The 72,089-nt window shown below is 33.9% G+C and overlaps 3 pseudogenes; 1 reads left to right on the forward strand and 2 right to left on the reverse strand.

The window, feature by feature from the left end:
- Nucleotides 1-2,733: 2,733 nt before the first annotated feature.
- On the reverse strand, nucleotides 2,734-37,717 carry LOC112661832 (40S ribosomal protein S3a-like; annotated as a pseudogene).
- A 10,704-nt stretch (nucleotides 37,718-48,421) lies between these two features.
- Nucleotides 48,422-48,848, reverse strand: LOC112661706 (60S ribosomal protein L26-like; annotated as a pseudogene).
- An 8,017-nt stretch (nucleotides 48,849-56,865) lies between these two features.
- Nucleotides 56,866-58,222, forward strand: LOC112661679 (mothers against decapentaplegic homolog 2-like; annotated as a pseudogene).
- The last annotated feature ends 13,867 nt before the right edge of the window (nucleotides 58,223-72,089 follow it).

Here is a 72,089-nt window from a genome sequence, read left to right on the forward strand (position 1 = left end):
TCATGTACTAATGGTAGAAGTTAAAGAGCTTACTAATATGCCTAGTCTTGGGTTTGGGTTCTATCATTATCTTCCAAACAAAATCTCATAGATTAAGCCTTGCCCTTCTTGAAAACGTTGTCCAGAAGAAAGTTTCACACATCATATGCCATCACAGAACTAAGTCCTTAGCCCTACAAGGTTTTGCAGAGCCTAGTTCTCCTTTTCTTCAACCTCAGATGATTATTCCACTCCCATGCTTCTGGTCTTCCATGGACTTCCCGTATCTTATACTCTTTCCCAGGAAGGGACATCATACATGATATTTCCTATATTTGAAATTATCGTTTCATTATCCTTGTGCCACCCAAGGGATGACTATATCTTAATAATTCACTAAGTGCTAAGCCAAATATTCAAATTCACAGAAGCCATTCTCTAAACTCCAAATCTAAATTTGGTGACCCTGTTATTTTATCTTGACATGCTATCCTTTTCTTTATAACCTTACCAATTTTTCAAGCCCCTTGTTGGTCATTGAATTTTCAGCAAGTAGCACATAATCAGCACATAGTTATATTAGCACGCAAAGGGTCCTCAGTATTTTTAATGAAAAGATAAATGACTAATGTATGAATGAATATTGAATTTTTTATTTGTAGTAAAACTACACTTTTTTAATTTATTTATGATAGTCACACAGAGAGAGAGAGAGAGGCAGAGACACAGGCAGAGGGAGAAGCAGGCTCCATGCACTGGGAGCCCGACGTGGGATTCGATCCCGGGTCTCCAGGATCGCGCCCTGGGCCAAAGGCAGGCGCCAAACCGCTGCGCCTCCCAGGGATCCCCAAGTCTTTTTTTTTTAATGCTAAAAGCCAGAGTGGAATAAAATTTCTATACCTTTAGAGCATAGGAAACATGAGAAAAAAGTAGCATACTCATATGGCAAATTCATCTACGAGACAAAACAAGTGGCTGACAGCTTTCTTTGTAAAAAGTAGCATTGCATACTAAAAATGAAAAGATATTTAGAACATAGGAGTACAAATTATGAAAATAATTATATATCAGGAGATTCTTTCCTATTTTAGTAGTAAAATGCTGTATACTAAGAATTTCATCCATTCTTTGCATGCTTGAAAACCTTGCTAGGTAGTACCTCACTCTGTTGTACAAAAATATCATTTTGCATAATTATTTGACCAGTTCACTATTCAAGTCCCTTAAAAATATGATTAAACTTTCCCTGACCCTTTGGCATTAGAAATAGAGCTCCTGGATTAATGGTTTCATCTTGCTCCTTGAGTATTCTCGGTTGTGGGGCGGCGGGGGTGGGGTGGGGGGGAGTTGTGTTCTTCCTGAGTTGTGTTCCAGTTTATATCTGCTGAGGAATATTCTCATTCATGTGCATCTTACTGGCATCTGCTACTAAAATCTGCAGCTAATCATTTTTGTCTTATTTCTCTTGACTTAGGACTTAGTGGTGTCCCTTTATGGCTGTTCAGCTGAGGTACAGAATACAAAATGCTATTCTCTTAGACACAGGAGCTGCATAAATATATTCCAGTCTAACAGGTTTAGTTGTGTTGTCCACAAAGGAATTCTAGGTATATTTGTATTAATATATGTGTATATGTGTGCATGTGTGGGTATATATATATATATATATATATATATATATATATACTGCGATTATAATATCTACATATATGAAAGATATATCATATCAGATATATATGCATATATGTAAATTTACATATATGTAAATATTCACAAATCAGGGTGAATAATTTTTTTGTTTTTATTTTTTAAGTTTATTTTTGAATACTACCATATATACTATTAAGTTAATTCTGTTGCATATCTTCTTGCACTAATGCATTACATCACATCTGAAAAACATTTCATGTCTTAATTTTATCTAAATAGGGATGACTTTAGGCAATTTTTTTTTCCAGGAAAATCTTCACAACATTGGCAAAGGCTTTAATGTACTAAATGCCCTACAGTATTAATGTTGTAATTATTGAAGACTTGTTCAGAGGTAATGAGCTAAAGTGTTGGCAGAATCTGTGATTATGAAAGCCTAATTGTTGGACATGAGATCCCCCTCACCACAGAAACACATATCAAAAAGCTTGATTCTCATAAATCCCTCTTAGTAGGCTATCCAACAACATTTCCCTTTGGCTGACAATTTATGTGGTATTCAGCTGTATGTCCTGGATGCTCTGAGTCCTCATAATCATATTATGTCTGCTCTTGCTCATTTTGAAACTGGCAAACTCATACGTGGTGAGTTGATTATTTAGTTGGCGGTTTCCTATTTTATTTCTGGAAAAGAAGTTGGTTGAATAGACCTTGATAATAAAAAAATATACCTTCTTGAGTTTTAAGGTCAGGCTCTTTCAGTTATTTATGAGGAACTCTCTTAACAAAGAGATATTTAAATATATATATTTAATCTTTAAAGTCTTATGTTCCATATTCATATTAATTATAAATTCTGCTGTGAAGATTTTTTTTAAAGTTTCCTTTTATTAACCATCTATAACACTTCTATCCAGATCACTACAGCTTAAAATAGATCACTACCCTTTTGCAGCTATTTAGTAGCCAAGAGCAATGGATAAGATCCATACAGCAATTCTGAAAAGTTCGCACTGTCAGTTCAGAACATCTGCTTCACCGAGCCGGATTGCTGATTATTTAAAAAGAATGATAAGAAATTAAACATCACAAATATGTTTTTGTCACCATTAAATGTCTGAATTTTAAACAGATTCTTGGACTGGTGGTTCATATCCATCAGGTTGTTCAACTTTAGCACCGGTCTCATCCCCAGTAGTTTTTCCAGAACTACTACCTTCACCATGAAGCTCCATGAGTTTTCCCAATTCAAACTTGGGCTTCTTCAGCAATTTTACTTTTCTAACAAAGACATCATGGAGTGGGTAAATAGACTGACAAGCTTTTTCTATATCTTTTCCGATGCTGTCTGGAATCAATTTATTGACCACTTCTTTCAAATTATTTGTCTGCACCTCTCAGGTCATGATTTCCATCATCTTTTTCCGAATTTGGCAGACCTGTTGGTTCTGAGCGTAAGAGGTCTTCCGAATCTGATTATTGCATTTTTTAGTAAAACCAACACAAAATAGACGAAGCAAATAACCATCAGTAGTTTTTACATCAACATGGGCTTCAATCATGGTCTGCCATTTTTTGACCATGGAGCACATTTTGTCACGGGTAAGATCCATGGAAATTAGTCCGGCAGTTTTTGCCCTGCACACCCTCAGTGATTAGCTTGAATTTCCTAAATGCAACTTCATCATTCTGCAGATCAGCAAGGCTAACTTCAAAAATGTGACCCTTGAGACCGTCAGATGTAATTTTGGTTCCTTGAGTTCTTGTGACTAGTATTTTTCCAGTATTTCTTATATTGAACATAGCTGGTGCTTTCACATCATACCAATCTTTCTTAGAAAATGGATCAACCTCTTTCTTCTTGGCTCCCTTTTTGCCGCCTTTCGTAAGGCACTTGTTCTTGCCAACTGCCACGACGCTGCTCTGGGAGCCAAAAGGGCTGCTGTGAAGATTTGAGAGCTAATTTAAAGTCTTTAAAATTGTGGGATCCCTGGGTGGCGCAGCGGTTTGGCGCCTGCCTTTGGCCCAGGGCGCGATCCTGGAGACCCGGGATCGAATCCCACATCGGGCTCCTGGTGCATGGAGCCTGCTTCTCCCTCTGCCTATGTCTCTGCCTCTCTCTCTCTCTCTGTGACTATCATAAATAAGTAAAAAATTAAAAAGAAAAAAGAAAGAAAGCTTTAAAAAAAATAAAGTCTTTAAAGTTGTAACAGAGCATCATACTCCTCTGATATTTTAAATAGAAAATTTGTGCATAAATACCTATTTTATGGTCATTTTTAATATTTAGATTACTTCTCACAGCTCTTCAGACTGCATGTTACTATGATATCAAGCAAAATTAAAAGTAGACATTATTAAAGTGTAGTACTTTCTTCTTCCTTACATCTCAGTCTCTCAGGCTTTACCTAAGCCAATTTTAAAGAATATCTTCTTCCTACCAATAAGTCATTGCCAGAAGATATTTATGAAGATGTTAGACAGTAACGAGTCCAGGACTAATAGGAAGGTAAGTATATTCCCAATCTCACTGTATCACTGATGATTCTTGAAATATGGGAACCATGTGTATGTTTGTGTGTGTAAGTGTGTACTCATAACTTGAGAAACACTGGAGTCACTGAATCCAACTTGTGGAGCCAAGCAAGGTTTATTAGTGGAAGTACCATTAGAGCTGAATGTTGAAGAGTCAGTAGGATGACAACAGAAATTTAAAATAATAATAATAATAATAATATAATAATAATAATAATAATAGGTTGGGGAGGCCTGGGTGACTCAGCGGTTGAGCGTCTGCCTTTGGCTCAAAGCCTGATCCTGGATTCCTGGAATCGAGTCCCTTATCAGGCTCCTTGTTTGGAGCCTGCATCTCCTCACTCTGCCTGTGTCTCTGCCTGTCTTTCTGTGACTTTCATGAATAAATAAATAAAATCTTAAAAAAAAATTAGATTGGAGTAAGATGGAAATAATCTTTATATTTTTCACTTTAGAGTTTGAATTTTTATCAACTAGTCAGCAGACAGCACAGTACTTAAAATGACCTGGCATGATCAATTTTGATCTTTAATACCTCTAGAAGTAGTGCAGAGGATGAATAGGAAGGAAAAATTGTCAAGGAGTCAATCTCAAAGTTGCTTCAATGATCTAGGTAAAATAGGATTATAAGAATGTGCCTTATTTTATGTTAGCAAATATTTAGCAAGTGTTTTATTTTTACAACACCAGTGCTTAACTTCTCCGTGAAGACTTCTCTAGTCTTTCTAACCATCTTGATATTATTAATTTTGATATTTCTAATTTTGAAAACTAGTATAGAGTCCTATAATCAGTACTGTTCTGATTACATGTTAGATTTTTGTATGTACTTTGACCTCTATAACTTGACTATAAATAGATCTCTTAGAACATATAGGAGAATGTCAAGTACATAGTATGCATTCAATATATATAAATTAGAATTTTTTAAAGTTTGTCACTGAAGTATAGTTTTAGTGTGATGTATTTAGTGTTTTAGTAAGGACACTGGTAAAACTATAACTGAAAGAAAAATATGTTTACAAAACAAAAGACAAATTAAAGAACCATTTAATCTATTTTCTAGCTGACTCAATCATAATTTAAGATACTAAAAAATAAGAATAAAAAGCTCAGACAGCCATGTATCATTATAATATAGTTTGGTCCTTGAATATTTATGAACAAGAGACTTTCATAAGCTATTACAAGATTATCCTTTTCAAAAGTAATTTTTTCCCTATCCTATCAGAGAAAAATAAGTAAATGGTAGAATTGCCTTAGCTCATCACATAGCTATGATTTTATTCCTTTACCCTGTTAAAACTTGAACAAATTTCATTTTTACTGATGACAATTTTATTTGAACAATGACTGGAAAACATCTTTTAATCAAATTGGGAATGGTTAAAATCATAAAATATGAATCGGGAAAGAAAGAACTATAGAATTAACCTTGAACAAAAAAAATCCCATTACTCACTTATTCTATCTGGTAAATTAAGAATTTATGATTTTGTTTCCTATGAGTTGCAATAACACTGAGACATTAAAGGGAAAATAATGTTTTAAGAATTTTGACTTTTTAAAATTGATTCTATGTCACTTTAAAGAAGGTTCCTCCTATATTTTGTTTAAAGAATGGCTCAAAAAAAAAAAAAAAAAGAATGGCTCAAAATACCAAAATTTTGTCTACAGAAACCTTAACTAGCCTCATTAGATAAGTTCAGAAAAGAAAACTGGGCAATGTAGCGAACTATCCAGTGACTGACAATTTTAAATGAAAAGAAGTGATCATTTGGAACCTCTTAAATTCTATTCTAAAATTAGTATGTACTCCTGTCTATATTTCTCATGTTTTTTTTTTGTTGTTGTTTGTTTGTTTTTAATACATGCTGTCCACTCTACAGATTGGTATGTTTCCCTGGATCAAATTTTATATGATGAATAATGCATTACCAGAGAATCAAACACATAAAATGAGATTAGCATAATGTATAATGCAAATTCTCTCTTGGAATATTCCCCCAAATGTGCAATTTAGAAAATTTTAATATGGTGATGTGTGAGTCCAGAGGAGAGATTACCTACTAACATCAATCACTACTCATCACATATCCAAGTCCTGAGTATATACTAGAAAATGTCTAGAATGAGCAAAAATAGTAGCTGAATTGATGAGTATACTAGAAAACTCCTTTACATAACAAGATCCCAGGGGTAATCCTTTATATTTGCTTAAAGACGCATAAATCACCAATATATTCTCTTGGTAGGCTACTTTAAGGATTGATTTATTGAATCATTCAATTTTATGGTTTATAAGCTTTTACATTCAAGACAGGATAATGAGATCCTCTTCCCACATTTGAAAAATTACTAGGTTTTTTAATGCAACTGAATCAACAACAGTATGGAAACATGGCATCCTAGCACAGTTTCAGCTTAAACATTTTACACAACAAAGAGTAAGGAAGATTTTATTTTTATGACTTATCATTTCCCAGTTCAATATCTTCATGTATGCTGACCTTCCTACAAAATAGACTATTTATTAGATGGAGAACTTGATATGGAATCTGCTTTTGATTTGGTGTGTATGTTTTAAATAGCTAATAGCTAAAGCATATGCTTACCTATTCTTATCTAGAAGGAAAATAATTCCTTTTCATTTCAGTTTGACATATTTTAATATCTTTTATTTTCATGGAATTTCAGATAAAATAAAAATGTAAGACATAGCACTGCATTTCAAATGGCTTTATCTGGCCAACCTGTCATCTTTCCAAGTAAAATTTAAGCTAGCAAAGAAAGGATGTATGGTTTTGTCAGTAATGCACCCTTGCAATGCTTGATAATCTGATTTATATAAGATAGTTTGTTCTGGGGCAGCCCAAGTGGCTCAGCGGTTTAGCGCCGCCTTCAGCCCAGGGCCTGATCCTGGAGGCCTGGGATCAAGTACCACATCAGGCTCCCTGCATGGAGCCTGCTTCTCTTTCTGCCTGTGTCTCTGCCTCTCTCTCTGTTTCTGTGTCTCTCATGAATAAATAAATAAAATCTTTTTAAAAAAAGATTGTTTTTAATAGATACATTGTTATTAATTCAATGGGAAGATTTTCATGAGCAACTTCTAAACATAACTGCAGAAAACTAGAAAAGGAAAACCGGAAAAGGTAAAAAAAAAAAAAAAAAGTAATAAAGTAAGAACAAAATGTGAAGAAAAACAAAGAGAAAGTGAAGCTTAAGGCCATGACATAATTCTAGTTCCTTCTCTGTAAACTACAGAAGGAAAAAATGTTCATATAGGAAGTGCTTTTCTACACTATATTTAAAAAACTAGCTTGTCTCAGTTTTTAAAACAATGATTCCATATATTAAAATTCTGCTCATCATTATGTGAATATCTGCCATAGACAAAAAACAAAAACAAAAAACAAACAAAAAACAAAAACCCAAGGTCAAAAGTGTAAAATGAAAATACAATGTTCAGTGTTTTAGTTAAAATCAATTATAATGGATTATGTCTTCCATTGAGAAGATTTGTTCTTAAATCCTTGTTACTCTGGCATAAAGATATAGCCTACATTACATTTTCTCAAATAAATGAGGCTGAGATATTGCTCATCTGCTGCCTAAGGCTCTGCGTTGATCCCAGTTTTTGTTAAGTACCATCAAGGACAAGTGTTTGGGGATGGCATAGGGTAGCCATAGAATAGAAGTCTAAAATATTGTTCAGTGACTCTGGCCTACTTTATCTAAGGTAGCTTGACAGCACTATTCCAGTAAACATTTATGACAGGACTGTTGTAAAGAATGATGGTTTAATTTGGTCATCTCTATATGGTGTAGGTGGTGTAGCCTTGAGGCAATGTAGCTTGGTAAACATGTTTTATTACCTGGGAATGTTTCTGTACTTTTAAAGTAAAACTGACAATATTTAAAATGAAAATAATTTTCCTAACCTATACTCAAAAGCAAATAAAATATAATCACTAAGTTGAGTTTGATCTTGGAGTGCTCAGAAGAAATGCTGCTACCTAATGGATCCTTTTCTTTTTTAATATAGTTTATGCCTGATATTAAGTTTGCAAGCAGAACTGCAAACAAATCTAGTTTGAGGATAGCCACATGTTCAATATCTTCATTGTGTAATGTGTGATTAAATTTAGTAATCCAAAAAGTAGATTACATCTAAACAGTGCAGCTATGGTGATAGATCAAGAATATCTATAGGAAATAACATTTTCCTATATTAAGTATACTTCCAAATAAACTTATATAACAATATGAAACTTTCATAATATAGAAAATCAACATAGGATATGTGTCAAATGTCTATACTAATAAACTCACTTTTTTAAATTTAAATATATTTAAGTGAACAACTCTTATTAAACCTTTATGTGAAATTCTAAGTATTTGTGTGTGTGTAAGTGAGTATGTGTGTATTTGTATTTTAAAGAACTTACCATATTGAGAATAGGATCTCTTTTGAAAGAAGATATGCAAATCAAGGCTCTATGGGTGCAAAGGGACAAAGCAGAAAACAGTTCAAGATTAAAATAAGCGCATCTCCCATGCAGAATCTCTTCAGTTAACAAATTGACTGTATTGTTCCTGTGGACAATGTCAGTCCTTCGCATGTGTATTTTTTTCTTTTATAATCTTCCTTTTACCAAAAGCATGAAATTATTACTCAATCTTTGCTTCAAGGACAATTTTGAAATCTATTTCTACATTTCTTCCTGATGCCAGTGTGAATCACTTTCTATTGGAAGGATACTCTGATAAACAGTTTGCAGGAGGCAACATCATTATCCATCTTCTTGTTTTTAACTCTATCTCACACACACAAATAAAGTATGTATTCCCCCAATATCAGATTGTAAACGAGGTTGCAGAAAGTGGATCAGAAAAGGCAATATCAGCGGCAGCAAAATGAGTCTAACTCTGTCTTCTAGTATGTATAAGGGCAAGAAAAGCAAGTCTTAACACAGTTTCATTTAGGTGAGCAGATTCCCTTTGAAATAACTACACAATGAGAGGTGAATTGCAAAGTGACCTCAATTAACACAGAAATGTTGACTTAGAAGCTTACATTTCTTCTAGGTATATTATGTTATAATATTATGTCATTTGATAATTTGGTAATCAAGTTCTACAATTGACCTAGGCTGAGACCAACATATAAAGAGGTTTTTACCCTTTGCTTTATCAATGATTTTTGAAAGTTGACTTATTAGCTTGTGTAGTAAGGAAGAAAAGAGTACTTATAGTCTGAGTCACAGAAACCCTTGTTCTAATTTCTGTTTCACCATTTTTAATATAGTCATGCACCTCTGTTAATCCAACTTTTTAGGGGCACCTGACTGGCTTAGTCTGTTAAGCATCCAACTTTTAATCTCAGTTTAGGTCTTGATTTCAGGGTTGTGAGTTCAAGTCCTGAGTCAGGCTCCACACTAGGTATGGAGCCTACTTTAAAAAGCAAAACAAAACAAAGTTGTAGATATTTCCTTAACTTCCTTAGGCCTTAACTGTTCCATCTGCAAAATGATAATGATAAAATATTTTAACTGTTCTTGCTACAGATTATACCAGCTATTCTTTGCTGAGTTGATGGAGCTCCTTGACACTATCCCTTAGAATACCCATATTTCTAATGCTTTTATCTTGTGAGAGTCATCTCCAGGGCTACCTCACATGAGCTCAGCAGCTATAAAATACCTTTGGAAAAACATATTTTCATCTATTTAGGGATGAAATTGTTCACAGATGGGCTATATTTGAAAGAGTCTCCCTCATATTGTTTAAATAGCCTTTAGTTTCTTGGATATGGCAATAAAGAGCTTTAGGTCTCTATAGATGCTTTAGGAAATAGCTTATGATAAATCGGTTTTCATCATTAGATATTGTTTGTGATGTCAGAGTAATAATCTCTAAGGCAGGGCATTATAACCAGATGATGTCAAATGAATTTTATTCATTTCTACCTTGTGTTTATAATGTACATAGTACAGCAATTTTAATAATTGTGTTTATTTTATAATGTACAAAGTACAACATTTAAATAATACTTGGATATAATATAATAATAAATAACCACAGTTATTGAGGCCATGGTCTCAAAGCTTTTTCCTTATTGAGGTTTTTTATTACAAACAATTGAAATGCCATTGTGCTAAATGATTATTTGTCTCAGTACTACTGTGCTTTTTTATTTACATTTTAATAAATTTCTGGAATGCCATTAAAATTGGTCATTAGCTAGTTTATTTCTTAGTTTTATAAGGTTCTTAGTTAAATAGTACATGCTTTTAAAGACTGAATATCATTAAAATTCATTTTTTCTCATCAACTACATCTAATTATTACTATTATGACTAATATCCCAAAATAATTTCCACATGTTATGAGATAAATTTTCTGTATTTTTCCCTTATAAGTTCTTTAAATGATATTTGGATCTGTGAAACTGTACCTTCCAATACAGCAGGTACACTACTCATCTTCATCGATTATTTTCTTTGCTATAATAATTACTGCTCAAGATTTTGTTGTTTTGTTTTTGTAGTTGACATCAGTGTAAACCACACGATTTAAATGACTGCTGCAATATGCTCACAAGCTTCAAAAATCTCAAGTCTCATCATTTCAAAGAAGTTAAGGACTAGTTATTACCCCCTGACTTTGAATTCAGATTTAAGAAAACTATCTACTATTTGAAATGTTTCTATTTCACGTTTATCAATGTGAAATTTTCTTTATAACTGCAACCTGTTTGGTTTGATCAAAGGAAGGCTTGCATTCACCAGGAGAAATAATTTTGATATTTTTTTTTTAAAGAATATATCTACTATCAGCAGTGAGAGTAGCACAGAGTAATGGCAAGAACAAACAACAATAAAAAAGGAACATGCTTGTTTTATTTATTTTTTCTTTCATTTGATGATTTTGTTACTTTGACCATATCACTCAGACTTAATGAAGCTCCACTACTTTTCCTAAAAAAAAAAAAAAAAAGACAGGATATGCTTTTAAAAAAAGATTTTTGTGCACAGCTTTTTAATTTTGTGCACAGATTTTACAAACCACAGATCAGTTTATGTATATAATGTGTTATTCTTTTCACTAATCAGCCCACTAAAAAGAAAACTTTTTAGACTACTTGAAAACTAGAGAAATAATTAAAACCCATCATTTTGTTTTGAATTTCATTCATTTTTTATGTAATAAAATAATTCATTTTTTATGTAAATGCACCAGGCATACAGTTTGTTTAAAATTAGTCTGAAAAATAGATGAAAGTTTATATATAGATTGTAAGTTTACATATAGTTCAAAAATTTTAGGACACCTACCTTTGGTCAATTTTATAAGCATAGATTCTCTGTTAGTGGTAAATAAGTACTTTGTACCTTGAAAATGCCTCCTGAGATGGTACCTAAAGTGCAGAAGTGAGATAAAGTGCTATAGGAATCTATCATCTTCTGTTTCATGTAGTAACTTAATTCTGAACTTTTTCCAACTGTAGAAAGTGTCTTTGTGACCTAACAAATGTGTGTTTATATTCTTTCACTTACATGTTGTATAATTGTCTGTATTTCTAACAACCAGTTGGAGTGTGGGTTTACTGAGGACAAATAAGCCTTAAAGTTCCATACTTAAATAGACCTTGCCAAGTATGTACAGCTCAATAAATAAATAGTGTTAAAGAAAAAAAAAGAAGAGGAAGAAGAAGAAAAAGACAAAGAATTTGGGAAGGCCCTATAAAAGACATTGAAGTTTCAGTATGGAACAAAAAGAATAAATTTTAATGGATGAAAAGAGCAGACATTTTAGAAATGAATTTTCTTTTCTTTTTTTTTTTCTTAAAGATTTTATTTATTTATTCATGAGAGACAGAGAGAAAGGCAGAGGCACAGGCAGAGGGAGAAGCAGGTTCCCTGTAGGGAGCTCCATGTGGGATTCCATCCCAGGACTCCGGGATCACACCCTGAGTCAAAGGCAGATGCTCAACCACTGAGCCACCCATGTGTCCGTCTTTCTTTCTTTCTTTCTTTCTTTCTTTCTTTCTTTCTTTCTTTCTTTCTTTCTTTCTTTTTCCTTTTTTTTTTTTTTTTTTTTTTTGGTGTGTGAGAGAGAGAGCATGAGCAAGTGAGGGTTGGGGGGAGCAGCAGGGGGAGAGGGAGGGAGAGGGAGAATTTTAGGCAGGCTCCATGCCCAGCATGGAGCCCAATGTGGGGCTCCATCTAATGACCTTGAGATCATAACCTGAGTGAAAATCAAAAGTCAGACTCTTAATCAAGTGAGCCACCCAGGTGCCCCAAGAAATCCTTTCATGTTGTAAAATAATATTTAATCTATTAAGGAAAGTACTTTATAAATGAATTAAATTGGAGTCAACAATATACATATTATTATTCCCAATATCTGGAGTGCATGACAGGTATTACTGATTGATCTGTGTACTTTTTTGTGTTAATTATTGAAGGAGCTTAAAGAGTTTTAGTAAGCTCACCCAATCCAGCATGTGTACAAAGATGAAACTTGCCATTTGTGAGATAGTAATCTTGTTTAACTTAAAGTCATATATTTAACCTGCCACTACACAAAGAAAAAAAATATTTTTAATCTAAAGAAGAGTTCCCTTTGAATCTTAGATAGTTATCTTGAAGGTTTATCCTTTTAGTCACAGGTAATATTCATTCATTCATTTCTTACATTTCCACAAGTTTGTTAATTGCACTATGCTAGATATTCTGGGAGATCCAAAGGTATATATAAAAACTTCTTTTTGCTTCAATGATCTTTTAATCGAGTTAATGCTAGTAACAGTATAGAATGTGCTAGCAATATAGAATTTGTGCATATTATATATTAGAGTGGACAACTTAAAACTCATCAATCTTTAATTCATAAAGATAGATACACACACTCACAATTAGACAGCTGAAGAGAAATAATACATATATTTCGGAAACATTAAACATTTCAGCATTCTTTTCCTAGTGAGTGAACTTATAAATGCTAGCTTATTTATTATACTTTGAAAGGGAGGATGAATAAAACAGGCATTTTATTTATTGTTGCTTTATACCATTCATAAGGTGATATTTCTAATTCTCTTGCTCTTCTCACCATCCCACTTTTATTTTGTCCTCAGAACTTCAACTGGAAGTTAAATAAAAATTTAACTACCATTCCTAATGGATTCGGAATTTGTTCATCTACATATCATAGAATTAGTGAAAGAGACCTAGAGGGAGAGAGGAAGTGGCAGAGAGAGAGAGAGAGACTGAAAGAAAATATCTGATAAATAGCTGCATATGACACTCCAAAAGCTGGATTGATTTGTTATGACACACAGATGACATCTGGATGAGTATCTGTAACCATGTCTGTAAAAGTGCCCCTGTGAACACATTTTGAGGATGTTATTGTTCTCCTGCCCGTCAGTCAGACTTCTCAGGCCCCATATAAATAGTAAATGCAAATATATAACAAATACATATTATCAATAAGTGTAGAGCAATTCTACTGTTTCCAAATTTAAGCTTCAGGATAGAAATCTGTTAGCCACTTACATGGATATAATGGTTTACGATTATACATATGTATTTATTCATGATGACCTTAAATTAAATCTCTAGCCATTTCTGAGTTTTTATTCCTTCATCACTAAGTTTAATCTTCTAAATGAATGTCTTTTTTCTTGAAATATCTTTTATGAGCACTATTTCCTCTCTACTCATTTTATCATCATCACATTATCACAACTACGTAAAGGAAAGCTACAATAATTTCTCGGATTACCACTGAATCCACCTTCTCCCTCTTTTTCCCACATATTTAGATAGGGAAATATTCCAGTCATTAACCAAAACTTTAAGACCATTACTTTGCTTCCCATGATCTTATGATGCAGATTCCCAAGAAATCTAAGAAAGAGCAGTACACTCCCTATATATTTACAAACGTGCTTTCTATTCCTTTGTGGTATGAATCCTTCATTTTGAGAAAGCTCTTCATTCTTTGAATGATTCCTCACAGTTTTCCTTAAGTCTTGAAGACTGCAGGACTCTGTCCTGGCTGCAGGGTTTAGAGTCTCACACTTCTTTCTCTTCAAAATCCATTTAAAGGCACTTTCTCCAGACAAGGTGTAGGATTGTGTGTCATCAGTTAGGTCAGAAATTTCTAGTGGATGGGTGGAATGGATGAATTTCATACTATTTTATTCCTCTGAGAATTATGTTTTCTTCAGTGGAGATAATAGAGAAACCTAATTAATTTGTCTTTCCATCCCATTGAATAAGACAATTGTTAATATACAATAATGTCTTTGCATTATTCATGAAATGGCATCGGTCAGATAAATTATGGTGATGCAGAAAAATTATCGATAGATGATGAAATAGTACATTTATGGAAAGCAGCATATCTTACACTTAGATTCCCTTATACCTGGATAAGATATCTTATTAGAAGGTTCTTAAGTAGTAATATATTAGAAATATTACCCAAATAATCAATATACACTATAGATTCAATTAGGGTCTAAATGTGTGCTTTTCAAAACTGATATATTTTGTGAATTTAAGAATTGGCAAGCAATTATGAATTGCCAATATATAAATAATACATAACATTTATGTATTAGAGAAAAAGACCAATATTTGGAAATTATTTGCTTTAGGAATCAATGTGATATACAAAAGCCAATTTTTTCCTATAGATAGAGTAAATGGTGTAGGAAGTAAACATGAGCAATGCTTGTAAACATTGAAATGTCTTTCAATTATATATTATACAGTAGTTTGGGGATATATTCAATAGTACTATGACACATCAGAGTCAAACTTGCCCTGAATTTGTTATGTTCAAATGTATATTATAAAAAGATACAAAATGAGGAATGAAATATAAAAGTAGATCAAGGCATACAATATTATAGCAATATTTTTTAGCATGCAACATGCCAATATGAGTTCCGATTTAGTCATCTCATAAAATAGCAACATCAAATCTGTCAGCATTTATATAAAAGTTTTTCAAAGAAAATTGAGATTTTATAGGAAATCGTGAGGTGGCATCATTCATTTTGAGTAATATATAAAACAATCCTTGAGAACTTATAGAAGGTTGGCATTATTTCAATGCAATATAAAGCTTATTCTTTAATATTCATTATACAATGATAGTGTCATAACAAAGCTCTCTGACCCGGGCAAAACCTATTTGGAGCTTTTGTATTTGTTTGTGTATATATATGCATGGGTTTGGCACCTATGTCAAGTCATGAAAAAAAAAAAACAATTTTCTATTATTCTGTATGTTTTAAAATATTAATTTGCTTTTTTAAAGCTAACATAAATGCAGGGCACCTGAGTTGGCACCTGGGTTGCTAAGTGGTTGAGCATCTGCCTTTGGCTCAGGTCATGATCCTGGGGTCCTGGGATAGAGTCCCACATCAGGCTCCCCACAGAGTGCCTGCTTCTCCCTCTGCCTGTGTCTCTGCCTTTCTCTGTGTGTCTCTCATGAATAAATAAAATCTTTAAAAAAAAAAACTGTCATATGCTAAAATCTTCCCACTTTCCTGTAATAATGCTCCATAAGTTTTATACCAATTTTGTGCTTAACATTAGCAAATAAAAATAAAAATAAAAATTAGTGAATATTTTGAAAGTCTGTATTACTGCAAAGGAAAAATCTTTTTTTTTTTTGTATATTTTTTTATTGGAGTTCAATTTGCCAATATATAGTATAACACCCAGTGCTCATCCCATCAACTGCCCCCCTTAATTCTTAAACTCTTCCATCATTGAGTCCCAAAGCCCAGCCACCATTACACAATCATAAAGTTATTTCATAAAGTAATCCTAATAATTTAAATAGTATCTTCTATAAATAATTTGTATATGTACTTTTTAATTTTTGTAGTGAAAAAAATCATATAAGATTTACCTTCTAGCAAATTTTGATGTGTATAGTACATTATTAATTATAATCACAATGTTGTATATCAAATCTCAAATTTTTCCATCCTGCAAAACTGAAATTTTTACCTATTGAACAGCAACCAACTTTCCATTTCTTCCTCCTTCAGACCCTTGCCACCACCATTTTACTCTCTGCTTCTATGTGCTTAAATACTTTAGATACTTTATGTAAGTGTATTTCGGCAGTATTTTCTCACTGGCTTATTTCACTGAGCATAATGTACTCAAAGTTTATCCATGTTGTTGCATACGATAAAATTTCCTTCTTTCATAAAGACTGAATGGAACCACATTTTTCTTTATTCTTTCATCAAAGGACATTTAGGTTGCTTCCACATTGTGACAACAAATGTGGGAATACAAATAACTCTTTGAGATCCTAATTCTAATTCTTTCGCATAAATACTCAGAAGTGAGATTCCTGGATCGTATGGTAATTATATTTTTAATTTTGTGAGGAACACTTATATTATTTTCTGTAGTGGCTGTACACTTTACATTCCCAACAGAGTACAACATTTCAGTTTCTTCATATCCATACTTTTATTTATTTATTTTTATTAATAACCATCTTAACAAGTGTAAGATAATAATATCTCATTGTGGTTTGATTTGTATTTCTCTGATGATGTTGAGCATTTTTCATATACCTACTGGCTGTTTGTGCGTTTCTATGGGCAAATATCTATTTAAGTCCTTTGCCATTTTTAAAATCTGATGGTTTTCTTGTTTGTTTTTTTATTATTGAGTTGTAGGAATTCCTTAGATATTTTGGATTATAACCCCTTATCAGAATGTAGTTTGCAAATATTTTTTTCTATTCCATAGTTTGCCTTTTCAGTCTGTCAGTTGTTCCCTTTGCTGTACACACACATTCTAGTTTGATATAATTTAGCTTATTTTTGTTTTTGTTGCCAGTGCTTCTGTTGATATATCTAAGAAATTATTACCAAGACCAACACTGTGAAGCTTTTCTCCTATGTTTTCTTCTTGGAGTTTATAGTTTCTTTCGTTGGACACCGAGGCTCCTGAGTTTATAGTTTCTGTCATGAATTTAAGTCTTTAATCCATTCTGAGTTGGATTTTGTGCATTGTGTAAGATAAGAATCCAATTTCATTCTTTTGTATGCAGATAACCAGTTTTCCCAACACCACTTTTTAATCTCTGTTACATAAATGATGGTTTGTCCATGTAATAAAGTATCAAACAGCAATAAAGATATCATGCTGAATTGGGGACCAATCGGGCTAGGTGGGGCTAGGTTGGGGGCTATGATATCAGGCTCATAAAAATCCCCAAAATGCTGAGGGGTAAGGAAACCAGAGATAAACCAGACCATGAGACCACCCTGCCCTAGGTGTCTTGTTATATCAGATACTTGTGACTAAGGAAGAATTCCCAGACCCTAAAAAGGAAGTAAGCCATTAAAGATGTTATTACTAGCTCTAACTATCAACTCAATGGTGATATCAATAGATATGTTAAAAGGATTTAGGTTCCCTGGTTGGCTTCCAATAAAAGACCAACCCTACAAGCCCTTAGTGGCAACCCAGTTGGGACCCCTCTCACTTCTGAAATCTTTCTCTGTATCCTAACTTAATACACTTCTATCCCTTTATTCACTCTCCTTTGTCCACAGGATTCGTTCTTTGACTCTGTGAGACAAGAACCAAGCTCTCCTGTATTGTCTGCAAAGATTACTTTGCCAAAGTAATATTGAAAATGAAACACGGGAAAATGCCCATGTAATCATGGAAAGTGAAAAAAAATTTGCAATGTAAAGATGACTACGGTATGATTTGTTTGTTAAAATTGAATGAATGAATGAATGAATGAATGAATAAAAATAATATAAACTGAAGCTTTCCCTTCTCATTTTCATAGCATATACCAAAATGGAAAAGACTACAACTTATCCTTCACAAACCTTATCTCATGTTTTTTCACTTTCTAAACAAACCTGAATGGTGGGAAGCAGATGAAATTTTAAGAAATTTTAGAAGAACCTTTAAGAGCTAAGTACTCCATTGTCTGTTATTAAAATGGGTAAAAAGTCCATATAAAATTTTGAAACATTACTTTCTTTTTTTGTTGTTTTTGTTGATGGATCATAAGACTTCATAATTTCAGGGATTATGATATCATGAAATGTGGAAATACTCCTTTTTATTATCATTTAGCATGTAGAGAACGAATAATCAAACAAGTGGGAGGCAATGTTATTTAGTGAAAAGAACCCTGGACTTGTCCTATTTCAACTTCTAGCTCCATTCAGTTATATAATCCTAGAGATTTGTTATTTAATCTCTTTGAAACTTTCTTAGTTTTCTTGACTTTATCATTGTCATTGTTTTGTTTTGTTTTGTTTTCATTTTTAAGATTTATTTATTTCTCCCTTTAACCTATTTATTCCCCTCCTATATCTTGCCTCTCACAACCCATCTATTTTCTGTATCTATAAGCTTCTTTTTCTTAATTGTACAGAGACTGTGTGATATTTGTCTTTCTCTATCTGACTTATTTTGTTTAGCATAGTGTCCTCCAGGTCCATCCATGTTGTCATAAATGACAAGATTTCAGTTTTTATTATGCCTGAATAATACTATTCCATTGTATATATATACCACAATTTCTTTATCTACTCATCCTTTGATAGACCCTTAGGTTGTTGATACTTTTTGTTATAATTGAGTTGGGTTTGGTATAGTAAACTAAGCCTAAAGAATATAATCAAAATGTCTTTACTTCTAAAATCAGATGATAGCTAGTCCAGGCTTTTACGAATTATTGCTCAGTTTTTGAAGTACTAGAACATAGACTTTTATTCTCATCTTTTCAACTCTGAAAAATGAAATTTGGATCTCCAGCCAATGAAAAAATTCATTCATTTTATGCCACACTTTTTAAAAGAAGTGTCAAAGTTTTATTTGTTTTTGATTATTTCTCAAAATAGTAATTGTATAGAGCACAAAGTACAAAAAAAAAAAGCAATAGCTTTCTAAAAACAAATTAGAAATGACCACCTCACCTAGTAAGACTATAATATTAGAAAATGGATAAAGTGCTACTTTCTTTTAAACAACAAATGTCACTGTAATCAATATGAGTTTTTAATAGTACACTGAAATGACACTTGCCTGGATGTTCTTATAAAGGTATCTGAAAAGTAAAAATAATCTTTCTGAATACCAATTGTTTCTTTTTAAATTCATAAATAAAAGAAACTGTTTAAAACACATTATTTGCATGTTTTTCAGGATACAGTTGCAAAGAAGACAGCACAAAACAATTCAGTAAATCTTTAATTTGGCTTTGAAAATTAGAGTCATATGTAAGCCTGTTTTATGGATGAAAAAGTTCAAATTCAAAACAAAATTATGTTTGTTTTTTGTACAAAAGTATTGCTTGACTTTAATTTCAATTTTTTGAAAGAAAAATAATAATATAGGATATATTTTTCAAATACTGTATGTCAAGTTAAAATCCCAATGCTACCAGACCCCACACTTAAGTCTATAATTATTTCCACTATTTAGCTCTGTGAGGCTTGTCTTGTATCATACACAAGGAGATAAGGATTACCCTGGTAGCCTTTTGTAGCACCAAGGGAAACTATATTTCCCACACACACATCTAGAAAGCAAGGAAGTGAAAACTTTCATTTCAATCTAATATGACTATATTTGTGGAAAATGATATCCAAGAACAAGTCAATGTCAGTATTGCCTTATTTTTTTAAAGGAAATTCATATGATTTCTTTTATAATGCAATAAAATGTGTCAAAGGTTTTGAAATGGTACATGGCCTTTCAATAGCTTAAACTACTTTTCCTAACATAATTAATCTTGTTTTTTTGAACTTGGCCATAGTAACTTTTTGCAAGATACATACATCTATAAAGGCAAGGGAAACAAAAGCAAAAATGAACTATTAGGACTTAATTGGATAAAAACCTTCTGCACAGCAAAAGAAACAGTCAATAAAACTAAAAGACAACCTACAGAATAGGAGAAGATATTTGCAAATGACATATCAGATAAAGAGCTAGTTTCCAAGATCTATAAAAAACTTACTAAACAGCAAAGAAACAAAAAATCCAATCATGAAATGGACAGATGCCATGAACAGAAATTTCACCAAAGAAGACATACACATGACCAACAAGCACACAAGAAAATGCTCCACATCACTTACCATGAGGGAAATACAAATCAAAACCACAATGGGATCCCACCTCACACCAGTGAGAATGGTGAAAATTAACAAGACATGAAACAACATATATTGGAGAGGATGTGGAAAAAGGGGAACCCTCTTGCACTGTTGGTGGGAATGTGAACTGGTGCAGCCACTCTGGAAAACTCTGTGGGGGTTCCTCAAAGAGTTAAAAATAAAGCTATCCTGTGACCCAGCAATTGCCCTGCTGGGGATTACCCCAAAGATACAAATGCAGTGAAACGGCAGGACACCTGCACCCCAATGTTTATAGTAGAAATGTCCACAATAGCCAAACTGTGGAAGGAGCCTTGGTGTTCATCAAAAGATGAATGGATAAAGAGGATTTGGTCTATATATACAGTAGGATATTACTCAGCCATTTGCTTCAACGTGGATGGAAGTGGGGGATATTATGCTGAGTGAAGTAAGTCAATTGGAGAAGGACAATTATCATATGGTTTCACTCATATGGGGAATATAAGAAACAGTGAAAGGGATTATAGGGGAAAGGAGGGAAAATGAGTGGGAAATACCAGAGAGGGTGACAACACATGAGAGATTCCTAACCCTGGGATACGAACAAGGGGTAGTGGAAGGGGAGGTAGGCAGGGGGATGCAGTGACTGGGTGATGGGCACTGAGGGGGGCACTTGACAGGTTGAGGACTGGGTGTTATACTATACATTGGCAAAACGAACTCCAATAAAAAAAAATATACAGAAGAAGAAGGAGGAGGAGGAGGAGGAGCACTCAGTAACCATTTTCTTACAGGTTTCTAAATAATCTTGAATTTATTCCATTTCAGTCAATAGTTGTTATTTATACAGATTATTTTATTCAGCCCAGTAATTTTGAACTGAATGATATACCTAGGTTCTCTCTCTCTCTCTCTCTCTTTTTTTTTTTTCATCAGATACTATATGCCCAATTCTGTGATAGATATCATAGTTTAAAGAACCATTGACTTTCAACTTGTCGGGGAGATTTTTATACCAATGAGGAAGTGAAACTATTGTGCATACAAATTAATACACTTATTGAAGCTACCATGAGATGGAAAAAATGAAAAAAATATTTAAAAAACGTAAGTGCTATGGAATTCTAAGATAATAGAGGTAAATATTTATCAGTATGGCTATGCTGAGCTATAAAAATCAGGAAATATTTGTGGAGATAGTGGGAATGAAGGAAGGGTATTCTATGATTTTACAGATGATTTTGTGGCACAAGGTTCACTTTGACTTAGTAAATGTTTAAATTTGGCCAGGGAACGAAGATATTCATTTGATTATCTATAGGTCTTTTCAAAGTGATTTAATTTCTGTTTGTTGGGTTGAGAATCTTTCTTTGAATGAGATATTCTTTGGTGTGTGTTTGGCTACTTTACAAGTCTGTCTAGGAGCAAAGCAATAATCCCTTTTTAGGTCATGGGAAATATTGAGTCAAACAAGAAGAAACAATCTTTTTAAGCACTAGAATAATGAAATATATAGTCTGACAGATAGGTACAAAGGCATGGTGAAAGGCATGGGAAGTAATTAAAATAATTCCAAGTTAAATTACTGTCTGATAAAGATGGTGATAGTTGAAAAAGAAATGAAACGTGAGGAGTCGTTTCATTAGACTGTATTTTAGGATTTTATAATGTATGATGGTCCCTGGCCTTTTACTATTAAGTATTATGCAGGATCTTTGAAAAAAACAACAAAAAAATTTGAAATGACAAATCCCAATTTGAGTGGGTTCAGTCACAGTTTTATAGAAGTTGGGGTGCAATTACACCTCTTTTTCTTCGTGAATCAGGTGTCTCTATCAAACCACAGTCATCTCCAGAATTAAAATGGCATATCAACTTTTAAATTTTAATAGTTCATATTTTCTAAAATCAGTAGATTACAGATAATAGAGACAATAAAAGTCAATAATGCCTTTTAGACATGTATCAAATTTAGATACTTTCTACCATAACTTGCAAATTTCATAAATAGATTACCAAGCATGACTGTGTTTTTTCTCATAGAATGCAAGCTTCCCATATAGAAGAGGAAGACCCTGGGTATACTAGAAATACCTGATACTTATTGCAACAGAATATCTCATATACTTATACTTAGTCTTTTGAGTATATCCATCCAATGATGATTCTGAATAAACTGAATCACTTCCTTATAAGCTTCAAAAAATCAGAAGCCTATTTTCCCTATTGCAAATAGATAATTCTAGCGATTCTGAATTACAGAAAGTTCATAATTATAAAACAAAACAAAAACAATTCTTTTTTTTTTCTTACATTCATGTTTTCTTCTTAAATCTGAGTATAAGATAGAAGGATTGATTATCTAAAGATAGAATTTGAGTCAATAAGGAGAGAATAGATTTCTTTGTATTTTAATCCCAATATAGCTAACATAGTGTTATATTAGTTTCAGGTGTATAATGTAGTGATTGAACACTTCAATACATCACCTGATGCCATTGTGATAAGTGCACTCCTTAATTCCCTTCACCCGTTCCCCACCAACTTACCCTCTGGTGACCCTCAGTTTGTTCTCTATAGTTGAGAAGAGGGAATAGGTTTAATAAATATAGCCATCCAAAATAGAAAAAAAAAAAAAAAGAGCTGTTGAATGTAGGTTGTGGTTTATTCTGAGATGTTTCAGTTCAATTCTATACAAAGTTTGTAGGGATTTTTTTCTTCTTCTTTCATTTTGTACCCAAAGTGTAGTAGGAAAATAAAACATTGGGAAAGTTCCTGTGTTATATCAAGCTCGGCAGAATGAATGGATAATCATGCAACATATATATTTGTATTCTAGGGGCTGTGTATGTATAAGTAAATATTCTAGTTTTGAAGCATGTAGAAGTAAGACAGACATTTTTGTTCTGAATGAGCTCACATTAAGAACAAGGTAATTTAATTAGACAACTTTTTGCCTTGCCAGAGCAAAAAGGAAGGCTAGAGTCCCATTCAATTTGATAAAGAAAATTACTTCTGAGGTCAGCATATAGAATAAATCCTTTTTGGGGCAAAAATAAATGATAAATAGATTTCTCTGTAAAAAAACACTTTCCCTGAGTACAGTAAATTGGGATACATGATTGTATCCCAGGGAATTTTATACTTTTCCTTACATAGTCTATACTATTCCCTAATTTGTGGTTCTGAGACATCTGTAGTAGAGGTGCAGAGATTTTATGTTGGAACACGTTCATTTACTCATTTATTTATTAGTTTGTTTGGTCTTTCAACACGTATTTACAGAGTGACTACTACATGCCAATGAGATTTCATCAACAGGAGACCATTCCTTTGTGAGACCTAGTGAGAAAAACGGGAGTTTGGAGTCAGTTATATTGGTGTTCAAGCTGCAGATCCACAATTTACAGACTGTATTTAAAATCTAGGGTAAATTATCAAACATTTCTGTGTTCTCAAATCTGTTCTGTACCATATTCACAGGATCACCAGATGCCCAAATTAATAAGAGGTCTGCAGTGTGTAACAAAACTCTTAGGAAATGATAGGTTTTCAACAAAGTTTTGGAATAATCCATTCATTAAGATTTGTTTACGGAAACAATTTGATGTCATAAAAAAAACACTAAGGAAAAATTGGATATAATTTCTTATTCGTGATGGTAACTTTGGTCATATCACTTACAATTTCTAAGCCTTAATTTCTTATCTCTTAAATAGAAAGCATAACACCTATTCTCCCAAACTTAAATAGTTACTGTAAGATTACCATAAGAATGGATAGTTAAAATGATTTACAAACATATAAATATAAAATGTTTTATAAATATAAAAAATTGGGGATCCCCGGGTGGCTCAGCAGTTTAGCGCCTGCCTTTGGCCCAGGGCACAATCCTGGAGTCCCGGGATCCAGTCCCACATCGGGCTCCTGGCATGGAGCCTGCTTCTCCCTCCTCCTGTGTCTCTGCCTCTCTCTCTCTATATATATATATGTCTATCATAAATGAATAAATAAATCTTTTTTAAAATTTAATAAATATAAAAAATTATATAATTTTAAAAGTCGAATATATTCTATTTGTGTTTTTTGTTTTTTTCTTTTGATTCTTTTATTATAATTTCAAAATTATGTATATTAAAGTGAAATTTATTTTTATTTTCTCCATATATTTAATATCTTTTATTTATGGTTCTTGTTAACTTTGTCTTAATTCATTTGCTCACCTGTTTGTCCTTTGTTGTATTTTACATTGCTTTTTAATCTCTTTAATCTTTCATCTTAAATTAGAACATACCTTCCATAACTCTCCTTCCATTTTTTTAAAGATTTTATTTATTTATTTATTCATGAGAGACACACACAGAGAGAGAGGCAGAGACAGGCACAGGGAGAAGCAGGCTCCATATAGGGAGCCCAATGTGGGACTCGATCCCAGATCTCCAGGATCATATCCTGGGCTGAAGGTGATGCTAAACCCCTGAGCCACCCCCTGCCCTCTCCGTCCATTTCTTTTCTTAAAAAAAAAAAAAATATATATATATATATATATATATATATATATATATATATATATATATATTTCAACCAAAATTCTTGGTTGAAGACCAGAAGTGTGAGTCCCTACAGTATTGAGAATGCACAAGACAGAGAGTATGCTCTCATGAATATATATATATATATATATATATATTCATGAGAGATACAGAGAGAGAGAGAGAGAGAGAGAGAGGCAGAGACACAGGCAGAGGGAGAAGCAGGCTCCATGCAGGGAGCCTGACGTGGGACTCGATTCCGGGTCTCCAGGATCATGCCCTGGGCTGCAGGAGGCGCTAAACCGATGTGCCACCAGGGCTGCCCTATCCCTCCATTTCTTGAAGAAACAAAACACACACATATATATCCATAAATGCATAATACACCTACCAACATTCTCTTTTCCTATTCTATCACAAAAAATTCTAACTTCTCATGTAAAGAATGGCAACTATTTATCACATTGATAATAATGACTAATATTTCTTGAATTCTTATTAATATGGTAAGCGGTATACCAAATGATTTTTTACGTACAAATATGATTTAATTCTTACAACAACCACACGAGGTTGACGTTTAGTCATTTAAATAATTTGCATAATAATTAGATGAGAAAGAGTTCAGTTTTACTGATTCTAGAATAGAATACTTGAATATTATATGATACTTATTTTTTGATGGAGAAAATTCCAATCAGAGTCATTTTATTTTTGGCAAATGAAATTATAATTAAAACAATAAGACAGTTTCATGGGGTAGTTATTATTTTAACGTGAGTCATTTTTCCAAATGCATGACATGTAGTATGCCTGTTATGTTCTACATTTTTCTTTTCTTTATATTTACTCTTTACTTCCCTTAATTGTCTCTTAGTCATGGTGTTAGTTTTTCTAAAAATAACTTTACCTTTGTGGATACCACTATAAAAGTGATTTAATTCATTGTTTAACAGTATGCCAGAATAATTAACCTCAAAAGCAGTTTTATTTATATTTCTATTACTATAAATAAAGATGGCTTTGAATAACATATAAATAAAAAAAAAAAACAAATTCCATCTAGTGGGCAATTGATTGGGAGTTGCTGTGTACATTTTTATCATATTACAAAATTATGTAAATAGACAATAATGTGAAGCAATTTCTAAGACAGGATCAGCCCCTATGTAAACCTATTTTATTAATAAAAGTTGCAAGGCTCTCGTTTGATTTTCACTCACAGCAAACAAGACCTTTGTTTTAAAAGGTTTCATTCAAAAGTTCCCTGCACAGCAAAGTGCATGACACTCAATTTATCTACCTAGAAGAAGATGAAGGGCTTAACTGGCCCTATGTGATTGGAAACTCTGGTTTTAGGAAGTCTCCTAGAAATACAGCCTGGTAAGCCACCCCTCTGACTCTCACATTGTTATTATATAAAATGCTATGATTTTTTTTCCTAAAGAAAGATGAAATTGGCTATTTTTACCTTGATACAAAGCATTTTAAATAGGAACAACATTATTTTTTCTGTCAGAAAACATTTTATCTAAGCACATTGAGCACACTTCACTAAATCAGCACAAACAGTTATAAGAGCAAAGTCAAACATCTCCAAGCCTAGATTTTATTAAAAATAGGGCATGCTCCTGGCGGTGGAAATTTAATGTGGGCATATATGAGGGGGGAAGAGTTTTGACAAAAAATAATAAAATTATGTAATACTTCATTTTTTAATATATGAAGCATGTAATTTTATGAAGTGCTCAGTTATTATGTATAATAGAGCACTGACTAATTTTTTTATCTTTTTTTACTTCTTTGTATATATGCACACACAATAGCAGCACTTATAAATTACAAAATAATGCAAACAAGCAATTCACAGAAAAAAGTCATACCATCAATAAACAGGCAGAAAGGCTTAATTTTACTCATAGCTATGAAAATTGAAACTACAACAAGACACCTTTTAAATTGGAATGCCATAAATTAAATCTTTTCTATATTCATCGTTATTGGTGAGAGCATGTGGAAAAATGAACCATTTTGCTATATAGGGAAGGGATTAATATGGAATCCCTGTGGAATATTTTTGGAGGGTGGTTTGTCATTAGCTTGCCATAGGTAAAGTATAAAAACCTTTAGTTTTAGCAGGGATAGAAATTTAACTTTCAGTTATATAGTCAAATGTATGCAAGTAGAAATGTTTAGTTTTACATTATTCAAATGTTGGTCTCAAAAGTGGAAACAATGGAATAATTTATTAATGAAGTGATGGCTAACTACATTGTTTATAATTGTAGGGTGTATTAGTATGTGACCATTAAAACAATTAGACTCGTATGTTCCAGGATGGGAAGATTGCCAGGCTATACAGAAAGTTGATAATATACAAAACAACAGGAATATTATGACCTTTTTCTGTGAAAAAGAAAAGAAAAAAAATCATATGTGTAGATACTCTGAATGTTTCTGGTAAAGGATTGACCTAGCTGATACAGAGAAAGGATTTACTTTAATGCATATATCTTCTTGTTCTTATTGGTTGTTATTGTTAGTGTTTGCTGATTATATTTGTACTTAACTATATACAACATTGGAAATAATTGCTTGAAAAAATGTTAACTCACCTGTGATGTATAGAATTGAAAAGTGGGGATTTGCTAGAATAAACCACCAATTCCACATAAGTCCCAACAATTTTATTTAAAGAAAATGATTCTTAATCATGTTTCTACAAAGGGGTCACTACAGAACATTTAAAAATACAAACTGTGGGACATCTGGGTGGCTCAGCAGTTGAGCATCTGCCTTTGACTCAGGTCATGATCCCAGGGTCCAAGAGCAAGTCCCACATCGGGCTCCTGCAGAGAAGCTGCTTCTCCCTCTGCCTATCTCTCTCTCTCTCGTGAATAAATAAATAAAATCTTAAAAAAATACAAACGGATAGTTAGAATGCAGATATGCTATATAAGCATTTGAGCATATGACCTGAGCATCTGTCTTTTTTACTGAGCTCTTTAGATTAATTTTAAGAAGGAATTTAAGGACTGGCAGTGAACTTTCATTTAAAATATTTTAATAGGGGGTATTTCAGTTATTCTTATAACTCTGATTCTCAAACTACTGTGGTAGTTTGTTTAATATATAGAATCAATGCCTAGATCCCATATGTACTGATATAATTTATTTGTTATGGGTCATTGGAATCTCTCTTTTTAATAATTACATAAGTATATGAATTGATTCTTATGCAGAATACAATTTTAGGTATTCTGTGTAGCAGAAAGTTAAATCATCAATTTTTTTGCTAATAAAATCAGTACTATATTTGAGAATAGAATAACAAATTTCATTGTTGTAATAACAACTTTCATCTTGGCCCATATATATGGAGAGAGAGAGAATGCTAAGGATAACCACAGTATAAACAAAAACATGAATGATTGTGATTGTACTAAGGTTGCAGACCAGCTCATATCAAAAAAAAAAATTGGAGAAACAATGGACTATAGTATACAATAGAGACTAAATCATTGTGCTATCTTTTCTGTAAACCAATCAAAATTCTTGGTTGAAGACCAGAAGTGTGAGTCCCTACAGTATTGAGAATGCACAAGACAGAGAGTATGCCACAATATATGTTATACATAGTTTTATTAATATCCCATCACCTAAATTTCCTGAAATCAACAAATTATATTGATGTGTATCTTCATTATAGGTTGAATGACATGGAGATGAGCTGTGTTTTTCCGGTTACCAAAATAATTCATTGAAGTTTTAATAGACTTACTATCACTTCTTTTTTCTTCTTTATCCATGCAAATATAGATTATAATATCTGTATTTAAGTACTTTGTTAAATATTAACTATTATATATTACAACATAAAATTCTGGTTCATTTTTTTAAAGCAGTCAATATGAACATTTCACATGTTTACAATATATTAAAACAAACAAACAAGCAAACCTGTTGGGACACCTGGGTGGTTTAGTGGTTGAGCATCTGCCTTCGGCTCAGGGTGTGATCCTCGGGTCAGGGATCGAGTCCCGCATCAGGCTCCCTGCATGGAGCTTGCTTCTTCCTCTGCCTGTGTCTCTGTCTCTCTCTCTGTGTCTTTCCTGAATAAATAAATAAAATCTTAAAAACAAAAACAAAAACTTGTTTACAATATAGTCAAGAATGTCTGAAAAGCAACATCTAAACAAAGAAAATGTAGGGAAATAGCTCTTTGACGTTGGTCTTGGTAGTGATTTTTTAGATTTGACATGCAAAACAAAGGCAACAAACACAAAATTCAGAAAATAGAACTACATCAAACTGCAAAGTTTCTGTTTAGTAAAAGAAATAATCAACAAAATGAGAAGACAATCTATGGAATAAGAGAAAGTATTTGCAAGCCATATATCCTAGAAGTGGTTAATATACAAAAAATATAAAGAACCCATACAACTCAATAGCAAAAAAACCAACAGTTCAATCACAAAATGTGCAAGGATCTGAATAAACTTTTTTCCAAAGGAGATACATAAATGGGCAAAAAGTACATGAAAAGATGCTGAACATCAGTGAATTATAGGGAAAAGGCGAATCAAAACCACAATGAGGGGCAGCCTGGGTGGCTCAGCGGTTTAGCACCTGCCTCTGGCCCAGGGCCTGATCCTGGAGTCCCGGGATCGAGTCCCACATCGGGCTCCCTGCATGGAGCCTGCTTCTCCCTCTGCCTGCGTCTCTGCCTCTTTCTCTCTCTCTCCCTGTGTCTCTCATGAATAAATAAAATCTTTAAAAGAAAAAACAAACAAACAAACAAACAAAAAAACACAATGAGATAGCACCTCACACATGTGGTTTTTGCTTTTGTTGCCTTTGCTTTTGGTGTCAAATCCAAAAACTCATTGCAAAACTAATGTCAAGGAAGGAGAAGCAGGCTCCCTGCTCAGCAGGGCTTGACCCCAGGACTCTGAGATCATGAACTGAGCTGAAGGCAGATGCTTAACTGACTGAGCCACCCAAGTGCCCCCCGACTATTTTTTCTTATGCTTTAACTCAAAAGATAAATTAATTTTCAAAATTGTCTAGCAAAATTCCTCATTATTTAGGAATGTAAGAAACACATATCTGCTAAATATTGTCCTGAATATTTCATGAAGCCAGTAGACCTTTCTCAGAAGGTGTGGACAACTACAATCCCAGAGTGTATTGCTAAGCAGTTTTTTTCTTTTTTCTTTTACTACCTATTGTGGATTGAATTGTGTCATTCAAAAAGATGTTGAAGTCTTAACCCCAATAGCTAGGAGTGTGACCTTACTTAGAAAGAGTGTCCTTATAGAGGTAACCAAGTTAAAATGAGCTCATTAGAGTAGACTCTGATCCAGTATTATGACCTTATAAAAGTTGAGGTAAATTTGGGCACAGAGAAATGCATAGAGAGAAGATGATCTGAAGACACAGGAATAATGCTATCTACAAGCCAAGAAATGAGTGAGGCCACCAAAAGCTAGAGGGGAGGCATGAGACAGATTTTTCCCTCACAGTACTCAAAAGGAACCAACATTGTGAACATTTTCTCTTTAGTCTTCTAATTGAGCACTATGAGAAATTTATCTTCTAAGTCTAGAAACTACAACACTACTTACAGGTTTTCTTTTCTTTTCTTTTTTTTTTTTTTTTCTCAGAATGACACCAGGATTCCTACCCATCTTTTGCCTTGAAAGCATGTAGTATAAAGTACAGTCTCCAAAGTCATATTATATGAGAGATACTGATGGAAAGAAAGAAATCAATATTATTTCCTCTTACATGTAAAAGCAGTTTCCATTTAGTAGATGTTTTATCTTTCTTAGGGCATTAGGAGATGAATGCAAAAGAAAATTGGCTGTAAGATTTATAATCATAACATTCTGAATCAGACAATTAATATTTTAATTTGCCTAATGCAGTATGATGATTTATCAGAGAGACTTGGAAGTTGTGGCCATGTCTAAACAATATTCTATTCTCAGAAATGAGATTATGATTTGATTTCATTTCTAATGTTCAGCATATGGTAAACTTCATGAAGGGAAAAAAAATCTGTTCTTGGATTATGATGAATGACTGATTATTACGAAGCAAAATGTACCCTTAGAACTCCTATACATTTCTGAGCCATTGAATATTGCACAAAAGTGGCTGCCTGTGGATCTTGGAATTGCTTAGTACAAAGGAACATGTTAATTAAGGCAGTCTCAATTCAGCACACAAAAGCATGTAAATTATAACTCAATACAAGATCAATAAAAGGCTATTTTCTTGTTTTATACATAATACCTAAAAAAATCAAACACATAAGTCTAGTCTTCAATAATCATAAGGTACAAATTCAGCCTACAAATATGAGAATATTCTGTTGCAATGTGGTCATCTACACTTATACTTCTTCCTCTAGGGTCCAACAAAATTTGTACTGACATGCCACAAAGCCAATGTTGATACTGAATATGCACTGATTAAAAGGCAGGATCTAAATGGTGCTTGTATAAGTTACGGTAGTATTTTAAGGACAAAAAGAGAACACTTTGTGGAGACAGTCTCCAACTGGCTTATAAATTTTTTTCCTAAGAATATATTTAGTATCAGCATTTACAAATAGAATGTAAACTACAAATAATGTGTATTTCTTCTTTCATAAGTCCAAGGTCAACATTTCAAGCCTTAAGTATTTTCTTGGTACACTTTGGTACACTTTGAAGTATCATGTAATTAAAAAAAAAAAAAAAAGAAAAGAAAGAAAAGAAAAGACCCAAGACAAAATTACTAATATGTACCTAGAAATAAAGGAACTGGGTCATTGTCATAAAATAAGCAATTTTATGATTTTACTTGACTCATAATTTGAGAGTCATAGGAATATGTCTATGGGCTGTCTATGTTTGATTATGGTTATATCTTGGATTTAAAAAATAAACAGAGAGTCATTGTTAATGATATGTGCTTCATGGAAGTAAAATTGGAAGTTAAAAAAATGACAAGCTTAATTTCAGTGATTTTTTTCACTTTTATTGATAATCTCAGAATTGTAAAGGACTTGAATATCTATTTGAAAATCTAGAAGATAGATATATGAAACACATGGCAGTTCTTGAGGCATATTGATGAGAAATAATAGTTGAATTTTAGCCAACAGAATATATGTAAAGGAAGGACCACACTTCAGTGACAAAGCCTGTACCACCTTTTGAGTGGTAGTGGGATCAGATTTTCATTAAAATTGAATGGATGTGAGACAAGAGACATTCCACCATTAGATTCCACCATTGGACATCCAGTCTATCATATACAGATTCAAAGTTTCCTTCTTAGACATGGGAGACTGACAGGACAAGGGAGCACTTAAATTTACTAAAAGATTAGGTGGAAATGTTTTCAGTAAAAACAGGAAATAGAAACTAAAGAAGAAGGTACATTGATTGGATCATAATATTGAACGAGAATTGGATTATTGGAGTGAGAGAAAAAATGGTGGTGTTAAATAAAAAATTTATTCTGACACTGGTTAAAAAGTAAGAAAGAGGGACACCTGGGTGGCTCAGTGGTTGGGTGCCTGCCTTCGGCTCAGGTCGTCATCCCAGTATCCAGGATTAGGTCCTGCATCAGGCCCCTGCAAGGAGCCTGCTTCTCCCTCTGCCTATGTCTCTGCCTCTTTCTCTCAGTCTATGTCTCCCATGAATAAATAAATAAATCTTAAAAAAAAAGTAAGAAAGACTTTATTACAGATTATTATAATAGGAGTATTATAATGGGAGAAAGACCAGAGTCAACTCCAGATACAGCAAAGATAGCTGGAGATTTATGGACAATTGTAGAGTGAAGTTTCAGTGGATAGAAAATTACTGAAGAGGAGATCATCAAGAGTAGGGGGGACTCTTGCCAGTGCAATTTAACAGGCTTCTTGATGAAGGTAGCCCAAGGTAATCTGGTATCAAGAGTGAAGATAAGGAATTTGACTGAATATTGGGGGTGATCACATATTAAGGATGGGTGCATTCTTACCATACTGACTACACACCTGGCACCAAGACTAGGCATAGTTATTAAGCTATTTCTGTCTCACCTATTTTTCCTCAGTTGTCAAGCAGGCTCAACTACTTCCTCTTCTGTGGGGCCTGGACATACATAAATTTCATTATGAAATTTAAATGTTTAGCATTATTTTAAAGTAACCTATGATAGATGATTATTTCTTCCTCAAACACAAGATTTCATTTATCCTTTGCATATTTTTTAAAATGTTATTTTGAATAGTATAAATAATATTATAAAAAATGTTCCTGTATTATATTACGAAGTAGAATTCATAGAGACAAATTTGTGACCCCAATAAGGCACCTATGTAGGACTCCATGTAATGAATTTTGATTTATATTTAATTTTATTTATCTTAATATAATAAGATACTTATGATTGACTTTTTTAGTACATTAGCCAGTAAACAGTATTTCCTCCCTTTGGAGAGCTTTGATTTTAGAAACCCTGAAAGACCTCCTTCCAGTGCAGTTAATGCCATGAGAAAGAACATATATTGAGAGAGACAGAGAAAGAATATGTAATAACATTGAAGAGGAAGACTATGAGAAGAGAGAGAGACTAAGAGGGAGAAAATGCACAAAGTTCCTTGGGTTTCAGGAGTAATGAATGCTCTTTCTTGGGGCATCCTATTTGTCAAGGTTTGTGAGGTTATTTGGCTCACACTGGGAGGCCAACCTAGGTGTGAAAGGAGTAAAACCCGATATTCAGCAATTCTGAAGTAGAGACAATGAGCAATGTCCAATCCATTGCTGGAGCAGTGGATTGGACACACCAATGTAGTTGATCTGTGCCATCACAGATGAAGCTTAAAAATTGATACATGTCATGTTATAGATACCAATGCTATTTTCTTTGTGGCTTAAGAGAACTAAATCCTCCAAAGTCAGCAAGATTATTGTTTCTAATTCCTAATTTAAATGTAATGATTCTTAAAAGTCACCATACAGTGTTACTTATTATTAAAAAAAAATACCTCAAAAATTCTGACATTTCTCTTATTGAGATATAGGACTTTTACCACTTCACTTTGAAATCAGGCAAATTTCATGACTTCTCAGTGCAGCAGAATATTGAAAGGTGGCCATGTGCCTGTATCCGGACCCAGTCCTTAAGAGACTATGTGTCCTTGGAACACTTCCTTTGTGATACTGCCCTTTATATATTGCCTATAGGTGCTCTATTAAACAACATTGTAAGAGTTTCCAGACAATATTACACATCAACTGCCATGTATGAGTAAGTTCTCTTCAGCATCTACTCCTGAGACTACTTCAGACTGCATCTTATCTTACCACAACCACTTGATGTAACCCCAAGGAGAACCACATAGTTGAGTTCACTCAGCCCAGAGAAGCATGAAAGATAACATATTATTATTTGAAGCCACTGGATTTGATTTGCTTTCTTTGCGGAAGTACACAACCAAAACTAATTCTTTTATATTTTAAATTTTTTCTAGTTAGAATCTCTATTAAGTTGATGAAATGGTTACAATAAAGCAAGAGACATTTTTTTCCCTTCTTGTACTAGTTTCATTTTTTCAAGTTTTTTTTTATTTTTTTTTAAGATTTTATTTATTTATTCATGAGAGACGTAGAGAGAGGCAGAGACATAGACGAGGGAGAAGCAGGCTTCCTGCAGGGAGCCCAATGTGGGATTTGATCTCTTTTGACCCCGGTATTAGGACCTGAGCCAAAGGCAGACGTTCAACCACTGAGACACCCAGGCATCCCTCAAGGTTTTGTTTTGTACCAAGTATCAATTTTCTAAATGTGAGGAATTTGTTATTACCCATTTAATTCATCAGATTAACAAAAGGCAGTTTATGTTTTCTCAAATTTTTATTACCCATTTAATTCATCAGATTAACAGTTGATTTTTTTCTCAAAATTTTTAATGCTGTGCCTCTCATTTCCCAAGGTTAAATACATTTTTTTCCTTAAAAAAGGCAACCCCTTGGAGTTCACTCATTAAATTGTATAATTGTTCATTAGATTCTAGACTTTTCCACATTCTCATTTTGAATATCCAATTTGTGACATGGAATAATTTACCAGATTATATTTGTTTCTGCTAACAATTCTTTATAGCTAAGTTGCTTTGTTCATAGATCATTTTTATAAACATTGAATAATTGCAAATCACACCTTTTTCATTACCTCTGAAGGTTCACTATAATTGCTTACCTGTAAAAGTTACCTAATCCATGTGGTCCAAAGGCATTTATCCTTTAGTCATTGCTTTTGTTGCTCTAATTTCCCCCCTAAACCATGAACATTATTGGAGACCTTTTCACCTTCATTTGGATTAGTGTTTTGGAATTTGATACAGAGAACTTCCACACTTCAGTCTCTCCACACAGTGAATGAAAGCTTCAAGCCATCATGTATTGTGGCCAAGGAATTATCACATTTTGAACCACAGTCACATTAAATGTTTGGCCCTTAAGACCATCTAGCAGCTGCCTCTGTCACTCTTTATTGACATTTGTTATCACTGTAATATTTCTGAGGATTAATTCAGCCAGTTTTTAAATGTTCCTCCACTGATTTGGGGAAAATAACACATAAAAATTTCGTTTTTAGTATTAGCATGGACTGTATTTCAAACTCTTTAAACCTGTGCAAAACATAAATTAAACCTGTGCAAAACATAAATTGAACATGATTATCCTCTGTGTAGCTCTAGAAAATCTACCATAATTCTCCTTTCTTTCTGGAATAAAAGCCAGTTTATAAAATTATATATTTAAGTTTTAGACAAGTGATCTAGCCCTATGATCTCGTAAAGCATCATTCATTCATCTGGTCAACAAAGAATTTATAAATATGTTGTGTGCCACATTCCATTCAGTCAAAATCTACAGAAGCTACAATACTCTTGCCATTATCAAATGTCAGACAATAAATAAGCATAGAAACAAATTAAGTGTCGGGCAGCCTGGGTGGCTCAGAGGTTTAGCACTGCCTTCAGCCCAGGGCGTGATCCTGGAGACCTGGGATTGAGTCCCACGTTGGGCTCCCGGTGCATGGAGCCTGCTTCTCCCTCTGCCTGTGTCTCTGCCTCTCTCTGTCTCTCTCTCTGTGTCTCTCATTAATAAATAAATAAATAAAACCTTTAAAAAAATAATTTCATGTTGTAAGAAGAGCTAACTAGGAAATAAGCAAATTAGTTTTACATAGAGCACTGCAATGATGATCATAGGCAGAGAATCTTAAATGTTAAAGAAAAGACCCAGACATAGCAGGGGTAAGAGAAAGTGTATTTTAGGCAGAAAAAAACGAGCTTTATCTATTTGAGCGCTGAAATTGTGGGTAGCATGAGTAAAGTTCAGTGTGAAAAGGGAGGAGTGTTTTGAAAGTTGAGGAGGTAAGAAGATGTTCAATCATATTAGGGATTATATTCCATAGAGAAATATTTATATTTTGATCCACAGACATCTTGGTAATTTAAGCAAATAGACACTTTTTCAAACAATCCTACAGGTGCATTTAGATCTTATTGTGTATATATCTGTCAGGCTGGAGCATTCCTACTGTTTCTGTTATATGGATAATGGATAGAGATGACAATGATAAATGATAGGTAGCTGAATAGTTTATAGATAGATACACATAGGCAAATATCTGTCACTTTTTTATAGTCAATAAAATTGCAGGATTGCTTAGGTAAGATGTAAAATTTTATAACGATGGTACAGCTCCTAGGGTACTAGCACAGTGCTAAATAGCTCATTGGCCTTATAATTAGCAACCAATTGATTAAGTTGCATACATTTCTGTTTGTTTATTTTATAAGCATTGTTTTGGGGGAAAAAAAGTTACTTTTTGACTGTTAAGCGCTCACTTCTGATTAATTGAAGGTCTTATTTGGGGATTGTCTTTCTTGGCATACATTTTGGGAAAGCTTTATCCTTTTTCCTACCCACACAGAGCTGTGAATAGCCGCATGATTTGGGCTCAGCCAACCGGATGTCCCCTTCAAGTTCTTTAAAGGCACTAATACATTCAGTAGCTGCTTGGAGTGCTGCTTAAGCCTCCTATAACATTGGTTCTTTGGTTCTGTGATTTCTCAATAACCCTAATAATAAACTTTGTGTTGCCAGATAACCACATGATTTTTATGACATATTAGTTTACCTCCCTATATAAACTAAATCTATTTACTTAAATATCTAAACAAATATCTATATAGCTAAATACATATTTTATTAACATATATTAATATATAATATTATCTATTCTATTACTGAGGGGGTATTTATAAATACTTTCTAAGAAAAAAGTGCTAACTTCAGTGTTGCAGTTTATTGGCAAAATAGGTTTTTTAGTGGGTTAGTGTATTTGTACCAATACAGAATTCTGTGTTTCTAAAAAGGCATATGTTTGTTCTATAAAAAAACAAACTGTTGAATAGCTATATAACTAAACACTTGGTTAAGTTGATATTTTAGAAGCTTAAAAAAGCAAACCTTGATCCATATTAATAAAAATATATTTTAGTTAAATATTTGCATTTTGTTTATGCTTAAAGTGAAGCATATAGAAGCCACCAGTTGTTAATCAACTAATAGAGTGGATATCACCAGTGTAATAGAGAAAGCATAAGCTTTTCATCCACACGGATCCTCTTGTGTCCACACAGATCTTTTCTCTAACATAAAGTTTTACCCTATGAACTTCTTCATGCAAATTTCTATCTCCCCATCCCTCTTCTTAAAAGCAGATGCATTCTCATCTTCTATAGAATTTCTTCGACAGCTAGAATTGAGCACTCTAAACTCAGAACTCATTTGGCATTTTTAATTTTTTATGTTAATTTGCAAGTATGATAAGGCTGGTGTTTCTGAGTCTCAGAATATGAGACAGTTGAGGGAGATATTATACCTTATTATATTTTTTAATTTGATTTACATAGTTTGCCTGAAGATTTAAGATGGCTATTAGAAAGAATTCTATGGACCTAGAAAAACAATAAGGTACAAGGCTAAGTGAAAAATGAGATTTATCAGGTGACGTTGTTACATAAAAGCAGAACATACCAGTCAGAAAAACCATTGTCTCTGACCTTCAAGTCTCCATAAATTTGTCCAGTGCTTCTGATAATCCCTGAACAGAGAGGGGATCTTGTTATGTCCATTAAGAAGTATGTCTTTTTCTCCTTTCGGGAATTACTAGACAGTCTTCTGTTTCTTCTCACTATTTTGAAAACTTACGGCAGCCTGGTTGGCTCAGCAGTTTAGTGTGGCCTTCAGCCCAGGGCCTGATTCTGGAGACCCGGGATCAAATCCCACATCAGGCTCCCTACATGGAGTCTGCTTCTCGCTCTGCCTGTGTCTCTGCCTCTCTCTTTCTCTCTCTGTGTCTCTCATGAATGAATGAATGAATGAATGAATGATTTAAAAACAAAAAAGAAATGACAACTTGTTTGCCCATTTCCAAGTGCAAGTAACAGATCACCAGATCTGTTCAATCCTGAGAAATTACTGAAAGACTGAGTGAATCAAAGGTAATGTAATTGGCTTTCCAGTCTCAGTAGGTCCAGATTTCAGCCTGGGTCCATTTCTAGACTAGGAAACACAGTACTGTTAGCATATTAGAAGCTGAAATGTCTGTAGGTTCAACAATAATATGTGTTGGCAGTGATTTCTGAAAGTTTGTTTCATAGTACAGTATTGCACACTTTTATTTGACTTATAATTTTTCCTTGGCAATTACTGAATTGGACATCCCTGACATATTAAGAGCCAGATCTACAAAATAAGGTTTCCATTTTTACTTCCTACCTCTCCAAAAGCAATCCAAGCAGGACTTAACTTTCTTTGGTTAAGTTCTGAATTTTTATTTCAGATAGTAAAATATGTATTTATGTGAAAATAATGGGGCTAAGGTGTGTTGTGAGAGACTTGAGATAATAAATAACTTGAAAGATGTGGAAAATATGTATATTAGTTTTCCTAGAGCTGCTATAACAAATTGCTGGCTTAAAACAGCGCAAATTTATTCTCTTAGCTTTCAGGAGGCTGTAAGTCTGAAATTAAAGTGTTGGTGGAGCCATGCCCTTTCTAAAGGTTCTAAGGGAGGTTACTTTCGGGCGTCATCCTCAGCTTCTGATGAATTCTGGAAATCTGGCATTCCTTGGTTTATAAAGGCATCATTCTAATCTCTGCCTGCCTTAGTTTTTTTTATGTTTTGTGTGTCTTTATATTTCTCCTCATAAGGGCATAGTTATTTTTGATTTAAAACTCGCCTTTTTGGAGCGCCTGGGAGTCTCAGTTGGTTAAGCCTCTAACTCTCGATTTTGGCTCAGGTCATGATTTCAGATACATGGGATCAAACCCCACATGGAGCCCCTGCATTGAACTCCACACCGGGTTCTGGGGAGCTCTGTGCTCAACGGAGAGTTACCTTGAGATTCTCTCTCCCTCTTCCTCTCCTCCTCCCCCAACTTGCACTCTCTCTAAAATAAATAAATAAAAACTAAGAAAAATAAATAAATAAAGCTCACCTTAACAAGCAACAATATGAGAAAGAAAGAGAGAGGGAGGGAGGGAGGGAGAGAGAAAGAGAAAATAGAAAAGAAAAAAAATGCTGCATAAGGAAAATTGGAGGACAATGTATGAGCCTGTGTAGAGAATTGTTTTTTTGTTTTTGTTTTAGTTTGAATTGGTTTTGTTTGATGTTTTGAATAGTTATGGTTTATTACAGAGGAAGGAAGAAGAGATTAGAAATTTCTATCTTAGATGATTCCCAGAGAACAGGAACTTCAGTATTCACTGTTCCTCTCTTAAGTTATGAATATCATCAAGATCATCTCTAGAATTCAGAAAATAACTTTATTTACTTATTAATGAGAAAGAGGTAGAGACACAGGCAGAGGGAGAAGCTCCATGCAGGAAGCCTGATGTGGGACTCCATCCCAGGTCTCCAGGATGACGCCCTGGGCTGAAGGTGGTGCTAAACCGCTGAGCCACCTGGGCTTCCCTTAATGTCACTTCATAAAATATTAGATTGGAAGATACCTAGAATTTTGAGGATATTTACAAAATAGAGATTTAAAAAGATACCTCCACTTAGATACAAAAATTATTTCTGTTATTTAATATCTGATATCCTTTTATGGAATATACATACGTTTAGAGTAGTGATGTCAAGCATATTTTAGTGGTTTCTGAATATAAATTTTAAATTAAATTTAAGATTGTTTTATGGACATAAATATAATTTTATGTCTTATAAATATTGTTAAAATATGGGAAAATAGATTAATCTTCAAATTTATTTAGTTTGGTTTTACTCTAGTTTTTAAAGTCTCCTATTTCAAGATTCTTTTAATATCATTTAACAGCATATTCATGTTGTAGTCATCAAATGAAGGAATGACATTTGTAACTAATTTGAAATTCTGATATTTTGTTCTTTATTATAGGTCATTTCCACAACAAAGAAATTTAGGTTTTTAACCATATGGCATTTTATTTTTTCATCTTCTTATATAAAACAAGTAAATTAAGGACACTCAACTGATCTTACTTTCATGTTTTAAAAAATATTTCTACTATTATAGTTTTTAATAGATAACATCTTACCTTGTATTGTAAATATGAAGCCATTCTCTAAACTGTTTGAGATAATGTCTTGAGATAATAGGTTATCATGCAATTAAAAAATAATATAGAGAAATCCCTTGTAACCTGTACCTGTTTCCCCAATAGTATTATCTTGCAAGATTATAGTACAGTATCACAACCAGGTAATAATATTGGGATAAATTAAGATGGAAAATATTTTCATCATCTCAAGGATCTTTTATATCACTCTTTATAACCATAGTCTTCTCTCACATCACCTCCCATTCCTTAAATTCTGGCAACCACTAATAAGTTTTCCATTTCTAAATTTTTTTTTCAGATTGAGAATATTATATAAAAGTAATCATATAAAATGAAGCATTTAGGGATTGGCTTCTTTCATTGAGCAGAATTCTCTGGAGATCCATCAGGTTTATAAATGTATCAGTAGCCTGTTCTTATTTCTTTCTGAGTGGTATTCCCTGTTATGGATATAACAAAGTTTGCTTAGCCATTCACCACTTGGAGAACATCTGGGTTGCTTCCAGCTTTTGGCTTTTAAGAATAATACTGCAATAAATATTCTTGTACAGGTTTAGATGGAAACATGAATTTCATTTCCCTGGGATAAATGCCCAGGAGTGTAACTGTGGGACTGTATGATAGTTGCATGTTTAGTTTAAAAAAAAAAAAAAGCCAAACTATTTTCCAGAATGGTTATATTATTTTACATTCCTGCCAGAAATGTATGGGTGATCCAGTTGTCCACATTCTCTCTTGCATTAAGTGCTTTCACTATTTTTTATTTTAGCTATTCTGATAAGCATAGGATGATATTTCATTGTGGTTTAATTTGCATTTCCCTAACAGTTAATAAAGTTGCACATCTTTCCAGGTGCTTATTTTCTATTGTATTCTTTTATTAAATGTCTTTTCACATCTTCTGCCAATTTTCTAATTAGTTTTTATTTTCATTGTTGAGTTTGAAGTGTTTCTTATATATTCTAGATCCTAGCATTTTGTTGGATATATGATTTTAATACCATAAAACTCTTAGAAGAAAATATGCAGGATACCATCATGACATTAGACATGGTGATGATTTCTTGGCTATGACACCAAAAGCACAGGCAACAAAAATAAAAATAAATTGGGCTATGTCAAAAGTAAAAACTTTTGTGCATAATTGTACATTATCAACAGAGTGAAAAGGCAACCTATGGAAGAGAAAAAAATTTGCAAATAATATATATGATAAAGATTAATGCCTAGAATATAAAAGAACGCTTATGACGACAAAGAAAAAAGAAAAAAAAAAGAAAGAAAAGAAAAAGAAAACAAACCCAAATCCCCATTTTAAAATGAGCTAAGCATCTAAATAGATGTTTCTAAAAGAAAAACTAGGGGATCCCTGGGTGGCTCAACGGTTTAGCGCCTGCCTTTGGCCCAGGGTGTGTTCCTGGAGTCCTGGGATCAAGTCCCACATCGGGTTCCCTGCATGAAGCTTGCTTCTCTCTCTGCCTGTGTCTCTGCCTCTCTCTCTGTCTCTTTGTCTCTCATGAATAAATAAATAAAATCTTTAAAAAATAAATAAATAAATAAATAAATAAATAAATAAATAAATGAAAAACTACAAATGGCCAAAAGCATATGAAATGATGCTCAAAATAATTAATCATTAGGGAAACACAAATCAAAAGCACAAAAAGATACCACTTACCATGCATTAGGATGGTTATTATTAAAACACAAAACAAAACAAAAAACAGAAAGTAAGTGTTGACTAGAATGTGGAGAAATAGCAAGTTTTGTGTATTGTTTATAGGAAGGTAAAGTAGTGCAATTACTAGGGAAAACAATATAGCAATTAATTCCTCAAAACGTTAAAACTGAAGTTATACCATGTGATTCAGCAATTCTTTTTTTTTTTTTTAAAGATTTTCCCTTCCCTTTCTATTTTTTTTATTTTTTTTTATTTTTTTAATATTTTATTTATTTATGGCAGATACAGAGAGAGAGAGAGAGAGAGAGAGAGAGAGAGAGGCAGAGACACAGGCAGAGGGAGAAGCAGGCTCCATGCACCGGGAGCCCGATGTGGGATTCGATCCCGGGTCTCCAGGATCACGCCCTGGGCCAAAGGCAGGCGCCAAACCGCTGCGCCACCCAGGGATCCCCGATTCAGCAATTCTTTATCTGAGTATACCCAAAGGAATTGAAATTAGAGATTCAAACAGATATTTATGTACCCATCTTTAGAGCAGCATTATTCACATTAACCAAAAAAGATGGAAGCACCCCAAGTTGCTTTCATTCACTGATGGTTGGAATAGATATACAATATGTTATACACATGCAATGGGATATCATTCAGCCTTAAAAAGAAAGAATTTTTGGTACATGCTACAACTGGATAAACCTTAAAAAAGTTACACTAAGAGAAATAAGACAATCATAAACGAACAAATTCTGTGTGATTCTACTTGTATGATGTATTAGTCAGGGTTTTCCAGAGAAACAAAACAATGGCATATCCAGAAGGCTGGAGAGCCAGAGAAGAATTGATATTGCAGCTCAAATCCCAAAGCAGTCTAAAGGCAGAATTCCCACTCCCTTGGGGCACCTTAGTCTTTTTTCTCTAAGGCTTTCCATTGATTGGATGAGAACCACTCATATTACGAAGAGTAATCTGCTTAACTCAAAGTCTAATTATTTAAATGTTAATCTAATTTTAAAAATACCTTCCTTCATACAAACATTTAGACTGTTGTTTGACCAAATATCTTAGTACTATGCTGTAACCGTGTTGACACACAAAATTAATTATTCCAAGTTTATCTCTTATCAATTTGGCACCCATATACATTTCTTTAAAGAATACCTAATCTACAAATAAATACAATAACAAGGTCATACTTTCACCTAACATGATACAACAATCCTGTGTATAAGCAAAACACACTAAGCCTTTCAACAGAAATGAATGAGAAGTCCTTGGGTGATTTTTCACTCTCCCTTGATGTCCTGTAAGATTACAGGATTACTAAATGTTATGAAGTAAAATTAATGATATTTAACAATATTTAAAGCAAATTTTGCAATATTTAACTATGAAGTAAAATTAACATCATTTAATGTCATGATGTTAAGTAAAATTGAATACCTAACAATAAATTTAACAATATATTTTTACTAAATATTTATATACTATAGAGTAGTGGTTCTTTACCTCGTGACATGACCTAAACCTTCATTCTTAAAGGGTATGGGACATAAGTAGTTCTGCCTAAATTGGATTACTCTATTTTTCCATTAACTTTCATCACAGGACATGGTGATACTAATGGGGAGCCTAAGGGATCTCCTGTACCTCTGTATGACCTTTGTTACCTCCACTGTGGGGTTGCAGTTCATTTTTCCAGTGTTAGTCAATATCGCACACCCCAGCCAGCATTAGTAACTCTCTCCTTTGCTTGTTGATTCAGAGTTACAAGGAACCCAAAGTGACCAGATAGCAGTCTTACCTTCCAGTTCAATAGAATTACTATGTCTCCTACTATAATTAGCCTTCCATTTGAAACTAAGATGTCTAGGCTAGCAGAGTATAAGTCATGAAAACAGAAAGAAAGATTTTTCCTAGGGCATTCCTAGCGTAAGACAAGTAATGCCACTCCCATTTCTACTCCTTGTCTCCTGTGAATCTTGAATATTGGAGAAACAGTGCTGTATATCAGAAGCTTATTCGGAACATTTACCATCTCCTGGAGAACCTTGCCCCAGCCTTGCAAGATGTTGCCGTCTATCTGGTACTATAATTGAACCCCAAAGAGGCCATTCCACACGTCTATGGAGTCAGCTGCTTCAGGATGGTGGGGAACATCATAAGACCAACCAGTTTCATGAGCATTGGCCCCTTGCTGCACTTCATTTTCTCTGAACAGTTTCCTGATCAGAAGCAATGTTGAGTGGAATACCATAATAATGGATAAGGAATTCTGCAAATCCACAGATAGTAGGTTTTGTAGAAGCATTGTATGTGGGAAAAAAAGTGTTCAGTAAGAACAAGATGCTGCCCCTTCTGTGATGGAAGCAGTCCAATGTAATCAACCTGTATAGCTTCTTGAATCTATAGCTTTATGTCTTTTGTCAAAATGGGAAGTTCTTAACCATTATTTCCTCAAATACATTCATTTATTTTTATCCCCACTATCTTTTTCTCTAATGGCATGAATGTTATTTTTTGTTGTTGCTGTAATTGCATGGGATTCTAGTCTGTTTTTTAAAATTCATTTTTCTCTATTGCTCACATTGGTTGATTTCTATTTTTCTGTATTCCTGCTTATTGATTACTTCCTTTTATTTCTTTGCTGAAGTTTTCTATTTTTATATTTGTTTCAAAGATGTTCATAATTACTCATTGAAACACTTTCGTTGTGACTGGTTTAAAATAATGGTCACATAATTCTGCCATTATTGTCATCTTGATGATGGCATCTATTGATTATCTTTTGCATTCATTTTGAGATCTTGTTTCTTGATATAACAGGTTATTTCTCACTGAATCTAGCACATTTTGGGTATCAGAAGACTGGGTCTTTTCTAAACTTTTTGTATTAGCTAGCTATTTGACACAAGTTCACCTGGAGGAAAGTGAAACTATTTTGATATTTCCAGGTAGACATAGATGCCTAGATTCACTGTTTGGCCTCTGCTATACTCAAGGCAATAGATCTTTTCATTGCCACTTGGCAGGAATTGGCTTTCTGGCTTAGTGTGTATTCTCTAGTGATACCACACTAGGGTTGTACTTGTAATCTCTAAGTAATGGTCAAAGACTAGACTCTGCGCTTTCTCTGATAGCACCCTGGTGGGAGTGTTCAGGAGTGTTCAGTTATCTCATTATACTCTTGTGAAGATGTAATTTTAGTTTTTCTCCTTTATGAAAGACCTTTTAGCTTTTTTTTTTTTTTTTTTTTTTTTTTTAGATTTTATTTATTTATCCATGAGAGACAGAGAGAGAGAGAGGCAGAGACACAGGCAGAGGTAGAAGCAGGCTCCATGAAGAGAGCCTGACCTGGGACTCGATCCTGGGTCTCCAGGATCATGCCCTGGGCTGAAGGTGGCACTAAACCACTGAACCACCCAGGCTGCCCAAAAGATCTGTTTAAAGAGAGAAAAAAAAAGAGGGTGCCTGAAGAACATCAAAGTAATTCTTAAGTGCTTTTTTACAGATAGGTATAGAATTTGGAGAAGTTTTCGGCAATAACATCTCAGAATCAATAGCATTCATTAAGGTGTTTGAACTTTGACATTTTAAAGTTTTTTTTTTTTTTTTCCTCTTTAAGTAATCTCTCTGCCAAACACCGGGCTTGAACTCACAACCCTGTGATGCTGTGAGCAAGAGGCAAATGCTCTACCACCTGAGCCAGCCAGGCACCCCCTACACTTTTACATTTTATTTTAGTTCTAAGGATTTATTTATTTATTTGAGAGAGAGAGAGCGAGAGAGAGAGCTCACATGTGGGCATGGGAGGAGTAATGGACAAAGGGAGTAAGAGAATTTCCAGAAAACTCCCCACTAAGTGAGGAGTGGGACTCAAGGCCCAGTATTACCATCCTGATATCATGACCTTGAGATCAGGACCTGACCTGAAGTCAAGAGTTGGATGCTTAGCTGACTGAGCCACCCAGGCACCCCAAACTTTCAACATTTTAAAGTTTATTGTTTTAGGGAAGGATATATATATATATATATATATATAGAGAGAGAGAGAGAGAGAGAGAGAGAGCTGTGGGGGTGAAGGAGGGGAGCAGAGGGAGAGGGAAAGAAAATACAAGCAGACTCCACGCTGAGTGTAGAGCCCAACTCGGGGCTTGATCCACCCAACTCTGAGACCATGACCTGAGCCCAAATCAAGAGATACTCAACTGACTGTTGGATTTGAAGAGAGCATTTCTGTCCAGAATCTGTGCCATTAACCTTTACATTCAAATACCTCTAAAAATTTGCTATATATTAATCAGTATGTTAAAAATTACTGCTTTTTTTAAATCATATATTCTCACTCTTTAATGTTTTACAGTGAAAATCCTATGAGATTGTTAAGTCTTACCAAGTTTCAACTTTTCCACAGAAGCTTCCATGGTCTAAATTTAAAGTAATGTCTCCGTTGTTGATAGGTTAACACATTATTGTAATAAAATTTTACCTTATTATTAATATTCTATTTTGCCTTTATTGTATGTATTTTTAGATTCTATAAACTATATGGTAGTATTTTAAGTGAAAATTCTTTTTTTAAAGATTTTTATTTTTTTATTCATGAGAGACAGATCGAGAGAGAGGCAGAGCCTCCATGCAGGCAGCCCAATGTGGGACTTGATCCCAGGACTCCAGGATCACACCCTGAGCCGAAAGGCAGACGCTTAACCACTGAACCACCCGGGCATCCTTTAAGTAAAAATTCTTAATGTTGGTAAGAATGCAACTAATTCGATGATGGGATTATAAATTGGTTAAGTTACTAGGAAAAAAAATCATTTTAACAAAATTCATAGAACCTCCAAATGTGTTATACCCTTTATCCTGCTAATTTTAAATTTTGGTAATATTTCTAATCCTATTCTGGAATATAACCACAAAGAAATGGGAAGTACAGAAGAGTTTATACATAACCTATAAATTATAGTATTATTTCTAGTAGTGGAAAATTGAAAACAATCAGAATATTAAGCTAAAAATAAGGAACTAAGTTACTCCTCATTTTTGTTACTATTTTGTCATTAAAAACATTGCTAACAGAGATCATTAATATCATGAGAAATTAACAATGCTTTCTAAGTAAAGTTATGCAAGATGTTTATGAGAGGTACTCAATATTTTTTCAAATGTCAAAAATATTTTAGAACAATTATTAAAAGTCAAAATCATTAATCAATTGTGTTTTCATCAGGATTTGCTCATGAATTGAATATTGACTTGGTTTTTTCCAGATGAGGTGGCTTGCTTTTTCCATGTAGTTGCATGCTATAGTATTTATTGAAATTTTTAAAGTATATCTTAATCCTCTTTTAAACAACATATGTGATACTGGGAGTAGGAGATGAATCTACGTTTTTTTTCTTTCTTTCTTTTTTTTTTTTTTTTTTGGATATCTTCAGTTCCCAATAAGAATTGGTCATACAAAAGTTGTTGAATAAATATAGTTTGAATGAAGTTAATTTAGTTATTTGCTATAAGATTTCATTGAAGAGATATCTATGGGCTGCCTCAGCCTTCTAGAAAATGTTAAACCTCTCATGATAACTAATCTAATAACCACCAATAATAGAATGAAATATTTCATTATAGCCAGTTATTAGTTCCTTTTCCTTTTCACAACATACATTCTGCCCATACTTATCAAAGGGCAACTATCAGATGTACATCTCTCAACACTTCCTTAACCTAATGGTAAGCACAAAATACATGCCAAAGTAAAATGTAGGTCACAGTTGATGATTCTAAATGTGTCTTAGAATATTAGAAAAACACATACTTCTGAAATCATGAAAAAAATTTAAGGAGAAACATTTTCATCATTTCAGATGTTTATTCTTAATTCTCTATACATAAAAAGGATACAAATATATTCCTTATAATAAACTTTGTTCCTCCCTCATCTATTTTTGGAAAATCTATTCCATTTCTTAAAAATTTGATACAGTTTTAACCATCTTGGTCCTGATATTTTCTTTGTGGGAATAATTTATGACTTAAAAAAAAATCTGTCTCTTCAGACGTTCTATTTCTTTAATTTTGGGTGTTTACTAGGAATTATCTATCCTAGTCAGGTTATTGAACTTATTTGCAAAAAGGTGTTTATAATATTTTTCACTTTATCCTTTTTTTTCATTTTTTACGTTTTTTATTTAAAGTCATATATAAGATTATTCCTGCATCTTCTCAATTGTTTCTTCCTTCTATTTGCCCTTTTCCTTTCCTACTTTGCAAGATTTGGCTTTATGTTCAAGGAACATTTTGTGGTCTTTGTCCAGTTTTAGTCTAGTGATAACCACCTTGCCAGGATGAACGCCCACGCGGGCAGTTGTGCCAACTGCCGTCTCTCCTGTGCTTGTTCAATGTAGAAGATGTATTTTTTTCCTATAAACCCGGGGTACTCTACCAGTTTGCTGATTTGTAGTGTCCTCATACAACCTATACTTCATCTTCCTTTTGGATAGGCATAGATCCAACATTGTACTTCTATCTCAGCTATTCAGAAAGAGAGGAAGACAATCTTCCCGTGATATTGGAAAGACTTAAATATCTTTTACAGTTCGTGCTGTCAGAAGTGACAAAGGGATTAAACATCATTTTGGCCACTGGTTCTTCAGCGATGGCTGCAAAAGGGAAGAGCTTGCTTTATTCTTTTAATGTCTTTAAGGTCTATGATAATATCTATCCCCTCTTATATTTCCTATTTTCTTTTTACTCTCTTTCTTTATTGTTGAGTCTCTATCAAGTCATTTAAGTTTTAAAAACTTTTCGAAGTACCAAAAATTTTGTTCTTCTACATTTCCTCCAACACTTGGTATGGTCCATCTTTTTAATATTTGCCACTCAAAGGAGTGGTAATAATTAATTGCACTGAGCGTTTTTTTTTTCTTTTTGTATGTTTGATTGCAATCCATATATCTTAAAACCACAAGAATTGTTTAACAAGAAGATAGCAGTACACAAGCATGTTGATTTAATTAGAAGAAATTATTTACCAAAATAAGATAGATATTAAATACAGAAATATTAAAAGTTCTCAACCAAAGCAGTCAATTGTATTACTTAGAGAGAAAGAGAGACAGAATGATGGAGAGAAAAACAGAGAGAAATATTGGATATATAATAGATTTATTACTTTGTTGAAGTGCTAAAGGGAGGCTGCCTAAGTTACCTTAATATAAATTACCTTGATATTTGTGTATGTATATGCTAAAATGTGTTTTATTAATAATTCACATTAATAATAGTCATTTGCATGACTAATCTATTATGTTTTATCTTCTATCTGGAATAGTTCACCTGTGAAACCTTGCTATAATGAGACTATGCTGACACTGTTGTTTTGTTTTGTTTTCCATTTCATTTCCAGGTAGTTTCTTGTTCATCTTTTTATTTATTAACTATTTCCCTAAGAACCTAAATTCATTTATTCCTAAAATATTAGATTTTCTACAACTGAAATAAACTCTAAGTGGTTGTAACTTAAGAACAGTAGTAGTTCTTATAATTTTATGTACAAGATTTTAATGTTAATGTTAATTATGGTATTTATTTTTCCATAGGCCAACATTGATTTCAGCCCAGCCACTTTTCAAATCTCACCTTAAAACAGGCCTTTTCAGGAACACTGACAACTGCATGCCCTGTGGAGATGAGGTAAGTCTCAGGAATTCATAAAATGTGGCTTCATATCTGAACTGTGCTTCTGAGCCACTTGAAAAGGATAAGCAACTGATGGGCCATGTGCCTTGTTGATAGCAGGACTTACTTGGTTTCCTGTTGTTCCCCACTAAGCTCTTAAATCTCATTATTCTGAAGGACTGTGGAGAGGGATTAAGTATGCCTGAGAGAGGCAGTGGTAAATTAGAGGGCAAAAATAGAAAAATCTTATATTCTTGCACTATTGGTGCTTGATATTTCCTGGAATATTGATGAATTTACTCAAATTTATTGACTAATGATTATCTTTTCTTATGTCTTTAGCCTATCCCTTCATGATACATTTTCTCATTTGGTTCACTGTTCAATTTCTAGGATGTCCAGTGACCTAATTAAATCTTAGACAATAGGCTATTTTCTCCTTCCTCTAAAATGCAATTGTATATTGATATTAATAGTTCATCTATTACTTTCTGGAATAACACAAAATAAACCTGGACTCCTATTCATGTAGAACATCTTAAGTGATACCAATGCAGTGATCAAATTGCCCTCTAGGTCTTCTTTTCAGACTAAATATGACCTGTTTCTTCAAATTTTCTTAACCCAGAATGATTTCCTGCAATTGGGTCACCTTTCTGAGTCACTGTCCCTTCCAAAATATATATGAAGGGTTCCCTTTTCTCCATATTTTCACCAATGTTTGTTATCTCTTGCCTTTTGATGACAATAATCTCAATAGGTTTGAGGTAATGTCTCATTGTGGTTTTGATTTGCATTTCCCTGGTCATTAGTCATACTGAGCATCTATTCAGTTCCTCTGCCCATTTTTAAGTCAGACTGTTTTTTTTTATTGACTTGTATGAATTCATTATATATTTTGGATATTAATCCTTTATTAGATATTTGATTTCCAAATATTTCTATTTCATAGTTTTCTTTTTTTTAATTTTTATTTATTTATGATAGTCACAGAGAGAGAGAGAGAGAGAGAGAGGCAGAGACACAGGCAGAGGGAGAAGCAGGCTCCATGCACCGGGAGCCCGATGTGGGATTCGATCCCGGGTCTCCAGGATCGCGCCCTGAGCCAAAGGCAGGCGCCAAACCGCTGCGCCACCCAGGGATCCCTATTTTGTTTCTTTTGCTATGTAGAAGTATTTTAGTTTGATGTGTCCTGCATATTGATTTTTGCTCTTGTTGTTTGTACTTTTGGTGTCATGTGAAAAAAAAATATTGCAAAGACCAATGTAAAGGAGATTTTTCCATTTTTTTTCCCCTCTAGGAATTATATGTTTTCAGGTTTTATGTTTAAGTGTTTAACCCATTTTGGATTAATTTTCTGAGTGATATAAAATAGGAGTCCAAAATCACTTTTCTATAAGTGGATATCCAGTTTTCCAAACACCATTTGATGAGACTGTCCTTTCCCTATTTAATATTCTTGGCTTTCTTGTCCAAATAGTTCACCATTATTCATTATCTCCAACATAAGGAAATAAGTGTTCATCAATAGATGAATGAATAAAGACACACAAAATGGACTATTATTCAGTCATGAGAAAGAAGGAAATTCTACCATTTGCAAGAACATGGATGGTACTTGAGAACATTATGCAAAATGAAATAAAATAGGCAGAGAAAAACAACTATTATATGATATTACTTTTGTGTGATCTTAAGAGTTAAACTCATGGAAATAGAATAGAATGGTGGTTATCAGGGGCTGGAGGAGCATGATTGAAGAAGTGGGGAGATGTTGGTCAAAGGGTACAGACTCCCAGTTATAAAAGAATAAGTTCTGGGGATGTAATTCACAGTATTGAATTGACTGTGACTATAATTAATATTATTAGGTTACATACTTGAAAGTTGCTGAGAGAGTAGACCTTAAATGTTCTTACCACAAAAAAGAAATGGTAATTTTGTGATGAGATGGAGGTAAAGGTAAGAGAATAATCATTCTGCAATTATATAAGGGTATCAAATTAAAAAGTTGTACATCACTTATAAAATATATGTCAATTATAGCTCAAATGAAGTGGGGGAAAATTATATATGAACTATTCAAGAAATACTTCAGATAAATTCTTCAAAATACCAAGTAAAAAGAATACATATGGGGATACAGCACCACCAAGCAGTTGGTTTATTGGAATTAAACAATCAAAAAAGATACTTAAGGATTGAGACATTTGACAGGCTTATTGATTCTTAAAAGCAGTGCATTTCTGAGAAAAGTAGCCTCAGTAAGGCTTATCAGTATCTGAGAGTGCTCCATTAAGAAAGTGGGAGATGAACTAAAACTTAAAAGATGAATAGGTTTTCATAATGACTTACAGTGGTACTTAGTAATAAGGAACTATATTTCAAATAAAATAATCCTACTCAATGTCTCTTCTGTTTGATGTTTGTACAAGTGAAAAGGAAGGAGAGTCTGAATTGGCATGTGGCAGCACAGCAGGTGCTAAACAAACACAACACTTTGTGCTCTTGTACGAAATATCATGAAAAAAACACCTCCTACTTTCCATATGCATACAAATGTATTAAATATGGATTCCTTACCTATACAATATAATAAATTAAGTCCCACATTTTAAGTATATATAAGTATAGGTATGCATACATTTATACTTTCATGTATAAGTTTATATTTTTAATAAAATGATCAGTGTGGAATTTCACACGCTTGTATGAAATTTTATAGTGGGTTTTATGATAGTTAAGTAATTAGTCAAATAAATCTTCCTCAAAATTATTGTACACTGTAAAGTTTCCTGTGATATAAAAAATAAAATGTTAATGATCCATGAATTTTCAAAGAACAAATGCAGCATACACAATATATTAAAATGCTAGCACTTTTATTTAAAAAAAAATCAGTGAGTCCAAGGAAACCTAATGACAAAATATAAAAATTGTTTTTATTATTCTAGAATTGGGACAAAAGTATCAGATAAGTAACATATTGGTTAAGTGATAATGATACTCTTAGGCTTGTTATTTAGGAAAACTTGTAAAGCAAGGAATATACTACATATTAATGCAAGCAGCCATCTTTTGTCTATAGTAATGTTCTTGAAAGGTTGAATTATTTGCGTGGAAACTATCAGGACAATTCAAGAAAATTATTTGAATTATTACAATGAATGAATGTTGGAGTTTATTTTAAGATGTTTACTGCTTGCAGCATTTTGGGGATTTCATATCTCTGGAATATAAAGAAAGTTCTGGCATTTTTTGTCCTTTATTGTTACTTCATATGTGCACAGATTTCCAGAAAGAAAAGACCAAAATCTGGTCAAATGGTTGAAAATGATGAGCAAGAGTGAAAGTACATGCTCATCATCTCAAAGAGAGTAAGTCTTTTTTACACTGACATTTAGGCAATCTGAACTTCATATACTCCATGGGGAAACTGACAATTTCTTGATTGATGAGGAGGAGTTGGTGATATAGAAATAACTGTTGCCAAGTTCTGGCCAATAATTCCAATATATTTCTTTCATTCTTAATAAAATTTCAAAACCTGAGATGTTGTAATAAAGTAATTGTAGCATGGTTCTTGGATGATGGAAAGAACTCGAGTGAATATCCTTTAATAAATGTTTTTTCTTGCCAGATTTTTAAAATAGTGTTTTTAATATATATATATGTGCTTGCTGATAAGAAAAATGCTAAATTTCTTCATCCTTTAATAGTTTACATATTGACTCATTCCCCTCTCTACTACCACCCAATAGTTAACTTTTAGTGGTCTGTTACTCATTAGTGATATTTTCAGTAAATTAAATCTATCTATAATTAAAATTTTTTTCAGTTGAATTATTTTGATGTTTCAATTTCCCCCTTCAAGATTTTAGCCAAGTATATTTGATGTATTTCACTGTATTTCACTGTTCCTGTGTTTTTAAAACAAGCACTAATGAGAAATTAAAAGTAGCTGTAAACACTCAGACTCAATTTTCTCAGTCGCTGAATTCAGTGCAGTTAAAGCTAACAAATACTTTATTATATTGTGGTCAACATTATGGTAGAATATTCTCATTGATGGATATAAATTTAGCCTATTCCCCCACTAACATTTTTGTTATGTTCCAAAAGCTGCCTGCAAAGAAGTTTAGCACTTTGAAATGCAGTTTTTTTAAAATTCCTCTTATAAACAATACCTTACAAGGTGATTAATTGTTGAAGCAAGTTCACAAATACTATTTACCATAATGTCATAGAAAAATATATTGACTGCAACATTTCTATTGTTATTAACCACAACTCATAACCTAGTTTCTATGGAAAGTATATTCAAAATTCTGTCGGGAAATGCAGGTCTATTTTCCCCAAGTAAGCAATGGGAATGGGAACTCCTGGGGTTGTTTTAGCAGTAGGAAAGAGATTCCAGAACGAGCTTCCACAAGGTGACGTCTTTAGGTGAAAAGATATTGGACAGCAGAGTATTGGGGTTACAAGAAGTATGGCTCATTTATTGTAAAAACACACACAAAAAAAACTCTAAATGAGAATTCTTAAGTGTTATTGTATACTGACATCTTCTGTTGCTCTCTGGCTGCCTAGAACCACACTGTTGGGTCAGCCTTTTACAGAGAGAGCCTCACATTCCAAAATATTTACTCCAAATTACTATAATAAAAACTTGCATTCTTCCAGAGAAGATGCTTTAGGATAATGTTTTGAGAAGAGACTGGTAAAAGAAATTCACAAAAATATTTGAAGGCTAATAGTCTAATCTTTTATTTCACACACTTTAGTCTGTATCTGAATGATAATTTCACAGTGGAGTTTGTACTTATAAAAGGACTTCCGTTAGCACCACTAAAAAAACTGTAGCATTAATATGTGTAGCTCAGTTATGTACAAAGGCCATTATAATCCTAAAGTAATATAGGGTGATGCCTTGTAAAATAAAGAATGAGAGAGAATTCAACTCTACTATCTTAATGGTCATTGATAAAAATCTATGTCTTGAAACCTAATGCCTTTAGTTATAGAATGGCATGATATTTTGGTTATCTTGAATAAGAATACAATCAATTATAAAAATGGTAGAAACGAAACTGATTATGTTTTTCTGAACAAGATGACGGAACTGATAAAGATTTATTTAGTTTAATATATTTATAACATGTAATATTACTGACATTAAGTATTTAATTTTTTTTATAATGCCTCTGCATGTAGAATTTTACCATATCTTCCAGGTTTGGGAGGATGGGTAATATATTTGATTCATTTAATAATCATTTTGAGTTTCTTTATGAATTCACTTATTGTGTATATATCTGTTAATATACAGTATTTTAGCATCAACTTTAATAACTACTTTCCTAGATAATGGTAAGAAATATTTCTTGTTTTCTTACACTATTTATAAAATTAGAGCTAATATTTATGTAGTGCTTAACATGCTCCTGGCACTGCTCTATGTTCTTTAACATATAAATGTATGAAATCTTTATAGCAATCCTATGTGATATTACTATCTCCATTTAATAAATGAGAAAACTGAGGTACACTATTTACGTAACTTGGCCAAGACTACACAGCTAGTAAATGTAGAGAGTATTATGTAATTTATCTATTTTACCAAAGATATTTTCCAGTGTTTAGGCATAGGAAAATATTCAGGATACTTTTAAAGTCATCTACCTTGAGAAGGTAGTCTATCTGGAGGGATGATGTTCTTAAATACCTAAACACAGGGGTGCCTAGTTGGCTCTGTCACTTTAGTATCTGGTGTACCTTCAGCTCAGGTCATGATCCTGGGGTCCTGGGCTCCAGTCCTACATCAGGCTCCCTGCTCACTGGGAATGTCTGCTTCCCCCTCTCCCTCTGACCCCTCTGCTATGCTCTCGCTCTTTCTCTCTAAAATGAATAAACTAAAAAATATTTTAAAAATACCTAAACACAGAGAAAACAAATATGTAATCACAATGTTTTTCAGTGTCCTGTGGTCAATTACATGACATGGAACAAATAAGAGACACGTGGTAATTTAGTAAGCATGGCATAGCTGAATATTTTCAAGGAAGGGGAATTATAATTTGAATGAAGTGTGGAGAATGACTTGTCAGGCAATAGTGATAACTTGAAGAAATCCAGAGAATTAATGATAGCAAGATGAAATTAGTGGCAAGTAGCAAGAGAAAAATTAGGGAGCATTTGGAAACTAGAATGCACATGTAGTTTGTAAGATATTGGCACGAGGTAGGAAATGGGGCACTGAATAGGCTTCTGGGCTAGGCGTTAGGGTAGTTGCTGTTGATAATCAGTCATTTAGACAAAGTAAAAGGAAAAAGCACCAGCACTGGCAAATTTGGGCTGGAGGATAAATGACTTCAGATATGGACATACTGATTTGAGTTATAATGTGGGAGATTTTGTATATGTGATGGCATAGGGACAAGTTGGATTCTGCTGTGATTATTATACTATAATTAGATTTTTAATGAAATTAGAATTTTTAAAAAATCTGAATTCAAATCAGAGTAGTATAGAGTTGATTTTACAAAAGTTCTTAGATTTATGTGACAAAATGGTGATTTATTGATTGTGTACTTCAAAAAAAGTTTATGTTTTATAATATTTACAAATGATTGTCTAATGTCTGACATTTTAAAAAATAAATTTTGCACTAGAGCCTCTGTGAAACTTTCTTTTGCTCAGGGTTTGGGTTTGTCGGGTCCTCAGGGCACTCCATGGGGCTGCCCCCAAATCTCCTCAACAGGTGAGCAAGTGTCCACTCCTGGCTTGACTACAAAAGGTGGACCAGGGCAGCGGCCCTCAACAGGCCTCTATCTATAGTGCAGACAAGAGACCATGGAAGGACCTTGGGCCGAGGCATTGAAGGACAGATGGTCAGCAGCACTTTAGTTTAGATAAAGAAGGATATTTCCTTAGTGTGGATTGCTGCCTTTAGTAAAAACATGTCCATTTGCCATTCACTCCACCAGTTGTGAAGAAACTGCTGGGATAGAAGAAATCATGTGCTGCCTCTGGATGAGCAGGTAGGAGAGCAGAATGGAAAAAAAAAAAAAAAGTAGTTTGAGAAAGCAGTTAAATGTCTGGCAGAGAAACTAAAGAAAACAGGACAATTAGATAAGCTTGAGAAAGCCATCATCACTCAAAATTGTAATACTAAATGTCTTACCATACCAAGCACTTGCTCTGAAATTCAGAAACTGAGGAGACCCATTATGATAGATCAGTGGGATAAGACAGGCCTTCACAGCTTCTTTGAACAAACCAGGTCTCTTGATGGTTGTCTTCAAGTATCCCATTGAAAAGGACAGCCACATTTATGTGTTGCTGACCATGGTACTGGCCTGATCTTCACAGACATCACGAAATCAAAGCAATTGTAAACTGTGAATGTGCTTTTAATCTTTAAAAAGATCTGAAGTATGTTTACACTTTACTATTACCAGAGATTTGAGACACAAGTTTTGCTTCCAGTATTGAAATCCTAATAGAACTGTCACCTCTAGATGATTATACCTGCTCCATTCCTGGAAATACTAATTTCCCAGTGAGAACTGAGCCACAGAGTAATTACACACCAGAAACTCCATCTCCTGGATGTATCATGGAAAATGGAAAAACATGATCAACAGATGAACGGATATAGGATCTCCAGCAGAACTATCTCCTACTACTTTTTCTGTGTTAACCATAGTTTGAATTTGCAGCCAGTTACTCATTTAGGTGTTCAGTAGCATATTATGAATTAAACTGGAGGGTTGGAGAGAATTTTCAGGCATCACTGCTCTCACTCTGTAGATGGCTTCACAGATCCATCAAACCCAGAAAGGTTCTGCATAGGGTTATTCTCTAATATCAACCAAAATGTGACTGTAGAAATGACAAGAAGACATATAGGAAGAGGAGTATGCTTATATTAGATAGGTGGGGAAGTTTTCACCGAGTGCCTAAAGTGATACTGTAGTCTTTTGCAGAGCCCCAAGTATAATCAGAGATAGAGCTAGCACCCTGCAACAGAGTGTAAAATTCCACCAGGCTGCAGTCTGAAGATCTTCACTAACCAGGAATTTGCTGCTCTTCTCGCAGTGTGCTAATCAGAGTTTTGAAGCTGTGTATCAACTAGGATGTGCATCCTAAGAATGAGTTTTGTGAAATACTAGGAAGCAGAATACAGAAGGCACATGGTAACGAACACTCACCAGATTGTGTTGGGGAATGACTGCATAAGAAGGTTTCCAGAAGGAACTGTCCTCTACAAAGATGCCATGAATGTGATGGTTCAGATGGAGACTTTATCTTATGCAAGGTCAAGCTGAAAACAGTATGGATTCCTCCTTTTGTCCCTTGAGAAAGGGCGGCCTAGCCTCAGATAATATGTAAACAACCTCTAAAGTAGATTGAGATGAAAAACAGAGAGTGTGCTTTGTCAGCTTTTGCGTGAGAACTGAATAAATGCAGCCTGCAAGGGCAAGAGCTTGCCCTTAGCCCTAGAGGCTTTGAGACCCCCACTGTGTATTCATTCATTCATAGCCATGCAGCACCAACAGGATTGAACTTCATCTGAATGGACCTCTACAGTGGTTGGACAAAGTATTAACTCACATATGATCCCTTTGTTACAGAGAACTTGGTTCTTGTCTCACAGAGTCAAAGAATGAATCTTGAGGACACAGGAGCGTGAGTAAAGGATAGAAGCTTATTAAGTAAAGATACAGAGAAAGCTCTTAGGAGTGAGAGGGGTCCCGACAATGTTGCCACTGAGGGCTTGTAGGGTTGGTCTTTTACTGAAAGCCTGATCAGGGAACCTAAATCCTTTTAAACTATCCATTGATATCACCATTGAGTAAGGACTAGTGATAACATCGTTAATGGCTTACTTCCTTTTTAGAGTCTGATGATTTTTTTGGTTACAGTAGGTGTTAGAACAAGACACCCTCCTCACCCACACCTTAGGGCAGTGTGGTGTGGCTTGTTCTCTTATCTCTGGTTTCCTTACACCTCAGCATTTTGGGGATTTTTGTGAGCCTGCTTCCCTGGCTGCCTACCTAGCCCTGCCTAGCCTCATCTGTCCCTGACTCACCTTCAGGTGTGTTGCTTAAGCATGTCATCAAGCTTTATTGCCAATCAAGTCCCATCAAAAGGCGAAATGTAACAACTCTTTTGTCTTTTGTCATAGTGTTTGTCATAGCCCCATGGGCTGTTTACTGTCTAAAAACTTAAAAGAGGAAAAAGCACTTAAAGTCCCACCAATTGAAGCACCTTGTAGAATAGGTTTTCTGCGTTTGAATATTAAATGGGAAATTTCATTTCTGGAAATACTTTCCTGTACAGGAAGAAGAGGAGATTTTAAAGACACGCTGATGTCTTCTTGGGCATTGTGGACGCTGAGAAAATTAAGGCCATTTCACCTCAAGTTCAGCATTAGCACAAGTACAGACATCTCAGCTCCCCTCCCCACCCCCCGTGCTTAAAAGCCCCATATCAGAATGTAAACAGACTTGAGAAATTCCTCCCCCTTCTGGAGGTCCCCTAGACCAGCCCATGAAAACCCAGCTGAAACCCACCTTGGGGTCCAAGTCCCTGATGCTGTGTTGGGTATACGTGGATCCAAGCTCGAGCTTGTTAATAAACCCTCATGTACTTGCATCAGTGTGGCTCCTTGGTGGTTTTGTGGAGGCTGAGAAAATTAAGGTCATTTCACCTTAAGTTCAGCGTTAGCACAAGTACAGCCATCTCAGGCCCCTGTGAATAAGAGCTGAACTTTACCTTACTTCAGTTAAGCCCCATATCAGAATGAGAACAGAGCTCAATGCCCTTGAAAGCCCCATATCAGAATGTAAACAGAACTTGAGAAATTCCTCCACCCCTTCTGGAGGTCCCCTAGACCAGCCTATAAAACTAAGCTGGAACCCACCTCGGGGTCCAAGTCCCTGCTCCGCTGTGTCCGGTACACTTGGACCCAAGCTTGAGGTTGTAAATCAACCCTCGTGTACTTGCATCGGTGTGGGCTCCTCGGTGGTTTCTCGGATTCGCAATCTTGGGCACAACAGTTTCTCAGATTCACGATCTGGGGCACAACAGGCATAAAACTGAGTGTCCCAAAGGTTTATTAATAACAGTTATAGTTATGTGTACAGGTAATATATCATGACTCAGTATTGCAGTATTTGGCTGTTTATATACATTATTAATTTGCGTAAATTTGGTATGTATGTGCGTTTCTTGATTTAATAATGACTTCATAAAGTTACAGTTATCTGTTATTTCCACTTATCCATTATTTTTGTCTTTTTTTGATATAGAATATATATCAAGACTTTAATGTTATCATTTAGAAACAGATTTTCCTTGTAGCAAAACATTTTTTTTCTGCCTTCATGGGACCCAGGAAATTTAACAAAAATCCCCTGGCCCTGGACAAGCAGAGCAGGACTAATTCCATTTTGTGCTGCACCGGCCACCTCCTGTATGACCCCCACATGACCTGCTTATTGCTTAAGGCGCTGCCCCAGCCTAGTCAGGCCGCTGGGCACACCCTTATGGGAAATCGGCTCATAACAATGTAACTGTGCCCGCCACAACTGCGCGCCAATTCCGAGCAGAGTGATAGGCCAGTTCAAATGGTCACTATAGGGTAAATTGTGATTCTATCGGCCACCTGCGTGTGGACCGACGTGACTGTGCAACTTTCTGCGTATGTTGCAATCCCACCGGCCACGGGCCCCTATGAAGCTGCTACGCCTCTTAGCCTCGGGGCCCAAGTCCCTGCTCCGCTGTGTCGGGTACACTTGGACCCAAGTTCCAGCTTTTATTTACTTTTTTTTTTAATTTTTATTTATTTATGATAGTCACAGAGAGAGAAAGAGAGAGAGGCAGAGACACAGGCAGAGGGAGAAGCAGGCTCCATGCACCGGGAGCCCGACGTGGGATTCGATCCCGGGTCTCCAGGATCGCGCCCTGGGCCAAAGGCAGGCGCCAAACCGCTGCACCACCCAGGGATCCCCAGCTTTTAATTTTTTTTTTTTATTCTTATTTTACTTATTTATGATAGGCACACAGTGAGAGAGAGAGAGGCAGAGACACAGGCAGAGGGAGAAGCAGGCTCCATGCAGGGAGCCTGATGTGGGATTCAATCCTGGGTCTACAGGATCGTGCCCTGGGCCAAAGGCAGGCGCTAAACTGCTGCGCCACCCAGGGATCCCCCCCAGCTTTTAAATAAACCCTCGTGTGTTTGCATCGGTGTCAGCTTCTCAATCTTGGGCACACCTTTTACCAAAAATAAAGTCTTTTTTTGGAGGGGGCAGATAAAAATAAAATAATAAAACAAAATAAAATAAAATAACAAAATAAAATAAAATAATAAATAAAATAAAATCTTCCAACAAGAGAATTCTATCAGTCTTCAAGCAAAACAAAAACACTGTAATCTATTTACTGTGTTAAGTGGTCACACTTGTAAAAAATAATAATGCAAATAAATTGATATATTAGAAAACAAATAAAAATTCGAATTAGAAATTAGAAAATAAGGCATTCCATCTGGCTGTCTTACTGATTACTTACTGCCAATAAGAATTTTCCCTGCTATTGAAGTCTGCCTGACTTTGCCTGTAGAGAGTTTATACAAATTAATACATTTGCAATCTTTCCATCTAAAAAATAAAAATAAAAATCTGTAAGATGACAGATATATTATTTTCTCTTAAATCAAATTCCTTCTCATAGTTTTAGAATTATGTACCTGTTTGGTATTTAAAGTGAGACACATTTAGAAGCATCAACTGTGGCCTACATTTTATTTTTGGCCTATAGTTCCTATTTCCTGTAATCTTAAGAAAGTGGTGAATGATACACATATCTGATAGTTGCCCTTTGATAGCTGTGAGCAGAATCAATGTTGTGAAAGTAGAGGAACTAATAGATTGTTATTAAATTTTTCATTCTGTTATTGGGTGGTTATTAGATTAGTTATCATGAGAAATGTTTAACAATTTGCCCAAGCCTGAGGCAGCTCATAGATATCTTGTATTGAAGTCTTATAACATATATCTAATTTTATTCAAAATCTATTCATTCACCATCTTTTGTATGACCATTTATTTTAATCAGGAGCTAAAAATATCTTTGAAAAAGAGTGATTCTCTCACTCCCATCCCCAGTACCACCATGTGGTTTAAGAGATAAATTTTCAATACAATACCTCTAAAAATATATGATTTTGGCTTAGTAATCAGAAATTATAGTTTTAAAGTTTAGCCAAAGAATTGGAATATATTAAGAAATCGAGGTAATAATTGCCCCTCTGAGACTTTATATGAGACACCTCTGAAATATAAATATATTTTTAATAGAGGTTCAATGCACAAAACAATCTAAAATGTGTTATTTACCATTAATCTGTTAATAAAAAATGAGGAAGTTGATTAATAACATTATAAACATGACCTTAATGAAACTAGAGTTAAATAAAATATCCAATTAGTTGCATTAGCTTGCTAAAAGAAATTCTCTTGTGTGCCTTAGAAACTGTAAAAAATTGGAAACCTTTGAATGATATATTATCATTCTGTTGATGGTTTGAAATTTTAGTGGTAGTAAGAGTATAATCTGATTTGTGTGTTTGGTCAGACCACTCTATTGGTCAGATCTTGTACATGATACCATTCTACTTGGCAGATGAAATTGAAAATGAATGTCCAAAATGATGCATTTTATTTTCAGTGCAAGACATCAGAAGGCTAGCTAGTAGCTACTATATCCTAATAGCTGTACTCCAAATATTGAAAGGAAATTCCACATTACCACATTCTGTACAGTATCCAGAACAAGCAAAATATATGATTTATGCACATTTATAACGTAATCCAAATAAGCCTATTTCTCCACTGATACATGGAGTTTACCATGGTTAGTTTGGAACAGTAAGTTTATTTAAAGGATTTACTTTTTAACTTCAACTTATAAAGCTAGGGAACATATTTATATAATGTATCACAAATAGTGCCTTCACAATCTAGCTAATCTGTACTGTGCTTTTTCTACTTTGTCATTCTTGTACTTTATGTTGACTACAAAGCAAGGGTGTATACTTGTCCTCTGCAACTTCCCTGAATGTTTTGTTAATAAAAATGTTATTCATAATTTAGGAAAATGATAATTTCCTAAGACATGAAATTGCAGTATGCTTGTTTGTTACTATATTTTAGGTTGTATCTTTCTTAGAAGTCTCTTGCATATATGACAGAAGGGGGACAAATTATAACAATCATTTTGAGTATGTATTTCCTTTCCAAAGATATTTTCCATTTTCAAGCACAGGAAAATATGCAGCATATTTCCAAAATCATACAGCAATAATTTGAAAAGGATTTTAATTTTGCAGTTTAAAGAAGTAGTGTATTTGGCTAAGATGGAATGTGCAACTAGATATAATATTTGTGTTTCTATCATTTAGTTCTATTATTTCCTTTAAACTCTGAAAACATATTATCCTTCTGTATCTTGTATGATCATGAAGAGCTCAACCAAGATGAACTGTAGCGGTGGACGAGTGTTAAAAATTAACCTTACCCAAAGAGAGGTGAACTTTTGTCCTCATTTTCTAGAGGGTAATCTCTAAATATTTGGGATATCTTGCCTGATAAAATGTCCTTATCGGCCTGGGGGCCTGGGGACATGTCTGATAGTGTATACTGATATTTATTGTGGGAGCTTTGGACCTCTGGAGAGGCTAGACTTAGTCAGCCATATGGGCACTCAGGCATATCTATATGACCAAAATCCAATTAAATTCTGGATACCATGGGGCACCTGGGTGGTGCAATTGGTTATGTGTCAGCCTTCGGCCCAGGTCATGATCTCAGGGTCCTGTCTGGAATCAAGCCCTGCATCAAGCTCCCTGCTAGACCAGAGTCTGCTTCTCCCTCTGTGCCCCTCAGCCCCTCCTCTCAGACTCTATCTCTTTCAAATAAATAAAAATCTAAAACCAAAACAAAACAAAACAACTCTGGATACCAGGGCTTGGATAACTTTCCTTGTTGACATATTCCATGTATATTGTTAAACCTGAATCCTGGGAACTGTTACCATTGTTCACAGCTCCACTGGAAGAGAACTATTAGAAGTTTTAAACTTGGAAATGTCCTAGACTCTATCTCATGAACCTCTTCCTATGGCTGATTATAATCTGTATCTTTTCACTCTATTAGTTCCTGTGAATATAATAGCTTTTAGTGAGTTCTGTGAATCTTGAGTAAATTATCAAACTGGAAGGTGGTTTTGGGTACCCCCAGACTTGTAGTTCATGTGAGAAGTGAGGATGGCTTTGGTGACTCTGAAACTTTGTATAATTAAATATTTATCTCTTTAAAATTTGGTTTTGGAGTGGAGTAGTAGTTAAGAACAAGTTTCTAAGGCAGTTGGTGTGGGTCTGGGCTTATAGAGAAGCTGACAAAATCTTGTGAAGATTACATAATTTAATGTTTTAAAGCACCGAGAAGAAGGATGCCTGGGTGGCTCAGAGGTTAAGCATCTGCCTTTGGCCCCACATCAGGCTCCCTGCATGGAGCCTGTTTCTCTGTCTATGTCTCTGCCTCTCTCTCTCTGTGTGTCTCTCATGGATAAATAAATAAAATCTTAAAAAAAATAAGGCACTTAGAACAGTTCTTAAAGAAGATTAAGCACTGCATAAATATTAGCTCTTGTCTTAATTCTTTGACAGAAATAAAATCCTTTAAGTAGGACTTTAATATAGCCAGTACTAAAGAAATGTATACACAGTTAGTCACTGTTAAAATCTTAAGTGACTTTTGATTGACTTTGGCCAACTGCCATAGAGCCTGTACCCATCAGTCTCCTCCATTTACTCTCTAAATGAAGGGATTGCATTTTCAATTCATGGTAGTATGTTCTAGAATCTCCTTTCCTGTTGATGTGATGAAGTTTCTATTCTAGAACCTGCCAGCCACAGATCTGAGGAAATGTATTTTTCTGGATCTTTTCCTATGGTAATGAGCCAAACATTAGTATCTTCAACTATGAGAGTTATTTTCTGTCCAACTTCTGAACATTCTCAGAAACTCATTTTTTATTCATATAAAATGATATATTGATTTAATCTGTAATCTATTTGTGCATGATAGGTGCACTGAATCTTCTCTCCCATCTATTAATATCCTTAAAATGCTTGATAGTCTTTACATGAGGAATAAATTCAGTACTTAGAAATCTAATGATGCCTCCTGAAATCTTATTTATAAGAGTGTCTTATGTATGGTTTACTTTTATTTATTTTGAAAAAAACATTTGCATAATTTTGTCTTTTAATGATAATGCTTATTAGCCTTTTCTTTTTCTTTTCTTTTTATTTAAATATTTTACTTATTTATTCATGAGAGACACAGAGAGAGAGAGAGAGAGAGAGAGGCAGAGACACAGGCAGAGGAAGAAACAGGCTCCATGTAGGGAGCCTGATGTGGGACTCGATCCTGGGTCTCCAGAATCACGCCCTGGGCTGAAGGCAGCGCTAAACTGCTGAGCCACCCGGGCTGCCCTAGTTTTTTCTTTAGGAAAACATCTTCATTGGTTTTATAAATCTTAATATATATTTACCATATCACCAAAATTTTAATTTTCCATTTTTAAAGTGAATTAATCCAGATGAGACAAGCGACAAATATTACTACATTTCCTGATTTCTTGCCAAGTTATTAAAAAAAATATATTTTATATATATATATAATATATTTTTTCTTCCTTAAACAACAATTAGCCCATACAGGTATCAGTAGATTAAGTTTCAATTATTACTATTTCATTTAATATTGGTGATTGGGCAGCCTTCTCCTTCTGCCTGTCTCTGCCTCTCTTTCTCTCTGTGTCTCTCATGAGTAAATGAATAAAATCTTAAAAAAAAAGTATATATATATATATATATATATATATGATCATTTTCTTTTTATATTTGAAAAGCTAATGTTTCTAATGTCTTTTATATTCTAAAGCAGATAATGGGTGAAATGTTTTCTTAGGAGGAATATATTTGTTAATTAGGTATGTGTTTAATGAATTATTAGCAAATTATTCCAAAAAAATAATCTATAGTTTGTTTTTAACAATACTTCTGAATGCCTTAAGCTCATTTATATAAAGATGTGGTATATTTTCAATTATCTTTATTCTAGATCAGGAGTTGTCAAATTTTTCCTTTGAATATAACCAGATAGTAATATTTAGGCATCTGTTTATTTAATAATAAAAAATATTTATTTATTTATTTATTTATTTATTTATTTATTTATTGGAGAGAATATGTGCAGGGAGGGGGCAACGGGAGAGGGAGAGAAACTAAGCAGACTCCCCACTGAGCATGGAGCCCAACCTGGGCCACAATCCCAAGACCCTGAGATCATGACCTGAGCCAAAAACAAGAGTCAGACACTTAATGGACTGAGCCACCCAGGTACCCCATAGGTGTCTGTTTCTTATGGTCTCTGTTGCAACTACTCAACTCTGGCATTGTAGTGCAAAGGCAACCATGGAAAATTTGAAAATAAAAGGATGTGACTGTAACCTAATAAAACTTTATTTAGAAACAACAGATGGCCAGTGCATGGGCCATAGTTTACCAGTCTCTGTTGTAGATTAATAATATATACATGTACAAATTAGTAGACAGATTAAAGTTATCTGAATGTGAGAACACTAATAAACTTCACCATTTTTATTGCTAAAATGTTATCCCATCAAAAACATTTGATTATTTAATATCAATTATGTAAACTAGACTAATAAAATATTTCAGTTTTTGTTTGTTTTGATTTTTTTCTGTGCAAATTCAGAGTAAGGAAAGATTGAAAAATAAGTGAACAGTGTTTTAGGGACATGTGGAACAATATTAAAAACTCTAACATATCTGTAATCAGTTTCTCAGAGAGACACAGGGACATAATATTTGAAAAAAGTGTCTGATATTTTTGCAAAAGTATTGCTAGATACAAATTTAGAGATTTGAGAAGCTGAGCAAAACACAAGTAGAATAAAAACAAAGAAAACGACCTAGGCATCTTGTCAAATCACTAAAATCAAAGTTAAAGAGAAAAATCAAGATGAATCTTCAGAGTAGCCAGAAAAAAATAGCATGTCTTGCACAAGGGGTTATGATTTGAACTATCATTGACTTCTTATCAGAAACAACATAGGCTTGAAGACAATGGAACAATGTATTTTTTAAGTGCCACGGAAATTGATTTCTGCATCCACTGAGAATGTCTTTTAAAAATGAAATTGATATAAAGATGTTTTCAAGTAGAAGAAACAAAGATAATTTTTTTTTCCAGAAAACCTGTACTTTAAGAAATGCTAAAAGAAGTTTTTTAAATGAAGGATAAAAATATAATAAAATAAAAAAATAAGGATAAGATGAAGAATACTGATATGAAATGAAAACTTGAATCTAGAAGAAATAATAACAAAAAATTGTGAATAAAATATATTTTCCTCTCAATATTTTTTAAATATTTTATTTATTTATTCATGAGAGACACAGAGAGAGAGAGAGAGAGAGAGAGGTAGAGATACAGGCAGAGGGAGAAGCAGGCTCCATGCAGGGAGCCCAACCATGGGACTCGATCTCGGGACTCCAGGATCATGTCCCTGGGCGGAAGGCAGACACTAAGCCAATGAGCCATCCAGGGATCCCCTCCACTTAAGATGCTTAATGATATATAACTATTTTGAGGTAAAATTATATTACTGTCTTGTGAGATTTAGAACATATGTAGTCATAACACATGTGTATATAACAAGTAGAGTATAATGGACTTGAGGTAGGTAAATTGTTATATATAGTCACAAAGTTTCCACATTTTCTGTTCGATGTAAATATGTTATTTCTTGTGGACTACAAAAACCTATGGAAGCATATTTTTGTCCATAGGGTAGGCACCAAAAATTTGTGCAAATATTTTTATCTAAAATGTTCTTAGGTTAACTAAAATGAAAGTCTAAAAGTATTCCCAGTAGTTCAAAAGAAGACAAGAAAATGAGACAAAAAAGATAATGATAAGCAATAAAATAAAATAAGATTCTAAAATTAAATCTAATCTCATCAATAATTGAACTAAGTAGTAATGAACTAAACATACCAATTAAATGTAATGATGACAGAATGGAGAAGTATAATTCTACAAATGATGCATTTTATTTTTTTTATTTTTTAATTTTTATTTTTTCAAATGATGCATTTTAAATAAAATGGTATGGAGATGTTGAAAGTAATTGGATAGAAAAATATATACCAACCCAAAGTATAAGAAGCTTAAGTAGACTGTGTGTACTAGAATAATACGGGAAAAAAGTAGATTTCATGACAACTGTAAATTGCAAGAGATAAAGAGCAGTATCTCATAATGGTGAAAGGTGAAATATTTGGAAATATCAAACAATTAAAAATATATATGTTCAAATAATAGAGCTTCTAAGTTTGTGAAACAAGAAAAAAAAAAGAATTGATAGATATGGAGATATACAATATATCATAAGCAGATTGTGCGATATTGAATTTGTCTTTCAGAAATTGATAAACACAACCAGGAGGAAAAAAACAAGGGAAACATAGAAACTCTGAGAAAAACTCTGTCAATCACTTGGAATTGATTGTGATCTACAGAATATTGAACCTAACAACTTCATGATATGCAATCATTTCAATTAGACATGGTACATTCAGCAAGATGCATTACTTGATGAAAGTTAAAGCAAATGTTAAATAATTTAAAAAAGCTAAATATTTTACAGAGTTAGTTGTATAAATAAAATGCAATTACAGTAATCAATAACATGTCTCTTAAAACTACAAATTTTGTTAAGTTTAACTATACACATAAATAATTCAGAAATGCTCACCTGCATGCACATATACAGAAAGATACACAAGATGAATATATTTTGATCTAGAAAGCATAACATATCAAAATCTATATGATACAGATATTAAAATAGTTGAGTAAATTTATAGTTCTAAAATTTATGTTAGAAATATTTGGAAGGAAGTTTATAGTGTTACACACTAGACCACTCATTGTATGATCCATTTAGGGGAGTTGGTAGAGGAAGCCAGGTGAGCATGTGCCAGAAAACAATCAGTATTATTGTTTTCTCTGGGTAAATGGATACAGGAATTGAAAGAGAAGGGGCATGAAGGCAATTTCTGTAGCAGTGATGGTGTTCTCTCTCTTGTTTGGGATTTCAATTGCAAATGGTATATTTATGAAGATTGACTATACCTCAAACAATCAAGGAAGATTCATAATAAAAAAATCAATATTAGACAGAGCATTGTCTGATCACAATACAATAAAATTAGAAATCCATAACAAAAATCAAATTGAAATTAAAACCTTGTTATTAATCAACTGTTGGGCCTAAAGGAAAATACTAAAATTTCAGAACATTTTGGAAATAATCAAAGAAAAGCAACTGGAAGTTATAGGATAACCAAGTTATGAGAAAAATTATAGTAAATAGATTTATATTAAAGAGATAAAAAAAAATGAAATTAAATATGTAATGAATAAAGCTAGGAAAAGAATTTTTACCAATAGTAAATGAATATATCCAATTCAGATATCCTTCAATAGAGATTAATTTAATAAATTCTATGTACCCAATGTAATGCTATGAAGCCTAACAAGGAATGAAGATGAGCTATAAGCATTGATATTAATATATTTTTAAATAAATAAGGTGGACAATGTGTGAAAGTATGCTTCCATTTTATCTAAGAAAGGATGGATGACACAAGTATGCATGTGTGTATTAAAAACAATTACACAAACATAAGCCAATAAATTAAAATAAAAGGTTATGCATGTGTAAGTAGAGACAGAGAACAGAGTAAAGAGCACATAAAGAAAAGTCACATTTCTAAATTGAACTCGATAAAAAAAAAAGAAAAAGAAAAAAAATAAATGAACACAGATCTCAAAAGTAAAAAAACGTTAAAAAAAGAAAAAGAAAAGTTGCATTTCTGTTTTTGTACAGTTAGCTTTGGATACATAGACATTTTCCACAATTTTAAAACCAAATCATATAAAAAAGCAAATCCGAAAGAGTTAAAGATCAGGAACATAACAGGGATGTCCACTCTCACCACTGTTGTTCAACACAGTACTGCAAGTTCTAGCCTCAACAATAAGATAACAAAAAGAAATAAAAGGCATCCAAATTGACAAAGAAGTCAAATTCTCACTCTTCGTAGATGACATGATACTGTATGTAAAAGATTCAAAAGACTCCATCCAAAAATTGCTAGAATAATTACAGGAATTCAGCAAAGTCACAGGATATAAAATCAATGCACAGAAGTCAGTTACATTTATAGACACTAGCAATGAGGCAGAAGAAAGAGAAATCAAGGAATTAATTCCATTTACAATGGCACAAAAATCCTTAAGATACCTAGGAATATCTAACCAGAGAGGTAAAGGAGCTGTACTCTGAGAATTATAGAACACTCATGAAAGAAATTGAGAAAGACACAAGGAAATAGAAAAACATATTGTGCTCAAGAACTGGAAGAACAAATATTGTTAAAATGTCTGTGCTACCCAAAGCAATCTACACACACAATGTGGTCCCTATCAAATACCATCAACATTTTTCACAGAGCTGGAACAAATAATCTTAAAATTTGTATGGAAAGAGAAAAGACCCCAGAAAGCCAAAGGAATGTTGAAAAAGAAAACTAAAGCACGATGCACAATTCTGGTGCATCACAATTCTGGACTTCAAGGTGTATTACAAAGCTATAATCATCAAGACAGTACCACAGTGTAGTACTGGCACAGAAACAGACACATAGATCAATGGACCACAATAGAGAACCCAGAAATGGACACAACTGTATGGTCAACTAATCTTTGACAGAGCAGAAAAGAATATCCAATGGAAAAAAGACAGTCTCTTCAACAAATGGTACTGGGAAAATTGGACAGCCACATGCAGAAGAATAAAACTGGACCTCTTTCTTTCTTTTATTTTTTGTAAGATTTATTTATTAATTAATGAGAGAGAGAGAGAGAGAGAGAGAGCGAGGCAGAGACAGGCAGAGGGAGAAGCAGGCTCTTTGCAGGAAACCTATGTGGGACTCAATTCCAGGATCCTGGAATCATGACCTGAGCTAAAGGCAGACGCTCAACTGCTGAGCCACTCAGGTATCCAGGACCACTTTCTTACAGCATACACAAAAATAAACTCAAAATGGATGAAAGACCTAAATGTGAGACAGAAATCCATCAAAATCGTAGAGAACAGAGGCAGCAACCTCTTTGACCATGGCCACAGCAACTTCTTACTAGACATGTTGCCAGAAGCAAGGGAAACAAAAGCAAAAAAGAACTACTGGGCCTTTATCAAGATAAAAAACAAAGAAACAAAAAAACAAAAAAACGAAACAAAACAAAAACAAAACTTTTGCACAGCAAAGGAAACAGTCAACAAAACTAAAAGCCAACCTAAGGAATGGGAGAGGTATCTGCAAATATCTTATCAGATAAAGGGATAGTATCCAAAATCTGTAAAGACCCTATCCAGCTCAACACCCAAAAAACCAAAAAAATCCAGTGAAGAAATGGGTGGAAGACATGAACAACATTTCTCCAAATGAGACATACAAATGGCCAGCAGACATATGAAAAAATGCTCAACATCACTCGGCATCAGGGAAATCCAAATCAAAACCAAAATGAGATATCATTTACACCAGTCAGAATAGCTAAAATTAATAAACTCAGGAAACAACATATGTTGGCAAGAATGTAGGGAAAGGAGAACCCTCTTCCACTGTTGGTGGGAATGAAAACTGGTGCAGCCACTCTGGAAAACAGTAATGGAATTTCCTCAAAAAGTTAAAAAATAGAACTATCTTACAACCCAGTATTTGCTCTATAGGTATTTATCCAAAGGATACAAGCATAGTGATTCCAAGGCACACATGCACCCCAATGTTTATAACAGCAATATCCACAATAGCCAAAATATGGAGAGACACCAGATGTCCATTGAAAGATGAATAGAGAGATGCCTGGGTGATTCAGTGGTTGAGCATCTGCCTTTGGCTCAGGGCATGATCCCCAAGTCATGGGATGAAGTCCCGTATTGGGATCCCTGCATGGAGCCTGTGTC

This window comes from Canis lupus, chromosome 31 (genome assembly GCF_003254725.2).
Source record: "Canis lupus dingo isolate Sandy chromosome 31, ASM325472v2, whole genome shotgun sequence".
In the NCBI taxonomy this organism is placed as follows: domain Eukaryota; kingdom Metazoa; phylum Chordata; class Mammalia; order Carnivora; family Canidae; genus Canis; species Canis lupus.